The sequence below is a fragment of the Hypomesus nipponensis genome, chromosome 2, assembly GCF_054491055.1.
Source record: "Hypomesus nipponensis isolate SF chromosome 2, ASM5449105v1, whole genome shotgun sequence".
In the NCBI taxonomy this organism is placed as follows: domain Eukaryota; kingdom Metazoa; phylum Chordata; class Actinopteri; order Osmeriformes; family Osmeridae; genus Hypomesus; species Hypomesus nipponensis.
In genome coordinates, this window is record NC_140362.1 from 4007281 (window position 1) to 4076766 (window position 69486).

At 41.8% G+C, this 69486-nt stretch overlaps 7 protein-coding genes and 1 long non-coding RNA gene across 13 annotated transcripts in view; 6 read left to right on the forward strand and 2 right to left on the reverse strand.

Annotated features, from left to right (window-relative positions):
* The first annotated feature begins 2642 nt into the window (after window positions 1-2642).
* Window positions 2643-5123, forward strand: LOC146300439 (uncharacterized). 2 transcript variants are annotated; one of them, XM_084702467.1, is made up of 6 exons: window positions 2644-2722; window positions 2976-3092; window positions 3240-3386; window positions 3714-3824; window positions 4000-4145; window positions 4459-5123. In XM_084702467.1, exons 1-6 carry the CDS (start codon window positions 2680-2682, stop codon window positions 4615-4617), a joined length of 723 nt encoding a protein of 240 aa, XP_084558593.1. In that variant the 5' UTR covers window positions 2644-2679; the 3' UTR covers window positions 4618-5123. The 2 variants fall into 2 exon arrangements, with proteins under 2 accessions (XP_084558598.1, XP_084558593.1); XM_084702472.1 differs by having other exon boundaries at window positions 2643-2722; window positions 4000-4581.
* A 5555-nt stretch (window positions 5124-10678) lies between these two features.
* Window positions 10679-28009, forward strand: kcnn4 (potassium intermediate/small conductance calcium-activated channel, subfamily N, member 4). 3 transcript variants are annotated; one of them, XR_014766230.1, is made up of 9 exons: window positions 10679-11252; window positions 14361-14456; window positions 16745-17214; window positions 18154-18289; window positions 21042-21152; window positions 23093-23214; window positions 24490-24559; window positions 25236-26915; window positions 27140-28009. XR_014766230.1 is itself a non-coding variant. In XM_084702382.1 (9 exons), the coding sequence occupies exons 1-9, from the start codon at window positions 10851-10853 to the stop codon at window positions 26471-26473; spliced, it is 1572 nt and encodes a 523-aa protein (XP_084558508.1). In that variant the 5' UTR covers window positions 10680-10850; the 3' UTR covers window positions 26474-28009. The 3 variants fall into 3 exon arrangements, 2 of the variants coding, with proteins under 2 accessions (XP_084558507.1, XP_084558508.1); XM_084702382.1 differs by having other exon boundaries at window positions 10680-11252; window positions 25236-25396; window positions 26470-28009; XM_084702381.1 differs by having other exon boundaries at window positions 25236-28009.
* A 97-nt stretch (window positions 28010-28106) lies between these two features.
* Window positions 28107-32094, reverse strand: LOC146300441 (uncharacterized). 2 transcript variants are annotated; one of them, XM_084702364.1, is made up of 3 exons: window positions 31810-32094; window positions 31574-31697; window positions 28107-31277 (listed from the first exon to the last, which is right to left on the reverse strand). In XM_084702364.1, exons 2-3 carry the CDS (start codon window positions 31670-31672, stop codon window positions 28302-28304), a joined length of 3075 nt encoding a protein of 1024 aa, XP_084558490.1. In that variant the 5' UTR covers window positions 31673-31697; window positions 31810-32094; the 3' UTR covers window positions 28107-28301. The 2 variants fall into 2 exon arrangements, with proteins under 2 accessions (XP_084558490.1, XP_084558491.1); XM_084702365.1 differs by having other exon boundaries at window positions 31966-32092.
* Window positions 32095-32626: 532 nt separating this feature from the next.
* On the forward strand, window positions 32627-43652 carry smg9 (SMG9 nonsense mediated mRNA decay factor). 2 transcript variants are annotated; one of them, XM_084702383.1, is made up of 14 exons: window positions 32627-32836; window positions 33013-33165; window positions 33253-33327; window positions 33434-33698; window positions 33958-34055; window positions 35032-35144; window positions 35343-35454; window positions 35544-35639; window positions 35825-35910; window positions 38843-38949; window positions 39029-39136; window positions 41917-42042; window positions 42777-42921; window positions 43161-43652. In XM_084702383.1, the coding sequence occupies exons 2-14, from the start codon at window positions 33025-33027 to the stop codon at window positions 43237-43239; spliced, it is 1551 nt and encodes a 516-aa protein (XP_084558509.1). In that variant the 5' UTR covers window positions 32627-32836; window positions 33013-33024; the 3' UTR covers window positions 43240-43652. The 2 variants fall into 2 exon arrangements, with proteins under 2 accessions (XP_084558509.1, XP_084558510.1); XM_084702384.1 differs by having other exon boundaries at window positions 32639-32836; window positions 33458-33698.
* Window positions 43653-44540: 888 nt separating this feature from the next.
* On the forward strand, window positions 44541-50486 carry LOC146300443 (urokinase plasminogen activator surface receptor-like). The gene is made up of 6 exons (XM_084702487.1): window positions 44541-44621; window positions 44870-44986; window positions 45140-45283; window positions 45596-45712; window positions 45888-48570; window positions 48951-50486. The coding sequence occupies exons 1-5, from the start codon at window positions 44576-44578 to the stop codon at window positions 46112-46114; spliced, it is 651 nt and encodes a 216-aa protein (XP_084558613.1). The 5' UTR covers window positions 44541-44575; the 3' UTR covers window positions 46115-48570; window positions 48951-50486.
* Window positions 50487-57337: 6851 nt separating this feature from the next.
* LOC146300444 (uncharacterized) lies at window positions 57338-59034 on the reverse strand. The gene is made up of 3 exons (XR_014766260.1): window positions 58804-59034; window positions 58144-58254; window positions 57338-58000 (listed from the first exon to the last, which is right to left on the reverse strand). It is a non-coding gene; the product is annotated as an uncharacterized LOC146300444 (long non-coding RNA).
* A 4525-nt stretch (window positions 59035-63559) lies between these two features.
* LOC146300445 (phospholipase A2 inhibitor and Ly6/PLAUR domain-containing protein-like) lies at window positions 63560-65566 on the forward strand. The gene is made up of 5 exons (XM_084702591.1): window positions 63560-63605; window positions 63881-63997; window positions 64154-64300; window positions 64607-64717; window positions 64887-65566. Exons 1-5 carry the CDS (start codon window positions 63560-63562, stop codon window positions 65084-65086), a joined length of 621 nt encoding a protein of 206 aa, XP_084558717.1. The 3' UTR covers window positions 65087-65566.
* A 2293-nt stretch (window positions 65567-67859) lies between these two features.
* LOC146300446 (phospholipase A2 inhibitor and Ly6/PLAUR domain-containing protein-like) overlaps window positions 67860-69486 on the forward strand; it is a 2162-nt gene continuing 535 nt past the window's right edge. Inside the window, exons 1-5 of the mRNA XM_084702512.1 lie at window positions 67860-67924; window positions 68142-68258; window positions 68410-68556; window positions 69049-69159; window positions 69329-69486. The exon at window positions 69329-69486 is cut by the window's right edge and continues 535 nt beyond it. Coding sequence (XP_084558638.1) covers window positions 67879-67924; window positions 68142-68258; window positions 68410-68556; window positions 69049-69159; window positions 69329-69486 — 579 coding nt within the window. The 5' untranslated portion in view covers window positions 67860-67878. The remainder of the gene's footprint in view (window positions 67925-68141; window positions 68259-68409; window positions 68557-69048; window positions 69160-69328) is intronic.

Consider the following 69486-nt stretch of genomic DNA (forward strand, 5'->3'; position numbering starts at 1 on the left):
CACCTTCAATCAGTAGGTTTAGAACAGCAAATCAAAACGCAAGGGGATGAGTCAGCTGGTCAGCTGTTTCTGTGCCAGAAAGAATGTAACCAGTTGAGACGACAAATGCGCATCGTGTTAACTGGGTCTTTATTCAACTACTCAGTGAACACTTTAAGGGTGACATGTGACATGACCAAAACTCTATTAAAGTTTAAAATACTAATGAATTCATTGAAAAAAATGTGAGGTGAAAATGAGAATACTAAAGGCTGTGGAACATGTATGCATAGTCAGTGAACACTCTGAAATAGATTTGAGGGTAATAGGTCACATGACCATAAAGCTATTGAAGTTTGAAATACTAAACAATTCACTGAAAATAGTTGGAGTTGAAAATGAAAAAACTGAAGGCTGTGCAACATGTATACATAGTCCATGAACACTCTGAAAAGTGATTTGATGATGATAGGTCACATGAACAAAAAGCTATTGAAGTTTGAAGATTTATTTTGAATTAAAGAATATTTAGTTACAATCTGATATGAAAATAAACCAAATAAAGACTGTGCAATGTGTATGCATGCATTTTGAACATTTAAACATAATTTTTATGTTCCTACTTCATGTTGTTGAAAAGTTATTGACTGCTGAAATTTGAAATGTGTCATTTGTCGATGGTCCCTAAACAGACGTGGGCATCTGAATATCTGTTGAATATCGAACTTCCAACCAACTTTAACACGGTGAGGTAGGCTACCGTTTGAGGGTTACAGTTGTGTTGTAAGAAATGCGTAGGAAGTGCACATTTATAGTCGCAGGAGGACATCACTAGTTTCTCACATCACTCTGGTGTGATCCTGGTCCTCTCTTCTTCCAGTGTCTTCCGCAGTTTAATTTAAATTACAATTAGTAATTTAGCAGAACAACGGGGACAATGTAAGAGATAAGACATAGACGGTGAAACTTCACGTTTCTTTCTTTAATTCAGTCTGCAAACAGCAAAGAACATTCCTCTCCCTTTTCAAATCAACCCCCAACCTCCGGTCTCTCTTTTCTTCTTAAAGGGGCAGGAGAACAAATAACTACAAATGAAAATACACAACAAACAAAATAACAGTGTATTCAATTCGATGTTGCACTTACAAGACTGACATTTGCAAATGGTTGTTTGTTGGTGCATACAATGTCGCAAACTTTTAGCACAGGGTGAGTTCAGATAATGTGGGACATCAGGTAAAGTGGGACAGTTATGCATTTTGATGATTTAATGTGCAAAACTGACATCCAATCACCTGAGCAGATCTTGACTCTAAATACAACACTTGGTCACTATGCAGTGGTTTTTATTTGTCTGACATCATCAGAGTAGGCGTGATCTGGCTTGACAAGAGGTCTATACACAAAAAACGTATTGAAAATTCAGCGGCATATGACACTATATTTCTCAATGATAAGGCTGGCAAAGGAATTTAAATGAAGTTACAATGAGTACTATTGCAGCATATTGAAGGGATTTAACCACTGATTGAAACACACAAAAAAATGTGTATGGTGGCACGGGCCACCCCTGAAATCTGAATGACCACCCCAATATCTTAAAATATGATTGGCTGTATGCCCAGTCAGAGGCGGGCCACCCCTGGTGCCACCCCTATCAAAAATGTCTGGACACGCCTCTGCGTGGGACATCTACTCTACTAATGCTGTGTTTATGATATAAAAAATAATTTAATTCAACAGTTCTCAAAAGCTTAAGTTCCCAACTAAATAACAACTTACACTGTCATCGAACCAGCGCTTTCAGACTTGTAAGTGTGACAGCTAATGCAGTGGGACTAGCTAGCTAGCACATAAACTGCAGATCACTAAGGTTTACATCAGTTAAACTTAATGCCTATTGTATAAGTCAACCCCCACAACTAAATGAATCTTGCCACACCCTTGCACCTAGCATTGTTTTTAAACTAATTATTATTATATTAGCAGACTAAGCTGAAAGACAATGACTCCCACTTGACCAGACAAGCTGTCCCACATTACCTGAAAATGCTGCCTGAGTGAGAGAGGGGGTCATGTTGTTTGAAAGTTTGTAGCTTCTAAAATATTGTGTTTTCCCATTTCATTCCAACATGAAAATGTTCGTAAGCCCTAAAAACGATTTACAGAAACAGCACAGTGGCGAGTTAACAATTATTTTGTAAGTCTACTGAAGCCTCTACCAAAAAAGTGTCCCACATTACCTGACCACATCACCCTACAGTTTTCGCAGGTGATCATAATCCAAATTTAAAATACGCCGATGTTGATAGGCCTACACGACCTGAAGAAATTAAACCAAATCATGCAGCACATACATTCGAAACTAGGTCAGTAGCCTATACTCTACTGCACTTTACAATACTGACAATACAATAGGCTACTTACACTAAGTTGGTTATAGACTACGATAGACTACGATTTCTTAAAACCAAATTGCGTGCAGGGACCACCAGAATTTAACGTATTAGCCTACCGTAAAAACAATCTATATGTACTGATGTTTCACTTCAGTTGATTGTGGCCTGTGTTATGTCCTACCCATCGATTTTTTCAGAAATTAAGTTTCTTTATAACCACTCCCAATAAACCACTCCCAGAAAACACATTTAAAAGCTTCAACTCGCCCAGTATCAGTCGGACTTTCATACATTAAACACGATGCATTTCGTACTTTTCGTTGGATGTGCGCTGTTTTCCACGGGTAAGCTAAATCTCAAATTCACGAAAGCCTATCGTAGACTGGTTGCATAGTTTCAGATAAAATATATCAGGCTACCTATGCTGCAGATTAATAGTCTAAAGTTTTGGTTATGTGACTTCCAAATAAAAAGCAGCCTAATCCAACTAGAATCATTGCCTTCTGTATTGTATTGTCATTATAACAGGTCTATTGTCAATTCATTTGCAGTTTTATAATAACCGAAATAACCTGTTCTGATACACCCATATTTTAGCCTTCACACTCACCTGTTACGAGTGCTTACCCGGGGCAGATGGATCATGCGTGGACACCCAGAAGGAATGTCCCAGTTCCACTCAATGTGGAGCAATGAGGGTCACAACTCACGCGGGTCAGATATTTGAAACCCATTACATTTTATTATGATGTAGCCTATATTGGCTTTATCACGATACGGGTTATTGGCCGAATTGTTATAATTACAGATATCATTAAATCCTGTTTTGAATCACTGTAATTGTTCTCCATGACTATAAAGGAGGGTCAACAATCTCAGATATGACCCTGAAGAGCTGTGCTGTGCCTGCTCAGTGCCTGGCAGGGTCAATTAACTTCGGAATCTCAAGGACATCGCTGAGTAGCAAGTGCTGCACCACGGACCTCTGCAACTCTCAGACTGTCCCAGGTTAGTCTTTACCTGTAAACCAATATTATTGTTAGTAAGTTAAATCTAAATGATGAATTTAAAAGAAACATATTTATTACAAATACTCATTATATTTGTATTATATATGTTGTGATTATTATTGTGTAAAACCAATATTATTATGATTGTTATATTGTACCACCTGATAAACCGTCTTAAATCTAAATTGGAATCTGACATTCTAATAACAAATTCAATTCAAGGAGAAAAAGATTGTCATGTAAAAATGCAATACAAGAACTTTCCACTGGTTATACCTTGTCTATAGCCTATGGTAACTTCAGTGCTTCTTTTTCTGCTCAACAGAATCCAGCAGTAGTACCCCAAATGGGAAACAGTGCTTCACATGCAACGGCCAGGATTGCCTCACCACTCTAAACTGCCTGGGGGACGAGAATAGCTGTATCTCCACTATAGGTAATGTTTCACATGACTGGTTCTCTATTATTCCCAAAAATGTCTAATCCCACTCATGACAGTGCTTGTTGTTCTATATCTCAAATGACTTTCAGAAAAATGCACCTTTGTCTGTGCACAGCACAGGTGTGACGGTAAACCGAGGGAATAACAGTGCTTCTTCTTGTGCTTGTAGCTGATGTCTCAGGCCAGAAGGTTTCCTTGAAGGGATGTGCCAGCAAGAGTATGTGTGCAGGGTCAATGTCAGCTCAACTGCCAGGCATGAGCGTCAATCTGGACTGCTGTGATGGCAACCTGTGCAACGACGCACGGACTCCCACTGTGAGTCCAGCCACGAGTCCCGCCGCGAGTACTGCCGCGAGTCCTGCTGCGAGTCCCGCCGCGAGCCTCACCGTGAGCTTGCTGCTCCTGGTGGCCCCCCTGCTCTCTGTCTCCCTCTTCCACTGAGAAGCACAGTCCAAGGATGATGCACCTCATCCAACCATCTTTCTCTGCAGCTTTCCTCTGTGCTCACAATCTGCTCATCCTCTGCCCTGTAACACCCCTCCCCATCATGATCGCATCCCTTTGCCATCTTTGTTTTGTGCCTATTACATAATGTGGTGTAAAGGATATTTCTTTGTGTGTTTTACAGAACTCTATCTGTTCATCATGTCTCGATATCCACACCTATCTTTGGAATGCACAACACACCCCAACTTCCTCTCTCCCCCCCCTCTTCCCCAATAACATGACTATCCCCAAAAAGTGTTCTATACTGAAGCAATCTAAACACGCTATGCACTGTACCTAGACCTCCAAATTGTGACTATTTTGAGTTGTTTTATAATGACAATATGTTGTTCTATCATACACATACATTTTTGCCGGGGCTACAGCCCGAACATTTTGAGTGTTGCCCTGAATATAATTTTTATATCTTTACAAAAAAAACTGTGTGTGATGATGCGTGAGTTTTCTTCACATGATGTAACAAAATAAATGTTGTGTCTAGCATGTCAGTGAACATCTCTAGCTCAGACTAACTGTCTGAGGAGTCTGGGTATGATGGTCCATGCTGAGTGACCTGTAAGGGTAGCCTGCATCCCTGGAGGACTGACAGTTAAACGGGCCTGACAGTTTTAGTGCCAAAGCCCCTACCTAGGACCTTGGCTGAACATTTTGCCCCGAACATTTTGAGTGTAGGCCTGAATATAATGTTTATATCTCAACAAAAAAAAACAAGGTGTGTGATGATGTGTGAGTTTTTGTAACATGATGTAACAGTCTGTCAAAATAAATGTTGTGTCTAGCATGTCAGTGAACATCTCTAGCTCTGACTAACTGTCTGAGGGGGTGTGGGTCTGATGGTCTGCGCTGAGTGACCTGAATGGGGAGCCTGCACCCCTGGAACACCGACGGTTAAGGCCCTGACAGTTTTAGGGCCCTGCAGTTCTTGATGCATCCTCTAGGGAGAGGTGGTAGATCTAGTTAGCAGATCTATATGAAAGTTTATGAGGGACACAAAGAATGAATGCTAAATATGTATAATCTGCTGAAGTATTTGTTCTTTGTTGGGTTATTTGGAGAACCGATTAACTGATAAAGTACAACACAACTCAATGCATATTATATATAAAGTTAATAACATTTATATAGATAATGGGGGGAAACAAAAAACCTAATGTTATTTTGGGGAAGTCTAGGAATTTTTCATTCAGATAGGACAAGACTGTTTGCCTATTACCTTGTTTACCCTTAAATCGACGCTGGAAACACCTTTGCCCAAATATCTGCTATACTCACTATTGATTGTCATAGAGCTACAGAACAGTATCCTACATAGTATTTTATGACAACAAACACAATCCGCCTTTCTAATATTCCAAGAGACTTTTATTTAGCCATCTGATAAGAAAAAGACAAAGTTTCCTCACTGAAAAGAACAGCTAAAATCAGCCTAGGCTGGTTGGCTCTGTGCTGGTTTAAGATGGAGTTGACTGGTTTAAGATGGTCTCCCAGCCTAGCCAAGTTGATGTTCATTTTTTCCTATATACTAATTAATCATATCGCTCCGACTGACAATGGTAATTACAAGGGTAGCCAGGCAGGCTGGGTAGCATAGCTTAAATGCTTATTCCAGTTGTTAATAATCTAAAATATATCTGAAAATTCTAAAACTTAATTCTTAAACTGGTTGCACAAATCAATGATAATAGAAAATCTGTAACATGCCCGGAATCTACCAGATCAAAATATGGTCTGAACAAATACATTCACCATAAATTGTCTGACCAAATATAGTCAGCTTTGGGTAATTCATTATTATCTTTTTAGTTATTGCCGTTGTTTTCATTGGTTGTTGTGACACAGCCAGGTCATAGTTCCTGCTCAAATCACAATTGATATGTTAGTCATGTAATGTGTCACATTTAAATACTTTTGCTTTTATAGACCAATTATCACCCTACGTCACACAACTGTCAAGCAGGCTCAACCGCGCATGTCGGTTGCAAAAGACAAACTTCTCCCCGGTCTATTACTCTTGGAGTGTCGATCAGGTCATCATATATCTCTGGCCACTGGATTGCAGGGCTTGATATTAACTTTTTGAGGCTCTTGGCCTTTGGACAAATACATTTACGTTTCACTTGTCTATGCACAAAAGTCACTTGACCCCGATACCCTTAAAAAGCCTGACCAAGTGATCGGGCAAAACTAGCCTGACTAACGGAGGTCGCTTTCTCAGGCAAATGATGAATGAAACAGGCTTGGTTAAAGAAATCCGAGATGCTGGCTATCTTCATCAGGCTTGTATATACATTAGGCAGTCCTCCCTAACGTTTCTGTTGTAGAATGGAGTGAAATACAACATTGAGCACACTGCCAGTGAGCGAGTCTGACTTAGGCTAACGTCAAACAGTATAACGGGGACGCAGCCTCACTCAGATTGCCAGTTTAAACAAATCACAAAAATTATCGGACCAGCTGGCTAAAAGCAGAATTCCCATATTTCTTGAAAGCTGCCCTGCTCAACTTTTTAAATGTAGAATTGGCTGTAAAACTGTAAAATTATTAACTTTGTGACATGACGTGAAGACATGGTTACCGCTCGATGCGGTCTGTACCGGGCAACATTCTCACTCAAATTTCAAGACTTTCGTGACCCAAATTAAAATTCGGATGCGACAGATCAATGGGTAATCACTTTCTCTTTTAAAGCCTGTCCTCCTCGACCTTTTTGATCTTTTGAAGTCTAACTATTTGTATAATCCGTGCGGTCCTTTTGCCAGTTAAAATGCTATCTTTTCCCGGTTTTCTGCAACCACATTGCGCGTGCATCCCGAATGTTTACAAACAAATAATTGGTCTATTTACTTGTGAATTCTGCCGATGTTGAACTAGCTATGAGTAGTATCAATGGTAGTGTGACATATGGTCTCAGGTCAGGGGGAGGCAAAGCCCAGACCTACTTCTACTCTTCCATCAGAATGTGGATAGGATTAATTATACACACCTGAAGCAAGTTTGGGTAATTAGCTGAGACCCATAGAATGCCAGAGGATTCTGGTTGGGAGGGAGAGAGATGACTGAAAGAGGTGTGACAGGACATATATTTTGCATATATTTGAGTGGAGGAAGTTGTATTTTCTTATTTGTCCATCCACCCCAAATTTGGTTTTATGACTTGTGTTTTCTTTTATGACTTGTGTACTTGTTTTATTTTGCCACGGGTCCTGGGAGAAGGACTGTTTGTCTTCCTCGGGAAACAAACATAGCCCAACCCTAACATTCTGCCAGGACAGTGGATTTGTTCCTGTGATCTGTTACAGTAGCTATTTTGTACCTTTCCTGCCGCATCATGGCAGTACTATGATACTGTTTTTAAGATAGTGAAGTGTATGTACAGCTATTCTATGTGGTATTAATTGCTGCATTTTTCTATCATTTCAGTTTTACAAAATAAATTCTTCCATGAGAATTAAAAATATAAAATCATTCAAATGGAAATCTGTTAATTATCTGTAAATTTGTGTAGGCTCACACACATTAAGGACAAAATAAGAAGTTTAAAACACGATCACCGATCACATGTTATGTTGCAAAACACACCAAGGCTTGATGCAACAGAAACGTGTTAATGATCTGAACAGCAACACATTTGGTTCCATGGACCAACTTGAACAGCCTGCCGTTTGCACTTTCAAAAAGAAAGAGAGTGCCCACAGTGGGCCCCACAGTAACTGACGTTGCATGGTGAGTGACAAGATGCACGTTGAAAGTCATGGCTGTCTTCCATAAATAACTGACATTTTATGACAAAATCAAGAAGCTTGACATCTGCCTTGTTGACTTCTTAATAGGTAATAGACTCCAGGAAAAAAACAGCTGAGACCAATTGACTGAGATGTTTAAAATACAGTTGTATTTGCACACCTTCAATACATGGTCAATATATATATATTTTTTTAAGCATCCAAGCTCTCCAGTCTGATGCCTTCCATTATCTTAACTCTTCAAGTGGCTTAGATAAGCGGGTAATGAGATGAGGAGGCTGGATTTTTCTAAGGCAATCTTTTACTATCCGTAGTGTGTTTGGTCTAAGAATAAAATTCATTCCTGGTGGAAACTTGTATTTGCTACTTTTGTTGTACACACGCAGGGGCGGTTTTAGGCACGGGCAGACCGAGCAGGCATTTTTTCATGTAAATCATTTCCGTTTGTGGGGAATTGGTATATTGGCGCTCCCTTCAGGCATCTGCAGGAAGGGTGCTTCCCCCCAATGCTTTTTTGTACATAGTTGTCAGAGCAAACAGGGACAAATGCTTTTTGTTATTTTGGTAGGGCTGCAAGAACAAATAAATAAGAAATGGTTTGAATGGTTGCTTGTGTTCCTGCAGATTATCTAAACAAAGTGTACTTACAATTATTTATATAATTATTTCACAATACCTGGTGACAGGAAAAATAGAAAACATCATGTTATCAGTCACGTTTTTTTATGTCGAAATGCTGCACTGTCCTCCACTGGATTATAAAAATGACGCCTGCAAAATATGAACCGCCCAATGCCCAGTTTTTGAGATAATCGTGGGAAACTCGCTGTCCTAAAAATTGATTCTAAAAAGAGGATACCTAAATAGGCTACATACATACATACACACACAGAAATTCCTGGCATTATTAGAGAGATGAGTCTAAAAGATTTTTATTACATAGCTCCAAAAATCTGCATTTTGTGCTCAGATTAATGACAATTTTAGATATTTGCACTGGGACAGGATGCTTTGGCGGACAGATTTGTGTGGGATTACATTTTACATTTAGTCATTAAGCAGACAAAATTAATCCAGAGCGATTTACAGTAAGTACAGGGACATACCCCGAGGCAAGTAGGGTGAAGTGCCTTGCCCAAGGACACAACTTTATATCGCACAGCCGGGAATCGTACCGGCAACCTTCTGATTACTAGCCCGATTTCCTAACCACTCAGCCACCTGACTCATGTTAGTGTAGGACATTGTTTCTAAACTGCATCCAGAAAGTATTCAGCGCTTAAATCTCTTAAACAAAAGATTTTTAAAACAGTAACAATCTGTACTCATTTAAATATGTTAATATAAACTTTTATTTCTCCTAGCGTAAATTTTTGTTAATATAATTTATATTGATACATGTATACACTTAAGTTTAAGTTTGTTTATTCTATTTACTGTGTTACTTGTAAATTCAATAGTATTTGATAGTGTTGAAATTACTAATATATATTTTTTTGTATTCACAGCGCTCCACTTTTACCACACGTTGTTATGTAACAGCCGAAAGGTGAATGCTGCAATGTACAGAGACATCCTTCATGAAAACCTTCTCCAGAGCGCTCTGGACCTCAGACTGGGGCGAAGGTTCATCTTCCAACAGGACAAAGACCCTATGCACACAGCCAAGATAACAAAGGAGTGGCTTCGGCCGGACTGGAAACCGATTTAGCATCTCTGGAGAGATATGAAAATGTCTGTTCCCCGACGTTCCCATCCAACCTGATGGAGCTTGAGAGATGGGAGAAACTGCCCAAGAATTGGTGTGCCAGGCTTGTAGCATCATGCTCAAAAATACTTGATCCATGAATCCATTTTGGAATATGGCTGTAACATAACATAATGTGGAAAAAGTGAAGCTCCAACAGACTGGGGTGAGAGGCTGTGTGCGTGTGTGTGTGTGTGTGTGTTTGTGTGTGTGGATATGTTTCATTTTTTGCATACACCACACTGTTCTGTTGAATTAAAGGCTATGGTTTGTGGGGAGTGATTATGTAATAACTGTAATTGGGACGTGTATTCCCATGATTGTGTTTTGTCTTTTGATTTGTTCACTATTAACATAATTGTGCCACTAGAGGGCTCCCTCAATCCATTTTGATAAGTATGCTCACTTAATTTTTGGAACACTGATCATTTATTGGTCTGCTATATGGTTTGGCTTTTGGGTATCGTGACAGGTACTTCATAAACAACCTTATCAAGTACTGTAAGGCCATTTAGCCTCATTTAATGTATATTATGTCCCCATGATGAGTTTATTATTCAGTATTTCGGTGGGGGTGTCAAAGGATCTAACAAATGGGAATGCACGGTCTAGCTACTTCATGTCAGTAGTCTCTAACCCCAAATATTGCTAAACATTATTGGATGGCACTTGGTAAAGAAGGTAAAGAACGTTAAAATATTCACTGAAGCCTACGAGAATTGCCAAACAAATGCCTTCAAATCATGCCTGACCAATCTTTACAGCACGGCTGGTAGAACTTCCTACATTATGCAAATTGTTAATATAGACGCAACAGACAAACACCAGGCACACTAGTGTCAGACTGGTGTGCTCTGATAATAACGCATGCAAATGAGCGCATAGTCCAACTCAACAGCCAGTGGCGCGCGTAACCATGCGGGTGGTGGCGATTTCCAGGTGAGCGCGTATCACACCTCCTAAATCCTCAACTTTACATGTGGGTCGGAGGGGAGGAGGACCCGGTTCACGGTTTGCCCATCTATGTCTTTTCGCACTCGGGGGCAGAGCACGGACAAAGGGGAAGCTGGACAAGGAGAGGACGAGGCAGCAGTGGACGGCAACAGGGAGAACGGCAACAGCCGTGGCAAGTGCGCTATGGAGATGACCTCCCACAACATCAACAACGATTCTAAAGTGGACGGTATGAACTGCGATGGATTGATCAATCGAAACGGCGGGGACACGACGGAAATATCTGTCCCACTATCCCACACAGGGAAGCGGGTGACCCCTATTGAGGGGGACAATCTTTACAGACTACGAGACAGAAAGTTTTTGCTGGAGGACAAAAAGCGCCTGTGCGCGTGGGCTTTGGGCACAGCTCTGCTTGGAATACTGCTCATGATTTTGCACGCGGAGCTGTGTCCATTTGCTTATGAGCCGGTAGGTCTATTTACATTTACAGTCTAATTCCAAAATAAACTGATAATAAATACTATCGCATAATAACTTTTGGCTATAGCAAACATTGAAAATAAATGGTGGTCTCATTTCTTTGTCAAAAGTCAAGATAACTGACGTAAAACAAGCAAAACGTGTTTCAAAACAAATCTGTCATCCGTCTTTAAATCAGGGGAACTGAAACAGAGGGCAGGCAGTAGGAGACGTGGTTCACTGTTCATGACCTCGCCTTACCTAATAGAGATGACATGGAATGTTTATCAAACACAAGAAGGCTAAAGCTTTTTCTTGGTGGAGGACTAAAGTGCTGACAGCTCCTTTCTGGATCAATACAAAGACCCAGGCCATGTCAAAGACACCTGTTGACCTGAGCAGTCACCTGCCAGAGTCAGAGAGAGGGGGGGGGGGGGGGGGGGGCTAGTGCTGACCTAGTCCCTAAAATCCTGTTAAAACTGTGATCTGCTCTGCTTAGGCTACTATGCGCTACTGCTCTGGATCTGCTAAATTATTATATGTCTCGATCAAGACATTAGCGAGTGATAAAATGCTCAACAAGTGCAAGCCCAGCATATCATGACATTGCAACCTGCTGGCTGTTAACACCACTTAGCTATTCAACAAGTCCATGTCATGTCAAAACATTTCCTGGGTTAAAATAGGTTCAAAATAGAGCCCAATACCAAATAAAACATTTTTTATTCACATGATGTGTTTGTGAAACCTTAACATTTTATGTTATGACCATACAAATGTGTGTATGGTATGCAACTTTAGGCTGTTTGGTGTTTTTGGAACCTCATATATAAGGCTATGTAGGTAATTCTGCCTTAATTTAATGTAGAGGTTTTTCGAACTGGTTAACCGAACTCAGTCTCGTGGTTCAACATGCCTATGAGAATCTTCCGTTGAATTGGTGGGTGAAACTGAGAGTAACATTTTTATCTAATCCCCTGGCAAATCAACGGAGCATAGACTCACAGATCAATTAAGCCACAATTCAACTGCACGTAGCCTATCTTGATCATCTTAACATTTTTCTTGATTTAATGACCGCTTCGACACTCATAACGTGCACGCAAGCGAAACAGTTCGACCGACACCCGAGATTAAACCCTGACCCTATGATTACCGGCGCACCCGCATTATATTAGCATGCAGATCACAACGGATAAAGCTGCTTATAGTTAGGCTAAGTAAATAACTTCCATAGAGAATGCACTGGCCAGTTCATGTCAATATCAACAAATTCTGTAATAAATACCAACAGAACATGAACTTGGTTATTTAAACCGTAGTAACTGTAAGCTTTGATAAAGAATTATGGGTTTCAGTATTTGACCAATGCAAAACCGTTACGAATAATGAAACTAGGCTACATGTTTAAATTTACTGTAACGCCTGGTCGCCTGTCTCTGACAATTAAGTCTTTTCTTGGACGCCAAATTATGCAGGAAATTGGGCTATTGTAGCAGTTTTTCCACATTTCAGTACTTCCCTTAGTGAAATTGCTCACGGTATGGCTCTTTCCACATAATTTGGTGTATAATTAGAGACTATTTGAATAATTCAAGAGGTTCACCTCGAGGCGCACAGCTGATTTCAAGGTCTGGGGAAATGCTAGTAGCCTACGGCTGAGAGGCCGTCCTGGGATCCTGAAGTGCGTACACGTCCTATTCTTTGCAACTCTCTCTTCCGCAGTTAAGTCCTGTCTCATCGAACAGTTTGCCAAGAGGATGCGTTTCTATAGTAAAGCCGATACAACATCCGCATGTTGTGACTGAAACAAAACAGACGACGTTGATTATAGCCTTTGGCCTACTGATGTCACTGCTGCTAGCTTGTGTAAACACTGCATTAAGCGTGAGACTTCTTGATTATAATTTGCATATTAAAAGATTCTCCTCATGGACAACTTGTATTACAAGGTAACCCTTACATTAAACTGTGTTATTACAAGGTAACCCTTACATTAAACTTCGTTATTACAAGGTAACCCTTACATTAAACTTTGTTATTACAAGGTAACCCTTACATTAAACTTTGTTATTACAAGGTAACCCTTACATTAAACTTTGTTGAACGTGGACACAGTGAGGATGAGCCGTGGTCTTGGGTGGCTCGTGCGTTATCCGGCCAAGTCATTAGGCAACAATGTTAACCACGTTAGGTCGTTTCAAAAGAGCTTAAAACTACTGAGTTTCCAAAGGAAAAAAATTAAAACAAAATGTAAACACCTAGAGCAAGCAACGTGTTTTGGACTTGATAGAATGCACTCAAATGAACGCTACGCATATGAAGCTTCCCAATTAGCCAGGGTAAAATTAGACATGATGCAGATGCTACAGGAGAAATTGTGGAAAACAATCGAATTTGCCAACAAACGTCATCACACCATCCAGCTCCCTACCTCTCCACGTGGAAGTTTCCTCAACTTTGTCTGAAAATTTGCAATTATCTTTTAAACTGTAAACCGCCCGTCATTAAATTAACTCCCCGTTAAAACTTCCATCGAGGTTACATCAGTCGACGTCATGGCTCTAAACAGCAAGCTTTTTTATTACATTAGGGCATGTCGACCTGTGCATAGTCAGATGTTTGACAGAGGGTCAGTTTGGGGCCTGTTGACCTTTATGAGGGGTGCATAAAAGGCATTGTGCCCTTGATTGTTTTCTTCCATCTTCATTCCGCTGTTGCAAATTCTATGTAGTCTACGTAAATGTTAATTGTATTAATTCAAAACATTAATACTCAGTGAGAGTGACTTACATATATTTGGTTCACATAATGCTTTTTATGCAGTTAATGAATGGGATTATATTAGTCAAATAGGCCCACATTAACTTGATTTATTTTCTACTGCAGTGTGAGTGCATACGCATGTGCATGTGTGACAATAAAGTTGTCACCAAATCGGTATGGAAGCGAAGACCGAAGCCAAGGTCAGGGTATTCCGCTAACACGCAGCTACTGGAAAACAATCAAGTGGAAAAGAACCTGAAACTGAGTCTGACTATAATAACTATAAACCTCCCTTTTATTGTTTTTATCTTCTCTCTTTCCTCCCTCCTCCTCTTCCTCCTTCCTTTCCAGGGCTCCAGCTACGCCTTTATCATCAACTGCTCCATCAGTATATCCACAGGGTGCCTTCTGGTTCTCATTTTAGCCTTCCACTATAAGGACATCAGGGTAAGTGTGCCTTCACCTCATTCCCAACCGGCGAGAGGGTCAAGGGTCAAGGTTGGCTTGAGGAGGATGTGTAGAATGGGATACATGTGTAAATGTGTTGCCTATGTGTAACATGCCTTGACTGCCAAAGAAAAACACCCGGCAGTTTCTATTATTTTATATTATCTTTTTGAGGAGGGCATTGATTGATTCATCATCAGACATCTGTCATCATTTGTAGGATCTTTTGTCCAGCTGAAACGTTGACCTCTGCAGTTGTCACAGGTCATTTGGTGGCCTCCTCTAATCAGCAACTCTCTCTCAGTCTGCAAAGAATATTACAGTGCTATTAAAAAGAGCCACGTGTAAACATATACATAAGATATCAGCAGGAGTCAGAACTGTGTGTTTACCCAGGCTGTAAATCCTCCATACTAGCAATAGTTGACAGGCTAATAACGCCAACTCGGCCCAGATGACATCTCAGAACTTGTACAACATGGAAGCTTCGTCTTATTTTTGTCCTGACTCATTAAACATCTCGCCAGGGCTTTGGTAGAAGATCTGGAAAACTGGATCTGTAAAAGACCCAGTCCCTCCTTGTCTGGTCACTCCTTCCTTGGAATAGCCAGCAAACCGTGACGTGAAGGGCAGGTGGCAGGTGCCAAGCTTGTTGTAAGAGAACTTCTACACAGTTTCCTGTTTCTCCGAATGTTATTCAGTACCAGAGAAGAGACAGGTGAATGTGTGTAACCACGAATGCTGCTACAGTACTTGCTGCTTGCAGCCCTTCAGCTGTGTGGTTGAACGAAGTGTGGGGGTGTGGGGGGAGGAGGGGGGGGGGGGGTTTGGGGGACGGGGGAGTTGGTGCAAGTGCTTAAGGGAGATAAGGAAGGTGAGGGTGGAGCTAGAGGCTATCGTTTCTTTATCGAAGCCGTAGCCCAATGTTGTGAGACACTTTCAGCATGTTTTACTATCGTAAACTCAGTGCACCTTCAGGAAACAGTTTATGACTGGTTCATTCAGACCTCCGGAAGTAATTATTAGTGCTCCATTCTCAAGGCTACGACTTTCAATTGTAGGTCAAATAACATGATGGGATTGAAAAGGTTATTTAAACATTGAAAGTCCAAAAAGAAAAAAAACTCCCAATACAGTGTGTTCCCTCGTGGGTCATCTCCTGGTCCTCATGTGAAGTGATTTTAGTGGGAGAGTGTTGGCCAGGGTCCTACAGGGTCTTGAGAAGCTTAACCCAGGCACCCAGAAGTGAGTACTGCCAACACCATCACTTGTCTAAATGTGATCCACAACCCCATCTACCCCCCCCACACACACACACACACACACACACTCCTCCTCCACACACATTTTGGCACTTGTATTCTGGTTTTGACTAGATTCCCATGGTTTGTATGTCACAATCCATGTATCCAGGGTTCACTGGTCAGTAGATGCCTGCTTTGCTTGAACACTCGCATACATGAAGGCCTCCTTTCAGGCACGTACAGTACAGCTACTCATTTGCATCCACTAGTAAGAAGATCTTTGCATTCTGTTCCGGCAGTTAAATAAGTAAATACTCAGTGTGGAACAGGACAGATTCACATGAGGGCAGGTTGAACCTAGCTTCAGTTTAGAAAAACATCAGTTTCCGAGCCTTGAACAAAGCGACCCCAAAGCCTTGTAGCTTTGTGTATGAGAGCGTGTGATGCTGGCTGTTGATATACTGTGTTGTCCTCCCAAATTCACAGTCAAACCAGTGTTTGCTCTGCATTTTGTATACTGACATAGCAACAAAACAAAGAACAGTCTGTTCTGACATTGTGAGAACAGCTTTAGCAGGAGTGTAAGGAATACAAAGAGTATTGTCTGTGTGCATTTTATTCAACAGTGATCCACTGCTGTTTTCTATAGGATAAATGTATGTTTTTGTCAATCTCAGTGTAGCACCAGAAAATGGACGAGATTTATAGAGGTGCTCGACCACTAAAACCCTTACATTCTGGACTTGACTAGTCTTCGTATCTGCTTGGGCGGAACTGTGTTTGGTTTGGCCCTCATCTCAAAATTAAATTAATCATGTTTGAGTTCTCCCCAGTCCCACCTTTACTTAGTCCTGAATTAAAAGAAAAATCTTATTTATTGCCCCCTCTCTCTCTCTCTCTCTCTCTCTCTCTCTCTCTCTCTCTCTCTCTCTCTCTCTCTCTCTCTCTCTCTCTCTCTCTCTCTCTTCTTGCTCTCTTTCCCCTCTTTCTCTCTTTCTGTCTGTTTCTTTCTATCCCCTCCCCTCAACCCCCCCTTTTCTATAGCTTTTCATCATCGATCACAACCAAGTGGACTGGCGGATAGCCATGACGACCCACAGAGTGTTTGGCATCTCCTTGGAGCTCCTTGTCTGTGCCATCCATCCGGTGGGCACCTACTGGGAGCTGGCCGTTCCCTTGACCCAGGACGGAGGCGAGCTTGAGGCCAACTCTTCCTCCGCCTCCTCCGCGTCTCTGTGTGTGTCCTCCCGCCACGGGGAGGCGCTGTTGAACACGGAGCTGTTGCTGTCTGCGCTGATGTTCCTGCGTCTCTACCTGGTGCACAGGGCCATCCTGCTGCACAGCAAAGTGCTCCTGAGCGCCTCCTACAGGAGCATCGGCTCCCTCAACAACATCAACTTCACCTTCCGCTTCGTGCTCAAGGTGCTGATGAACAAGTACCCCGGGCGCACGCTGCTGGTGTTTATCCTGCTCTTCTGGCTCATCGCTTCCTGGATGCTCACGCTGTGTGAGAGGTCGGTGGTGAGGCTGCCGTACAGACAGACCACAGGTTCACATGACAGCCACAGCCACAGTTTCAGTCGTACAGTACATCTGCAGGCCTACTTGAGTATTGCGACAGAGTTGCCTACTGTACATTGAAGGGTGAAGTGAAACCTGGCAGTGTGAGTCGAAAGGCTTACAGACTACAAGCACAGAGACACACACACCACACACACACACATGTACGGGAATGGTCCCTCCCCCCCCCCCCCCCCACACACACACACACGTTTGGGATAGGTCCCTCGCCCTCGCCCACTCCACCCCCCCCCCCCCACACACACACACACATGTACGGGATAGGTCCCCCCCCCACACACACACACACACATTTATTGAAAACAGACTGTCTTTGAAATGTACACTCTGCTTTCGATCTTGATGGTCAATTTGAGTTTCCTATTTGGAGAGGACGCCTAATAATAACTGATTCGATGATAGTCGTTTTCTGTTCAATTACTCTAACAAATTGCTCTTCATTGTGAGCCAACCCACCATCAGCACTCTGCACTCTGTGTGGTCAGTGTGAGCTCATTTATTTACACTGAACCAACAATAGATGGAAAGCCTTCCCAATTGCATGTACATTAGTCCCCTGCACGTTGATTAGTGGAGCTGAGCCGCAAGCTTGATGGGGAGATTGCAAGACTGATGACTGACAGCTGATAAACATCAACGTTCTAATGTTGCAACAATAATTCTGCCGTTCTAAATTAGATTCCAGAGCAGGAGGTGTGTTGGTTGGACTTGTTACGGTTCATCTCGAGTCTTTGTTTGACTCACTGGTCCGAGACCCTGACCTTGATATAATGCGATATTATGCCATAACATACCTGACTGTTGTTTACAGGATGCTGTGTGAGATCTCGTAACCCATTGGCTAATGCTCAGCTCTCTGTGGCCCCCTGTAGGCAGACGCAGGCGGGGACGGGCCGCATCGACACGGCCCTGTGGCTCATCGCAATCACCTTCCTCACCGTCGGCTACGGCGACGTGGCACCCAACACCAGCTGTGGCAAAGTGGTGTGTCTGTTCACCGGAGTCATGGTAACTAGAATGGGGGAGATACCTGTTTGTTATGATGCATGAGATTTAAATGTAGAGTTGTTTTTGTGTTCATGCAGAGGGTTAGTTTATGATGCCTGCCTGCGTGTTGAGTATTCAGGTGACAGTCCCAGGATCTCAAGAAATCCTCAATAAATGTAGATAATAGAAATGAAATGCTTGATAGATTATCGTGGCCAACCAAGATAAACAAATTCAGTCTACGTATACAACAGCATGTTACAGTACGTTAGCTGACTAACAGTACTGTACATGTTTTGTTGAATGTGTCTATAAGTGCAGAAGAATAGAAGGAAGCTCGATTCAGAGCCCCTCAGATGCTTGTTGCGGAAGGGTTTGTCACGTTTGAAGTGCCTGCTCTTATCAGAAAACATATATCCAGGATGACGGCACAGAGTGTAACACCCTACCCAAATAACAAATCTGATTCTGGAACAGTCCGGCTCTGATGACTAAGTGCACTGAGGGAGCACGGTAGCGAGTCTGCCAGCCTCATTGTTTGCCTGTCACAACTCTAATCTATATCTCTTGACCTAGTGTCTGTATGTCTTTCCATGTTATCAGTGTTTGTCAATGCCCGGTTTAGGAGTGCAGTTGTCTTGAAGAATGCAGTGGAGAGTCTAGGATTCTATTCTATTCCATTCTGACTTCCACTCAATTTAGCTCTACCGTGCCTAGCTAGGGTGTGCAGTTTTTAGGAGACCAGTTCTCTCAGTTGTGTTGGTGTGATAGATAACAGTTGAGGAGTTAAGAGTCTCTGTAAGGGGCCCCCTCCTCCACCAGGCACTACTTCTCCCAGAAGAGCTTGACATCAGCCTTACTACTATCTGCCTGCCTACTCCTTGCCAGGAGTATTTCATATTTTATTTAAGTTGTTTATTTACATTAGGGTTGCTGGAGCCTACTGTGAATCTTTCATACAAAGGCACACTGTGAACACAAGTTGTAGGTGGAGCAGAGGGCTGGGGTTTCCTCTTCATAATCCATGGCTTCCTTCCACTTAACCCAGGTGGAGATGTGGAGGGTTGCTGTGTGGCCACTGGTTGTAATGTTACTGGCCCAGGAAGGAGAGTTCCTGGGGATATGAAAAGTGCTGATTGGTACGCTTGCTTGCCCTAGACCAAGTGCAGTCTGTAGGTGCGTAGCCCCTTGTTGTGTTACAAGACTAACAGCAACTTTGTACGCCCATTGCGAAGAGAGAAGCCAACCCCCCCCCCCCCCCCCAAAAAAAAAAGATTTTATGTTTTTCCCCCCCAAGTGCTCTAGCTTATATGAAAATCAATACTGTTGACGTGAAAAGTCAAAGTGGAATAAATCTCCGACTAGCGTCTGGAGGAAGGGTGATAGCGAGGTGTGTGTTTGGAGGAAGGTCAAGAGTCAGATGGAGTGAGACATGGAGAAGGCTGAGTGGGAAAAGTGATATACAGTAAACGCAGAGAGGAGGAGCGAGGGGAAGAAGAGTCCGGGCGAGAGGAAGAAGGAGTCAGAGTGCGGTGGTCGAGCGTTGCCAGGGGCAACGTGCCGGACTGGGAGGACTTGGCTCCCCGCCTCACCTCCAGTCGGTCGGTTTCCGATCCGAGCAGATAAGAGCGGCTGCGAGTCACCAGAGCAGCGAAGCCATGCCGAGACACCTCCCTGACACAGTGGAAAATAATCCTTCACTCCTCTCGCTCCCTCGCGCCCCTTATTTTTATAAGCTCTCCCCTTTTTTTAAGGGAAAACTTTCCACCATTTCCATTTTTAGGTGGTTTATAGCCCTTGGCACCACTGGAACAGGAGGGAGTGCCAACCTGTGCCCGTGACATGGAAAAAAAAATGAGTTTCCTACTCCCAACAGGGCAGCTCGCTGAGCGAATGAGGGAAGCGGTGCTCACACCTGTAGCGTGGGCAGGAGCCCCTCCGTGACGCGCTCCAACCTGCTCACAGTTTCACTCCCCCTCCAGCTGGATTGGGGAGGTGAAGCTCACATCTGTGGGTGTGGATGGATACTGGGAAGGATGTTGTGCCTGTTTCCAGATTGAATGGGGGCAGATCCACACGGAATCCTGTTCCAGGAATTCATCGACATCATGCGTGTGTTCTGATGAGTTGCTTGTATTTTTTTTATGTAAACATGAAGCCGTGTCCCTAAAGAACGTGTTCTTGTTAACTAGACCGTGATAAGACTCACACTCACTTTCTTTTTCCATTTGACTGATGCAATCCCAAAAAGGAAATAAAAGGTAAAGTAGAGGCATCTGCTTTGAAAACCATCCATCGTGAATAACTGTCATCTCAAGTCTCTCACATCTATTTGATCTGTTCCCATGTCTGAAAGCTGCCCGTGAGTGTGTGAGTTTCTCTGATTCACTCTGTGGCTCGCCTGAATCAGAATTCAGTCAGCATGCTGTAGTTCCCTGTCCAGTAATAGCTCAAAGTTATTCTCAGAGGAAACCCACTTTATTCAAGCAGTTCCACTGTGGTTTGCATTTAACCATTTCACTCTCAAAACATAACCTTGGGGCATAGCACAGTACATAAGAAGGTCTCACATCATTCTCATTGCCCGACCACAATTCACCCACACCGTGACCTGTTAAAATGAAGTTCTTGAGCAAGTAGGATATCCATCCTTGTATGTTTACATAGTACTGTTGTGACCCCGTTCCCCGTTCCCCCCCCCCCCCCCCCCCCGGGGAAGACCCAAGGACAATGTGGTAACCTTGGCTACGGCTGTGTGTGTGTTTGTTTTCAGGGAGTGGCCTGCACCGCCATGCTTGTGGCTGTCATGACCAAGAAGCTGGCTCTAAACAAAGGAGAGAAGCACGTGCACTTCTTCATGATGGACATTCAGATCTCCAAACGGGTGAGGACTTCAGTTCACCCGTTTCAAACCGCCAGGCTTGTGAAAAAGGATTTGAATCAACAATCTGAAGTTGACAAAATAAATATCGGCATTGTCGTAGCATTCTTTATCCACAGGTTAGATTCCTGCTGCCTTTGGAATAGGTAAAGGGAAAAAATAAGATATATTTTTCGTATGTATATATGTTTTTTTATACTATTTCCGTAAAAAACAAAAACATATGTGATCCCAAAAGTAGATCCTATATCATTCTCTTTGCCAGTATTGTTCAGTATCAACTATCGTAAAAAACAACCATCGACTCCAACCATCAAAGGTTTTCGCGGTTTCACAAGAAGAATTCATATTTTTACACAACGGATATGGCCTTCTGGGTGGAAGTAGTGATATTTTCCATGTTGCACGCGAATTATGGTTTTTGAGTCTTTATATAATATTATCTTTTCCCTAAATAGGGCACAGAGGAGGGCAGAATAGTGTGGGAAAAAGTCAGAGAGACAGGGCTTGCCTTTCTCTTAATAGCCTCCACAAGGCGTCAAAAGGAGGAAACAATCGTGTCCCTGTCAGGAAAAAGACTTGTGTCAGTCCAGGACGGCGTTTGGACCGACAGGAAACTGGAAGTGCTAACGTGTGTGTCCTGTGGGTGTTTATGTCCTGTGTCCGTGTGTCCGTGTGTGGGTGTGTGCTTGTGTGCTTGTGTGGGTGGGTGGGTGTGTGGGTATGGTTACATACTTGAACAACAAATCTCTGTTATGATTAAGAAGAAGAAAAAAAAAAGTTGGATGTGACTATGCTGTAATACTGCATTTCAAAATGCAGTCACTTACAACCACAGTACCGGTATGTTTGGTGTACAAGCTACAACACTGCTTGTGTTGCGCCATCACTGCCCCTCCACTGTTGTCACGGTGAGGCTGGAGGTCGGACTGGCAAAGGATACAACCACTTCCTTTCTGCTTGCGGCCGCATCCTGTGGATGCATCCTTACTTCTGCTTGTGGTTGTTTTGTTTTGTGTGTGCGTGTGCTCGTTGTCTGTCGCTGTTCAGATTTACACTGACGGAAAGAGGGGAAGACATCTGGATGCAACCCCTGACAGACCCTAATAATAACCCCCTCAAAACAGGCCGTGGTGACATCATCACAGCCAGGGAGCCAGCCAGCAACGGTGTGCTGGACAGGAAAGCCAACAGACATTAATAGAATCAAAGAGAAAAGAGAAATGGGTGATGAAAAAAAATAAAAAAAATGGAATGTCCGTAAGTCACATACGGGCAACTGATGACTATTCTCATCCTCAAATGTTATTCCCAGTGTGATGATTACGCAGCCATCCGCTTCTGTTTTTAAACTCCATGCAGTAAACTCTACTAGGCAAACCTACTCTCTGACCCTGCTCTGTATAATCTAAAATTGTTGAATTTATTCGTTAAGGTTCGGAACAGGAATCTCATCAATATCACTCTTATTTAACCAGCTGAAGTAAAAGTAATGTGGTTTTTCACCATCTTCATGTTTTTCAACATAATGGTTTTGACTGTAAATACGGAAACCCTATAGGACTATGGTAGGCATGTATGGGCCTCTCCAGTAAGAGAGAGTGGTCAGCCCAGGTCACCTTGTTTACATATGCCTCGTGTTCCCCAAAGTTCAGATTTGGGGGTAGGCCTCTATCTACACACAAGGAATGCTTAACACAGAATCATTCTTATACAGGATAAATGTGTTACATCTTCAATTTTCCCAACAATGTATTATTCACCTTATGCACCCTTTATACACCTCTGCCTTTAGTGGAATAGTACACGCTGAGGAAGAAGAGGAGGAGAGGGTGGAGAGGGTGGATGAGATCCTGTAGAGCGTCTCTGTTGGTGACCAGGCCTGGAAGCTGGCGTCAGGGAGTTTGATAGATTGTGTTTTAACGCTGGCATTACCGTCCCAGATACGCCACGCTGCGGCCAACGTGCTGAGGGAGTGCTGGCTGCTGCATCGCACGGACCTGGCCAAGGGCAGCACCGGAGAGCACCGGAGACACCGGAGGTGTCTGCTGGAGGCCATCAGAGCGTGAGTCATCACCGCCACCCTGTAGACGCTGGGTGTGTGAGTGGGTGTGTGCGTGTGTTTGTGAGTGGGTGTGTGTGGGTGGGTGGGTGGGTATGACGTTAACATTCGGTACTGGTTCTATGAGTCAGTCAGTCTTTATCAACATGGTGAACGCAGGCTATAACAGTTTGTTAACGTTTTAGGCTCAGGAGGAGCCCTCATTTGCTGTGCTCCCACTGGGCGCGCCTCTCCCATCTCTACTCAATTTGTCAAAGATGTTAGTTGAAGATAAGAGTCATCGGTCGGAAGTGTCTGGAAGTTGAAGAAAATCTTTAGCTACTAGAATGAGCGCCCGGATACTATTTACCGTCGCATCACCCATGGTTTGTGTCTTAGAAAAAAAAAATATATATACCCATATATATATTGGTGAAAACAAATTAATCCAAAAACACAGTGCCAGCTTATAAATCACCTTACAAGTAACCATGGGTAACCATCAGTGGACACCTGGAGGGTGCAGTCTGGGGCTTTAGAACCCCTCTTAAATCCCTTTTTGTTTCGTTTTTTAAGAAACATAACACTTGTAAGGGTGGATGGAATTAGCTTCCTGTGTTACAGTTAGCAGACTTACTATAAATACATTGTGGAAAGTCAGCATTACAAAGCACTTCCAGAATCCTCTGAATAGTGAAACAGCTCGGAGACCATTTTTACTTTTACTTCATATTTTATGCATCAGTTTGGAGTTTTCTGGCACCCATGTTATGCCCTAAAGACTGTATACCTCAGTGCCCATGGCTTCTTAATGGAAGTTCCTGGCAATATTGGTTTTACTTTTTTCTTTCTCAAGGCAGTTATGGTTTCATCCCAAATTATAATCTAATTTTAGGGTTTTTTCCAACCATAAATGTCAAGAACTTTACAGCAGTGGATATTTCTTGAAACTACTCATTCAAAATACACAGTATGGCTCTTGTATGTTGAGTTCTTGACAAGCCAAGAGTTAAACTCAAGCTACTGTATGTAGTCCATCATGTCAGCAATGACCATCATTTTTCTGCTGGTGGAAAACTTCTGTGTTCCGAGGCCATTATGAAAAAGGGGAGCTTGCGGTGTTATTGTAAGGGCTTTTTATTCGACACAATCATTTCATGCTTGTTTGCCTCCATGGTGTCAATTAAGCTACCTGGTACCCTGCCATTCTCAGAGGATTATACACAGTACTCTGATACACCGTAGAAATCATGTTATTGACATAACCTGCCTAAAATCCTTTTTTGGCCTGTAATATAGATTTCGGCATTTGCGTCTCAAGCAGAGAAAATTGAGAGACTACGCCAGTGAGATGGTTGACCTCCCCAAGGTAACTACAGCCACATCTCAGGTCCACCTTTATTGCTTTATTTCAGTGGCTGTAACAAAGCAGGTTTACACCATATGAACTCAATAAACCCACTCGCAACTTCCACAGACCTTATAGTGCATCACTGAACCCACTCACGACTTACACAGACCTTATAGTGCATCATTGAACCCACTCACGACTTACACAGACCTTATAGTGCATCATTGAACCCACTCACGACTTACACAGACCTTACAGTGCATCAGTGAACCCACTCACGACTTACACAGACCTTATAGTGCATCATGACAAGGTGCCACTGACACATGACAAGGATGATGACATCACTTAGAACGTCTGTAATAGACACATAATAAAAGACTGAACGTGAGGTGTAGGACAGTGGTTAGGTTGGATCTCATTTCATAGTACCTGACCTCGGTGGCTTATGAAGAGGGCTCTAATGTGATGGTGTACATCTGTACAGTGCATACATTTTGTATTTGTTCCGACAAAACAAATCTGTGTATACTTGCTTAGTAGTCTTAGCAAAAGAGCACACACATTTTTTTTTAATAAAAGTTAGCAATGATCCTCAATGCCATGCCAGGGTTGGTGTGGATTCTGCATAGTAGGTTGATAAATATCAACTTTATATGAACATTATTAACATAATGTGATTGATTGTCAACAGATGCAGATGATCATGTGCGACCTCAGTGCTAACTGGAACAACTCGTACCGCGAGCTGGAGCAGCGAATCATCTCCATGGAACAGAAGCTGGACGAGCTCACACGCTGCTTCCAACGGACCTCCGAGCTTCTGGCACAAGTCTTGCACCACCCACAGAACAGGTAACACAAGTCTTGCACCACCCAGAGAACAGGTAACACAAGCCTTGCACCACCCACAGAACAGGTAACACAAGTCTTGCACCACCCAGAGAACAGGTAACACAAGCCTTGCACCACCCACAGAACAGGTAACACAAGCCTTGCACCACCCAGAGAACAGGTAACACAAGCCTTGCACCACCCAGAGAACAGGTAACACAAGCCTTGCACCACCCACAGAACAGGTAACACAAGCCTTGCACCACCCAGTTAACAGGTAACACCAGCCTTGCACCACCCACAGAACAGGTAACACAAGCCTTGCACCACCCAGAGAACAGGTAACACCAGCCTTGCACCACCCACAGAACAAGTAACACAAGCCTTGCACCACCCAGAGAACAGCTGACACAATCAATCACCCTGAAGTAACAATAGGGGATAGGGATAGCTTAACAGTAGAGCATAAAATCAAGGGGTCATAAATTGAAAGCTCCCCCCTCCCCCAGAGAACAGGTAACTCAAACATATCACCCAACACTCTAAATCTCTGGAGCCAAGTCATTATCTTATCTGCTAAATTAATGCAATAGTGTAGTTGAAATAAGTCTATTGATGCACCATTACTTGTAAACTAGTTTTTAAAGTACTACTGTTAGACCTTTGCTCTCCTAGTACTGGATTAACTGCCACTTACTATGCGTGTATAGGGAGTCAGATGGCGGAGCGGTTAGGGAATAGGGCTAGTAATCAAAAGGTTGCTGGTTCGATTCCTGGCTGTGCCAAAAAAATGAAGTTGTGTCCTTGCGCAAGGCACTTCACCCTACTTGCCTTGGGGGGAATGTCCCTTTACTTACTTTAAGTCGCTCTGGATAACAGCGTCTGCTAAATGACTAAATGTATATATCCACTTTATGCATGTAGCTAAAAGCATCTGTTCAATGCATCAACGTAAATGCCAGAAACAGTTGCCTGGATGTGCCGCTACAACGAAGAACTGCATGTCATGTAAGGTCATCGTACACTATTCTCTCAGCCACCAGCGTTTCTGTAACGTTGGGTTCCTATCCCCTTGTCTTTTCCTTCTTCTTCAGGTGACATGTGGCTGTCTGGTTTTCTTAAGACTGGAGGTGGATATATTATTATATTACAGTCGTGGTCTGTCATGTCCATGGGACTTGGAGGGGGGGCCTCATCTCCCTAAGCTGCACTTAACATTTGGCTGCTGCTGAATCATTTGGACGACTGCCACAACCACGAGACAGTCTGACCCAGTGTTGAATGGACTGAACACTGACTTGTATCAAGACTACAAAAGACTCACTTTCATTACAGTGGAGGTGTTTGTATCAGTTACAGTGATTAATATGCACAAAACACTGCCTTAATAACAGTCTATAACAATCTCAGTAGAGGACCACAATTCCCCCTGTGGTCTGTGGAAGAGACTTGGAGATGCTGCTTCTCTTCGTCCACATTCTCTTCTGGCTCTGAGACCACCCCCCATGCCTTATTCCTGTGGAACCAGAGGCATTACAAAGTGAGGTTTGATTCCCTCGTAGTATTGTCAGGCAAAGTGCCTTTCACTCTCAACGGTTATTAACCGCTAATTGCTAAGTATCAAAAGGAAGTGTAACACCGAGACTCGTATAGGCCTACCGTGGGTTTAGGACTGAAGAACTGCTTATTTCAATCCATGTTGAATTCACACACATCCTTTATATGAGCACTTTTACTCATTTTAATTCCTCTGTGGGTTATTAGGTTGTCCTCGATAAGTGGTCTTCAGATGATGGCCGTCAGTCTACTGCTATATATGAAGGTCTCTTGGACATGTTTTTTTTATTGTTTTTATCAGTGTCTGGCTTTTGCATCAAATCCAATATTTTGTTATCTAAGATTCTAGACAATAATTGTTGTCTGCATTGTGACTCTAATTCGCTAGGAATGGAGTAAGTTGCCTTAGACTCTGTTATAGAGAAAACAGCACCCCCTCCTGGACATTAAATGGAATCACTTATAAAGTCTGGTCACGTCATTCAGGTGTTACGAGTTCCATTGCAATGTATAGAAATAGATTAAAGTTCCCTTGCAATCCAATGTAGGTGTCTGTTTAAACTTTGCGGTATACTGCTTTTGATTGTGAGTTGGCCTCTACATGTTCAGATTTTGGATTTTCATTTTTGTATTGTAAAAAGGTCATTTTATCTGAGTCATTTCCATACTCCTAAATGAAAAGCAATTTTTACTTGTGTTATAGAAATTGCGCTACATACACTTCTCATTGGTCCCACACGATTCCCTTTTAAGCAGACACAATGGTTGTGCTGAACTATGTTAACAGTATTCCTTAACTGAGCATCTTGTGAAAGGAAAATGTCCAAAGTTGCATTAAAACTGGATTTCTGTTCCTTCCTTGTATAATTAAACTGTTAGTTTTAGAAAATATCTGCATTTGGTCAATTAAGTGATACAGGTCACATTGTGAAATCAGATTCTAAATTGAATTTCAGATTGACGTTTACAGCACATTTGCACAAAATAAATCCCAAGAATTGTATTGTTTAATAAACTTCTGAGCTTACTTATTTTAAGTTATTGGTAAGTGAAGATTTGTGAGAAAAAAAAATTGCTACTTCAATTTACATGTCTCAAACAACACAACTTATGCCGTCACTAATCATTTCAATGACAATGGCAAAGCAAGTAATGGAAGGTGCAAAGAGATGGATCCATTTAACACAAAATATATCATTTTAATTGTCATTTTGGTCTGAGGTACAGGGTAACCCTTTCCTTTTGAAGACAGCACATGGCACCCTCAATCTTTCCAACATCGTTTCAATCATACACACACACACACACACACACACACACACACACACACACACACACACACACAAACACTCTCTCAATATCAAACCACTTAGGCAAGTTTTGCCATGGGTCGATTTCGGAGTTGGTGCCAGAGATAAGAAGACGGCCTTTTAAACGTCTTTCCACAGTGACAAGAGAAAGGCACGTGACACTTCTTCTTTGGCCTCCAGCGTCTGCGCCCGCCCATAACCCTAGCTTTCCTCAAGGTACCCGCCCTGTGGCGAGCGAAAACCCGCGCTCCAACGAACGTCTCTCCGCACGTGACACAGATGTAACTAGTGGCCTCGGCATGCTGGATGCAGTGACGGAGGAGGTAGAGCTGGCAGTGGAAGGCTCGGCCGCAGTGGCATCGGTGAGGCCGCGGGCCCCGGTGAAGGTAGCGGTGACGCACGATCAGCGAGGGCTGCCGCGAGACCACGCCGCACTGCCGGCAACGGTGTACGCTCTTTGAGCGCCAGCTCATCTTCAGACGTTTCAACAGAGCCAGCTCCCTGCTCTCATTCTTGAACACGGTTAAGATCTTCAGAGGGGCACGGCTGAGAGTGGACGACTTGGCCGTGGCTGGAGCTATGGCTGGTCCTGAGAAGCTGTATTGTTTCCTTGTCTTGGCCGCTGGGTCTGAGGAGGGAGGGAGCGGTGTAGCAGAAGCTGGGGCGTGGACTGGGGCCTGGGTGTTGGTTTGGACAAAAGGACGTACCTGGAGGATGCCTTGGATGATATTACCCACAGTGTGCAGCACGGGCGCGCTTGTCGTGTCGGTTTGGGCGGGAGGTGTCACCTGGGTGGAGGAGAGTTTGGTTGGTGTGGCCACCTGAGTGGTGGTTGGCTGCACCTTTGCTTGACCACCTTGGAGAACCTTCTTGCCCATGGTCATCTGCCCTCCACTGGGGTGGCTGTGGACCACAGAGACCATCGCTGAAACAGGTTCTGGCTTGGTGGAGGGTGGGGAAGTAGAAATGGAGGTCTGAACAGGCGCAGTACTCTTACAGACCAACGTGGAGGCCTGGTTGCCAGGGTTCTGCAGGGTGTCAGAGGAGCCACCAACAGAAACCACCTTGGCATTGTGAGTTTTGACTAAGTGTTCCACAATGGAAGTGTTTGTAGAAAAGAGAGCTTTGCACAAGAAACACTGGAAGGATATCCGTTTTTCACAGTTTTGCATGTGATGTTCCATACTGAAAAACGGGCCGTTACCACAGTAAGGACATTTATTGGACTGTAAAGGAGTTCCTACGTTATTGACCTTCTGGGCTGGGACTGAGGGCAGGGCTGTGACTAGGGGCAGGGCTGTGACTAGGGGCAGGGCTGGGGGCAGGGCTGTGACTTGGGGCAGGGCTGGCTTCTGGACTTGGGTCAGGGCTGGGACTAGGGGCAGGGCTGGCTTCTGGACTTGGGTCAGGGCTGGGACTAGGGACACGGCTGGGGGCCGGGTTGGGGCAGGGAGCAGGGCTGGCTTCTGGACAAGGGTCAAGGCTGGGGCAGGGGTGAGGGCTGGGGTCAGGGCTGGGACTAGGGGCAGGGCTGGGGCAGGGGTGAGGGCTGGCTTCTGGACAAGGGTCAAGAAAAGAGGCTGGGGAGGGGTCTTTGCTGGAGCAGGGGCCAATGCTGGGGGCATACCTTGGGCTGGAACGGTTGGGACCAGGGTTTGTCTAAATTGATTTTGGAGGCAGCAGTGTTCACTCATGGTGCCATTTGTAGGCAAAACTTTGCCACAGTCCTCACTGAGTGGAATACGTTTTTGGTGTGACTGAACAGAATGCTGCATCAAGGCTTCCTGGGAAGGGAAATAGGCTATACAAAAAGTGCATTGAAAATGCATCAGTTTTGTACATCTCTCCAAATGACATTCCATATCCCTGAATGGGCCTCCGTTACAGTGTATACATCGGTTTAACCTAGCATCAGTAATGCCAGAAGGTTTGTCCGGGGTGGACTGGTTCTTCTTGCTTTGTGTGCATATAGAGGAGAGGGAAGACCTGCCAAAAGTACTACCACTGCTGGACTCAGATTCAGAATTTGAAATGTCATCTGGTTTGAAGTCTGAATCGGATGAATCTTCATTTTCTTCTTCTTGGCTGTCCTCATCCTGATCCTCCTCCTCGCCCTCCCCAACGATGTCTGAAACTCGGCGAGAACTTCTGCGTCTACCCCTCTCTCTCTCCCTTTGGCTCTTCATTAGACAGCTCTCAGTCTCAGATGCGGTTCCCGTGGTCACAGTGGTTTCTGTCTTACCAGTACTTGAAGTAATTGAAGTGCTGCAATTCAAAATACAGTCTTCTGTGCCAGAAGTCAAGCTGCTGTCACTTGTGCTTGAGGTCAGACTGGGCTTCCCTGTGACCTTAGTCCTGCTACTGTCTGTCTCTCCTGTGCTTTCAGTCTTTACTTCGGACGCAGAATAACCTGGTTCTTTATCCCAGTCTGTAACATCTGACTCTTCTCGCACCCATTTGAGCCTGCCATTCACAGCAGGGTTCAAAGTAGCGCTGTCAGGTTTGCCGTTGCTTGGATACTTACGGTTGTACGAGTGGTCCATCTTGTCCTCACTAATAATCAAACGACTGTATGCATGATCTTTTTTAATGTCAACAATGTCAGGCTTATTCAGCAAGGCCTCTTCAAGTCTATCAAAACAATTTTTCAAGTTGTTGTCTGGGTTTTGTGGGGATATCCTTGTGGTCCTATGTATTCCTATGTGTTTGTTCAACTGCCACAAGTTGCTAAAAGTCAATTTGCAGGTCTTGCAACTGAGAAGAGAGGGATGGTGTGCATTCTGCAGATGGATGGACAGTGAAATTGCTCGACTGAAAATCACCTGGCAGATGTTACAGGTGGCCTCGCCGTCATGCAACTTGGAATGTTCGATTAGCCTTTTGCTGGAGATGAATCTCTTGTTGCACTCCAAGCACTGGAGAGGGGATGGTGACACACAGTGATCTGAGGCCTTGACTCCTGGAACGCCCCAGTCCTCATCACTGGAATCATTGGTCAAGTAGGTAAGGTCGGACAAAGAATCGATGGAATGGACCTGCAAATCACATGACAATTATATTAAATAACGTATCAATAGTATCATAGAATGGTACCTTGAAAGTTGACAATGTTAACGTGGACGCATTATACACAATTATACTTTTACTAAACAATGGCATGCAAACTCGGTGGCAGAACTGTTGTTATTTTAGTGGAGTACGAATTTGCACACCGTAAATAAATAGATAGACCAACGGAGGCGTTAGAATATTATGATCACGCAATAGGCTAGGCGGTGTCACTACCTCATAGTATTGGGACCACGTTTAACCGTAAACTTAGCTAACTCACCGCAGCGCACTTCTCATGCAGGCTCAAACTGACAATATTTTCTTGCTCCATGTCTGCCACGACTGTCTTCGGCATTCCGTCTTCAGTGGACATCTCCATGAGAAAGTTAAGTAGGCTAGTGTAGCTTAACGCAAAAATGTTACATGTTTGTTAACTTGAAGGTTCGTTTGAATTCTACATGCATCTCCAATGGTCAAAAGCCCAAAAATGTAATATAATTAAAAGTGAACGCTCACTTGCTGAATAACAGGGTAACATCGTTTGTAATGACTATACTATAGCGTAACTTGAATCGCCACTCAAACACGCTCACAACAATTTTGTGTTGATCTTGATGTAATGAGGATGATGGTACAGGTAACACACGAAACGTAAATTCTAAAGTCAAATACCTGTGCGCACGTAAATTGGTTTACTCTAAACGGAACTGCTAGAGCTAATATTCGTAGCTATCTAACTTCTTTGTATTTAAAATGTGTTCAAAACCGTTTACTTGCAATTGCTTCCATTATTTTCCTCAATATCCTGTTATGACAGGAACATGCGTCACTGGTGGGAAGGCTTGAGCCTAAAGGTCCCAGAATGCAACAGAGGCCATTTTTGTTAAGTCTGTGTCATAGGTTTCTGCTACTACAATCATACTACAATTCCCAAAGTTCTTTCTTTTTTCTGCCATATAATGCTTGTTTAATAGATTTTCTGAATTAAGTAACTGTGGAAATATGACTTACAATTGGGCTTCAGGACATTTATTAAGGGCATCATTATACACAATCTGTGATCATGTAAGTAAATGTGGTTATTCCATTGTTAAATCAATGTATTGAATTAAAAGCCTTTCTTCCTATATGATCATTCAGTTGATTGCATTCTTCAGACTCACATTTCACATTTCAAATATCGGTGAAAGTTTTGGGATGTAATTAAATCTCAGTCAATCTAATTATTTTAAAGTGGTGGACATACACTGATACAATGATATCTGAAATTCGAATACAACACCTAAAAAAGAAGGGAGAACTCACTGGTTCAAACTATCTGCTGTCATATTTTAGGTCAACTACTGGATAGCTTACTACAATATCTGCTGTCATATTTTAGCCCGGAACGTATGTCACTCGCTTTGTTCCCACACGAGTTTATTTCAGCGACACCAAAGTTTGTTTGTACATTGCGCTACCTAGCTACAGAAACGCATATTTTTCAGAGACTCAACTCAATCTAAACTCGTTTGTGTGTTAATCTAACTTGTCATAAATTAAAGTAAGTATGCTACACAGTCAGCTAGCTAAATGGCGTTCTCTGGATTTCAAACGTTTGCAAGCTTTGTATACGGTGAACACGTTTGTTTGGAGACACTATATGTGTGTTGTAAAACGAAATTCCAAACAGTCACTAACAACCAACGTCAACGACATGTGATATTTTCTTTTGTTGAGGTCTGGCTCAAGATGTCAGAATCTGGTCACAGTCAACCTGGTATGTATGGACAAGGAAGGAGAAGAAGGCGACGTCGGGACAGGGATGGACCCCCAGGACAAAACCTATCCGGACCAAGTCGCGACAGAGAATATGTCCCAAGAGAACGCAGGGTAGGGCTGACGTATCTTTTTAAATAATGCATTGCGGTACACTCATTGTTTACTAAAGGCAACAGTATTATCTGTTAATTACTGAAGGATGGCAGTGAGGAGGCTCCAGGACCACACCTGCAGAAGACCCCCATCATTCTGGCAAAACCTCCTGGAGAAAGGGTACGCCAGTCATTCAGGACAGCCCAGTCACTGTGCTAATACTTCTGGAGTTGTCCATAGTCAGACTGATATACATTGGTAATAATTAGGCCTGCCTTATGACCAGGTTATCCTCCTCCCCCACCCCCAGTCTAAACCAACTCAGAGTGTCCCTATCAGTGGCGTGCCAGCCATAGAGAAACCGATCGTGCTCTTCAAGGCCAGAGACGATGGAGGGAAGCTGGGTACTCCTCCTGAGGTGACCCCGCTAGCCTCCAGCTCAGGGCCCTCCAAGCTTGAGAGGGAGGGACAGCGTCCAACCCAGCCTGTGTACCAGATTCAAAACAGAGGCATGGCAGCTGCAGCTGCTGCATCAAGTAGCACTGTGGACCGTGAGTCAACTAACTCCAGTTTCCCAAAGGTCTAGGGCTTCAGGTGCATTCACTATCTATTCGAAACCAAGCTGTGTTAAACCCTTCCATTGTTTTTTTAAGAACCTCCAGATTTGTAATGATTAATCTTTATGGATGAACATATGCACAGCTGGGCCCTTCGGCATAAAAAAATTATAATCATGCAACATAGAACATTGATCCATTTGAGCACTGATTGTTGATCACAAACAGTTATATGCAGCCCATGACTTTACAGCGGTGATTGGCCAGACCAAACTCCTTCCTCCGGAAAAGATGAAACATAGCATTAAGCTGGTAGACGACCAGATGAACTGGTGTGACAGTGCTATGGAGGTGAGTGAGTTATCAGATTTAAGTTTCAAAAAGCTTTATTGTCTAATATGTTGGCATGTTAGAAATGTTTCTTTTGATAGAAGGCAGTGTGTGTGTGATGAGTCTGTAGCATGAGTTTTGTAAATGTATTGCATTGGGATGGAAGGATTTGTTGTATAATGACTTTTTAGCTAAAGGCACTCTGAACCTTCTTCCTGATGGTAATGGCTCAAAGATTTGATGGAGGGGGTGGGAGGCATCCTGGATGATGAAGTAGGATTTTCTTTATAAACTTGGGCTGGTCAGATGCCCTGGAGACGGCATTGTTGTAGTATTCTGAAATGTGCTCCGATGCAAGTTCGTTGTCAGGGCTTCCTCGTCTTCTGTTCCTAATTCCTCCTCTCGACCCTCGTTTCCTCCGTATCCTTTCCTCAACAGGATTTTCGGTGTAAGATCAAGTTGGCATGTTGTTGTTGACTGGCGAGCTTGTAGCTTCAGAAGGTCCGCTCTGGCATAGATGCGTCTCGGTGATTTTTCGATTGAGATTGTCCCATCAAAACTCTCATAACTTGATGCAGATTGGGTTTTAGCATCTGCAAACGCAGATTTGCAATTGTCCATATGTCCAACACCCATTGCCATTGTTGGTAGTGTCGGTAAATGATGTATAATATAATTAAATATATTATCTATAGCCTTCAATCACGAGTCGCTCAAACAGAGGAGCGCCCAGCGTCTCGTTGCCATGGAGATCATGGAGAAGTGGCATATCTGCACTGATAGGCCGAGGGGTGCTCATGTGCCACTGGATCGGAATTAATCTTGGATTATTGGGAGAACAAGTAGATGTATTCTCTACATTTATTACATGTTTAGGTGTATTTAATGTCAAATATACTTTGTGTATGTATACATTTAATAAATATGTTTAGTCTAAGTGACAGATGTTTCACATATTCCACTATGTTCAGAGATAATGTTCACTGTTGTGTTACAGTATCTTAGGGACCAGACAGATATGCTGGTAGTGGGCGTCATTGGCTTGCAGGGAACAGGAAAATCCACCATCATGTCTCTCCTGTCAGCCAACACACCCGAGGAAGACCAAAGGTCTGTTGAACATGGACAGTCTCTCTTGCTGTTCTCTATAAGAATATGTGAATCAGATGATAAATCAAAACATAACATGAATTATATAAGACAGGATAAATAGATATAAAGGCTCTCTGTTGCAGAGCTGGACTGTTGTGTGTTAGTCAAGTGAGTTTGTGCCACCTGGAGCTCATTGTGTGTGTGTGCTGTGTGTAGAGGATATGTGTTCAGAGCCCAATCTCAGGAAATCAAAGAGAGAGGAGGGAACCAGAGCACTGGGATTGACTTCTTCATAACCCAGGAGAGAGTCATCTTCCTGGACACACAGGTTCGGTATTACTGAAGAATGGACAGGATCTATCCTTTTACATGTAGCCATGGTTTTAAATGAGCTTCACTTGCTTTTGTAACCTTCAGCCCATCCTCAGCCCTTCTATCCTGGATCATCTGATCAACAATGATCGCAAGTTGCCTCCAGAGTACAACCTCCCTCACACATACGTTGAGATGCAGGTAAGGAGTTGGTCAGCAGGGGGCAGTAATCATTAAGAAATCTTCTTGACTTTGACTGTGGCCAGGAACGTGTAACAAAATGTAACATTCCATTTCTGAGATGATGAATCCTTGATCCTGACAAAAAGTGTTTTTGTACACGTGTGGTACGTCAAACTCATTTTCCAACCTCTTTTCTCTGACAGTCTCTTCAGATCACTGCCTTCCTGTTCACCATCTGCCATGTGGTCGTTGTTGTTCAAGACTGGTTTACTGACATCAACCTTTACAGGTAACTGCAGATGAGCAATATCCAAAGGGAAATTATTACACCTGACTATATGCCTACAAACTCCCTGACTTTGTGCAAAGGTACCTAGAAAAATTGATGCTGTTTGAAGGCAAAGAGTGGCCACACTAAATATTGATTTGATGTAGATTTGTATTTTGTTCATTCACTTTTTATTCAGTTATTTGATAAATACAATCTATTAACATGTCTGTTTTTAAAAGCATTCTTACTTTACATCATGTTCTCACACCTGCCTAAAACCTTTGCATATATACAGTCATGTTAAAAAGATAGTACACCCTCCTTTAATTGTATGGTTTAATGTATCAAAACATAATACAAAATCATCTTAAAATGAGGTAAATAAAATCTCAGCTTAACAATAAGACATGACATATTAGTCATGGCATATTAGACATGATTGATTTCACAAAAATGAAGCCATATGTGGACAAACAAAGCACACCCTTACTGCTTCCGTAGGAATTAAAGAGGATGAGTAGTTGCCAGTGCTTCTAATCAATGCTCTTGATTAATTGATCATCAGCAAGTGTGACTACTTCTTTTAAAGACAGTTTTATAGCATTTAGGTGTGCGCTAACACAATGCCAAGGAGGAAAGACTGGAGGGTATATTTTCTTTTTCAAATGAGTATTCACGCACACACAATTTCCTTTATACTCAAGACCAACCCATTAGACCAAATATTTACACAATGGGGTGTGAGAGCCATCAAGTAAAGAGTCCAGAAACTCCTGACTTTAGCTTATGAGAGGTGGCAGGGGGACACCCAGCCTTACAGGTGTGTGCTAAGACAATACCAAGGAGGAAAGACTGGAGGGGGTACTTTCTTTTTCAAATGACTATTCACGCACACACAATTTCCTTTATACTCAAGACCAACCCATTAGACCAAATATTTACACAATGGGGTGTGAGAGCCATCAAGTAAAGAGTCCAGAAACTCCTGACTTTAGCTTATGAGAGGTGGCAGGGGGACACCCAGCCTTACAGGTGTGTGCTAAGACAATACCAAGGAGGAAAGACTGGAGGGGGTACTTTCTTTTTCAAATGACTATTCACGCACACACAATTTCCTTTATACTCAAGACCAACCCATTAGACCAAATATTTACACAATGGGGTGTGAGAGCCATCAAGTAAAGAGTCCAGAAACTCCTGACTTTAGCTTATGAGAGGTGGCAGGGGGACACCCAGCCTTACAGGTGTGTGCTAAGACAATACCAAGGAGGAAAGACTGGAGGGGGTACTTTCTTTTTCAAATGACTATTCACGCGCACACACACTTAAGATTAAAATTAGAGTACAATTTATACACCAGATTTCTTCTGAAATATTGTCAACCTTCATCACTCAAAATTTGAAGGAATATTAGCTGTGGGTGTACCACTGTTTTACTAGCATGTTTTACAGAATAAACAAGGCATTTCAACAAAAAACTTTATTTTGTGGAAAAACACAGTGATCAAAATTAGACAAGTACAACCATTGTGGCACGAAAGCTAGAGGTTTCAGGGTTACAGCTATCTTGTAGGAAATGTGTAGGAAGTGCACATGTGCAGCCACAGCACATCACTAGTTTCTCACACTGCTCTGGTGTAATCTTGATCCTCTCTCCTTACAGTCTCTTCCACACTTCAGTAACTGTAGTGGGTTTCTTAACAATAACTTTGATGACATTTTCCAGAGAATATTTTTCCTATTGAAAATAGGGTTTAAATCAGGACTCTGAGCTGGCCATTTCATTATTTCAATGTTCTTAGCTTGAACTGCTTTACCCCTTTTGCAATGTCACAAGGGACATTGTTTTGAATGAAAATTGTGTGCTGATTGAAATGTTCACTGGGAAGGAAACGCATGTTGACAAATGAGGTTCAACTTTGGACCAGTTCTGTTCACACAACATGCTCCTCTGCAAGTTAGTATAGCGGCTAGACTTTAGCCCTTTAATTCTTGCTGCTGATGATGGGCGTAGTCACTGCAGAGTGGGCTTTCAGTCTGAATTCTCTTAAACGGGGAGACACTGTATGCTGAGATAGATCCTTACCCTCTTCAGCAGTCAACTGGCAAGCAATTGTAGCTGATTTGGAATGACCAACTCTGCAATGACTAAGGGTCATCCCTCTGGCCTTCATCAGGACAACCTGCGGTTGCACCGATTCAGTCACTTTAGGAGCGGCTGATATAATATATATATGTAAACCAATATAATATTCATATACACTTATATAATATATATACACTAATATAATAATAAATATACACACTAATAACATTCTGTGATCCACTGCTGAATTTGTACATTTGCCCACTGACAAAGAAATGATCTGTCTATAATTTTAATGGTAGGTTTATTTGAACAGTGAGAGACAGAATAACAACAAAACAATTCATGTCAAAATAGTTTGAAAGTTATTTACATTTTAATGAGTGAAATATGTATTTGACCCCGGCAAACATGACTTAGTACTGGGTGGAAAACCCTTGTTGGCAAACACAATGGTCAGGCGTTTCTAGTAGTAGGACACCAGGTTTGCACACATATCAGGAGGGATTTTGTTCCATTCCTCTTTGCAGATCTTCTAGGGTAAGGGTTAATACTTATTTCACTCATTAAAATTCAATTTATAACAAACTTTGACATGCGTTTTTCTAGATTTTGTAGTTGTTATTCTGTCTCTCACTGTTCAGATGAACCTACCATTAACATTATAGACTGATAATTTCTTTGTCAGTGGGCAAATGTACAAAATCAGCAGGGGATCAAAAATGTATTTCCCTCACTGTATATGCACCAATATCATATATATACATATTAATGTCAGGTTACTCAATGTGCTGTACCAGATGTTGTGAGTGTGTCTGCGCTGGTGTGTTGTAATCATGTTGTTTTGTGTGCTGCTCTGAGCAGGTTCCTTCAGACTGCAGAGATGTTAAAACCTTCCACACCATCAGCCAACCACGACAGCACAAGTGCTTCCGGAAATGACGAAGGATCTGAATACTACCCCCACATAGGTGGTACACACACATACACACACACACAATGCAGGAAAGACCGCACAGAATACTTGTGTTTTACCCATTAGTTTTGTAGTTTTTCTGCAGAATAAATCTCGACGAGACGAGTTCTGTCCCCTGAACCTGAAGAAGATGCACATGACGGTGGACAAGCTGATGGCCCACTCCCACCTCAAATACAAAGGTCAGACACCTAACCACACCCACTTTCACCTCAAATACAAAGGTTAGACACTTAACCACAGACACTTTCACCTCAAATACAAAGGTTAGACACTTAACCACACCCACTTTCACCTCAAATACAAAGGTTAGACACTTAACCACACCCACTTTCACCTCAAATACAAAGGTCAGACACCTAACCACACCCACTTTCACCTCAAATACAAAGGTTAGACACTTAACCACACCCACTTTCACCTCAAATACAAAGGTTAGACACTTAACCACACCCACTTTCACCTCAAATACAAAGGTTAGACACTTAACCACACCCACTTTCACCTCAAATACAAAGGTCAGGAACTTAACCACACCCACTTTCACCTCAAATACAAAGGTTAGACACCTAACCACACCCACTTTCACCTCAAATACAAAGGTTAGACACCTAACCACACCCACTTTCACCTCAAATACAAAGGTTAGACACCTAACCACACTCAGATCCAGAACCAATCAAATGGAGGGGCATTTGGTTTCCAAAGGGGGGCATTTTATTTGTAAATGACTCTTAAATAATGGGGGGGAGGGGAACAGCATTCCATCTCAGAATCATAATAAGCTTTATTCACCATGTGAGTTTTACACAAACAAGAAATTCACTGTGGCAGGAAGGTTCATACAATAAACATGTAAGAAAAAGTAGAAAATGTACAACAGTCTAAATAATTCTAAATGCAGTCTACAACTAGCCTGGTCCTAACCAGACTCTTGTACATTTCATTTGTACAGAGAGTCTGGGCTTTCACCATTGACAAGCGTTAACTTCCTTGAAGGCAGGTACTCTGTTGAAGTTTACAACTATTGGGTCTGCCCAGAGCCACTCTGGATCTGCCATAATCAATTAGCTAGCGTCCGCTTTTGCCAACTCCTTCAACCACTAACGGAGCTAGCTGGAAAATCAAACTTTTCGCAAACCCCGTGGGGAGGAGGACTAAGTACTATACTGGAAGCCCAGACGGAGTACAGAAGCAAAATGAAAATTGAGTGGAAGTACATAGGAGGGCAGAGCCAGGCTAGTGTACAACCCCAAATCCAGAAAAGTTGGGACGTTGTGTAAAATAAAAAACAGAATACAATATTTACAAATCTCATACACCCATTATGTTATTTACAATAGAACATATAAAACATGTCAAATGTTTAAACTGATCAAATGTAGAATTTTAAGGAAAAAATATGTTAATTTTGAATTTGATGGCAGAAGCACATCTCAAAAAAGTTAGGACAAGGCCATGTTCACCACTGTGTAGCATCCCTCTTCTTTTAACATCAGTCTGTCTCTGTCCGGGAACTGAGGAGACCAGTTGCTGGAATTTTGGGAGAGGAAATTTGTCCCTTTTGTGTCTAATATAGGATTCTTGCTGCTCGACGGTCCTGGGTCTTCTTTGTCATATTTTTCATTTCATGATCCACCAAATGTTTTAAACTGGTGAAAGGTCTGGACTGCAGGCAGGCCAGTTCAGCACCCGGACTCTTTATTATGAAGCCATGCTGTTATAACAGATGCAGGATGTGGTTTAACATTGTCTTCCTAAAATATGCAAGGCCTTCCCTGAAAAAGATGTTGCCTGGATGCAAGCAAATGTTGCTCTAAAACCTGTATATACCTTTCAGCATTGATGTTGCCTTTCCAGATGTGCAAGCGGACCATTCTATAGGCAGCAATGCACCCCCATACCATAAAAAATTCAGGTTTTTGAACTGAGCGCTGATAACAAGCGGTTTGGTCCCTCTCCTTTTTAGTCCTGAGGACGCAGTGTCCGAGGTTTCGAAAAATAATTTCAGATTTCAATTTGTTTGACCACAGAACAGTTTTCCCACTTTGCCTCAGTCCATTTCAAATGAGCTTTAGCTCAGAGAAGGTAGCAGTGTTTCTGGATCTTGATCACGTGTGGGTTTTTTCTTTGCATGATAGAGCTTTAACCTGCGTTTGTGGATGGCACGGCAAACTATGTTCACAGACAATGAGTCCTGGAGGTGTTTCTGAGCCCATGCAATGATTTCCATTACAGAATCATATTTTCAAATTCATTTTCCCCCTTGTCCTTTACAGATAGAGATTTCTCTAGATTCTCAGAATAATTGTATTATATTATGTACTGTAGATGATGTTATGTTCAAAGTCTTTGCAATTTACCTAGTTAGTTGCAAAATGTTCGTCCAGCTGTTTTATTTTTAGTAACACTTACTTTTTCCAGCCTTTTATTGCCCCCGTCCCAACTTTAAAGCGTGTTGCTGCCATCAAATAAAAAAATTACCATATGTTTTTCTTAAAATGTTATATTTCATCAGTTTAAACATTTGACATGTTGTATGTGTTCTATTCTGAATAACATAATGGGCTTGTGTAAATAGAGATATGTAAATCATTGTTTTCTGTTGTTAGTTAATTTTACACAATGTCCCAACTTTTCTGGAATTGGGGTTGCAAATTATTCTATATATAATATATAATATAATACAAAATAAAATATTAAATAGAAAAACATAAAATTAAGAAAGAAAATTGTGCAATAGTGCATTTGGGAGCTGAACACCATGCAAAATACCATGGTTGCCAGAGTTGTCCTATTAATTATAAAAGTTATGGCCGCCATTATAGGCAGCAGCCGCTCTATACTATATAATTAACTCTATACTCTCAGTATGAAACACACACACAGCAATAAATATTTCACAGTTTTCCATTGGAGGGCTTTGTGTTCAGTGGGTCAATCTAGGTTTGTTTGGTTGCAGGCACATTGTCCATGCTGGACTGTAACATCTTTCCTGGCCTGGGGAGGGATTACCTGGAGACAGAGGTCAACCTGTTCTTGCTCCCCCTGCAAGAGAACGAGGGGGATGATTCCCTGACGAAAACAGGTTAGAGCAGGGGTGCATCATTTGAATTCAAAGAGGTCCATTGACTAACATCTCCCCCCAAAATGTCCAAACCCTTGAAATGTCTATCATTCTTGATGATTTGGGGTGTAATTATTGTATATGTAGGCCCTACAGCTATTAAACAAAGTACTGACACATGCTGCGGGAAGGATAAAGACATATTTGTCTGTCCACTCCTCTTTGAAAGCTGGATTTTCTGTATCGACGTTCCTGACTTTTGCTCACGCAATTCAAGTACTTTCCCTCTCGCTTCTGCTGTTGCTTCTTTTGCTGCCTCTCCTAACATGCATTATAAGCTTTCGCTTTGATTGTCTGAGTTTCTTGAAGTGATTTAAATAACGCACGTGATTGGACAACATGTCGTCGTATGAAGCGCTGTCTGGGACTTTCCCAGCTGCACTAAGCCAGCCCAGTATTTGTACATTGAAACTAACGGTTGCTTCATCGGTATTTAATGTAACAATTATTTATGAGAATCGTATCTCGGTCCAGATAGAACCTTCACTCCGCCAACTGTGCACCCTGGGTTAGAGGAACCGACAGCCCCCATAGTCATGGCTGAAGGGCCGTCCACATTATACTTGGGATAACTATAACTATTGGATAATTGTGATAAGTATAATTATAAAGTTAAAAGTTTACAGTTCGGGCTAGCATCCACCCTAAAATGTTGTCATGTTCCTTGCCTGCCTGCTGATCGGTGTTTGTTTTAGGATCCGGGGCTCCCCCCCTCTTCTCCCTACTCCCGGGTTATCGAGGACACCCTGCCTTCTCCTCACTGGTCTCCAAGCTCCGCAGCCAAATACTTGCCATGTCTCGCTCTCAACTCTCACACACCATTCTCACTGAGAAGAATTGGTGAGGACAGGCAGGGGTGGTACAATGTGTTTCCACTTCATTTACTAAAATAATTACAATGTATGTGCAAGTACAATAAGTGCAAGATTTGATTCCCTCAAGATTGGCACTTTTTTCTCCAAAAAGAGAAGTTGTAATGTGACTAATAGTCTGTACATTTACAAAAGATATTAGGATGATCTATCCAATGAAATTACGTGTCACTAGAACGTGTGAAAGTAATGCTGTTGTGGTTGCAGGTTTCACTATGCTGCTCGTATCTGGGATGGGGTGAAGAAGTCATCTGCTCTCTCAGAGTACAGCCGTCTGCTCTCCTAGCACCACTGCACATTTGCACTAGGCTGGAAGCAACGAGGGGCCACAAGAGGAGAAGTAGCATTCTCACAAAGTCCATGTGTCTAAAAACGTTTTTGACGTTTGTATCCTTGGGACTAATGATGTTTGTGCTGTCCTTCAGTCCTTGTGTTGTGAGTGCCCAGCCATCTGGAAATGGAAACAAAATGCAGATGTCTACCTGGTTACAAAAATCCAGTCCAAGATTGGATGATATGTGTCAACGTAAGGAGAAAGTCTGGCTTCACAGCTGTGCCGGAGGCAGATTTATTTGTAATAATAACTGGACTTGGAGATTGAATAATATGTGATTTATACATTTATTGACTCTGCATGGTGGAAATGCAGTTCCTAGTTTTTTTTTCCCCTCTCAAAATAAAACTGAATTGCTTTCACAATGCTGTGAGTTGTTAAGGCCTCATTAAGAAAACTGAGTGGCTCTTTTCTAATCATTTTCAAGAATGGTCCTTTCAAGAACTAACAGCTTCAGAGGGAGCTCCAAATAGCAATAGTGTTGCACAGTGCAGAAGTTAACTACAGGTTATTCAATTAATTCTAATGGTGGATTTGGAATAGTATTTTTGGTGGAGGAAAAAGATGAATCATTATTAAGGTTCCTAGTGCACAGTGCCCATGATGGAGTCATTGATTAAGATGCCAGTGAAACACACAAATACAGATTACTTGTACTATAGATGATGCACAGTGCCTGTGATAAGACTAGTGGCACACAGATTCCTGGAATTATAGACAGGGCACAGTGCCTGTGGTAACACACTGTGTCAAGCTGACCCTTGTAGCGGTCATGAACAGCAGTGAGCAGGCAGAGACATTAGTTAAAGCAAACCCTTAGTGTGGCTATTTATTGATAACGTCCATAGACATTAGTTAAGCCCAGCAGTAACGTCCTACTACTATCAGTGTCCTTTAGCTGACCCAAGAGCAGGCCTTTTATAGTCGGCTCTTCTGGGTACTACTAACTGCAGGGTGCTCTTGGCTGCCCTACATTAGATGATCTTCACTATTGCTAAACATAAATCCACATAACCACAGCATCATCATCTCCCTCCAATTAACCCAGTAAACGTCACTATCTTCACCCAAAACATAACAGCAACGAGCCAACATACATCCTACATCCAGGCCTGGTCATTTGGCATACCAGGCAAATGCCCGGTGGGCAATGAGTTAAGTTTGTTTTCACCCGTTGAAGTTTTTTTTCACCCCGCAATAAAGCACTCCCAGAAAACACTTTTAAATGCTTCAACTCAACCCGCCCAGACTCAGTCGGACTTTCATAGATTAATTAATTTGCATCACAATGCATTTTCTCGTACTTATCGTTGGATGTGTGCTGTTTTCCACAGGTAAGTCTCTAATACACTATAGCCTATATCGTAGACTGGTTGCATAGTTTCAGCTAAAAAATATTAGGCTACTTGTCTGCAGATTAATTGTCCAAGGTTTTGGTTATGTGATTTCCAAATAAAAGTAGCTTAATCCAACTAGAATTATTGACTTCTGTTTTGTATTTTTCGTTATAACAGGTCTATTGTCAATTTCTTTGCAGTTTCTAATAACCGAAATAACCTGTTCTGATACACCCATATTTTAGCCTTCACACTCACCTGTTACGAGTGCTTACCCGGGGCAGATCTTTCATGCACGGACACCCAGAAGACATGTCCCAGTTCCACTCAATGTGCAGCACAGAGGGTCACAATTTACGGGGGTCAGATACTTTAATGTGAAACTCATTTTATTTTATTATGATGTAGCCTATATTGGCTTTATCGAGATACAGGTTATTGGCAGAATTGTTTTTATTACAGACATAATGAAATCCTGTTTTGAATGACTGTAATTGTTCTCCATAACTATCAAGGTGGGTTAAAAATCTTTGACGTGACCGTGAAGCACTGTGGAGCTGCTGAGAGCCTGACAGGGTCAGTTAACTTCGGAATCTTTAGGACATTTCTAAATGGCAACTTCTGCACCACGGACCTCTGCAACTCTCAGACTGTCCCAGGTTAGTCTTTACGCGTAAACCAGTATTATTATTATTACGGTAAATCTATATTGTGTATTTTTTATAATAATAGGATTTACTATAAATACTGATTATTATCATGTATACCAGTATTACTATGATTGTTATAATGCACGGCCTATATGATAAACAGTCTTCATCTAAATTGGAATCTGACATTCCATTGACAAATTCAAGTCAAGGGGGAAATATTGTAATGTAAATGTGCAATGGGAGAACTTTCCACTGGTTATAGCTACAATGTCTATAGCCTATGGTAACTTCAGTGCTTCTTTTTTTTCTGCTCCTCAGAATCCAACAATAGTAACGCTACCCCAAATGGGAAACAGTGCTTCACATGCAAAGGCCAGGATTGCCTCAATCCTGTAAACTGCCTGGGGGACGAGAATAGTTGCGTCTCCATGATAGGTAATGTTTCACATGATTGATTCTCTATTATTCCCAAATATTTCCAATTCCACTCATGACAGTGTTTGTTGTTCTATAGATCAAATGATGTTCAGAAAAATGTTTCTTTTTCTGTGCACAGCACAAGTGTGACGGTAAACTGAGAGAATAACAGTGCTTCTTCTTGTGCTTGTAGCTGACATCTCAGGCCGGAAGAGTTTCTTAAAGGGATGTGCCAGCAAGAGTATGTGTGCAGGGTCCATTCCAGCTCTGCTCATTCAGCTTCCATTCATGAGCTTCACGCTGGACTGCTGTGAAGGCAACCTGTGCAACAACGCACGGAGCCTCAACACTCAGGCCAGCAGCGAATTTCTATTGTCCTCGAAAGAAAACAAGCCAATGACAAAAAAACAGGAGTTATAGTGTGACAAAACTGACAGTTTTGTTAGAACAAAAAGTCCTTGCAAAATTGTGCAAAAGGCAGAGATCTCGACAAAGCTATTGGATTCAGTAACATAGTAAAACTACAAATAATATTCCGAAGAGGCATAAAAACCCTCATTTTTAGTACTGCTAACGCTGTAAGCTTAACTACTTACTAACCAAGAGTGAGGCCATGGCTTCGCTATCGCTCGCTATCGCTCGGTCGATATGGAAGTTTATTAGACTCTTTATTCAAATGGAAATGCATTTGTCAAATGGCAATTCAATGCGCAAAGTGACAATGCAATCCGCAATTCAAATGGGAAAGCAGTTGTCAAATGGCATTTCAATGTGCAAATGACAATGCAATCCGCAATTCAGTTTGTATTATTTTGAATACAAATTTGAATGAACGCTTAGGCTAATGCATTGCATTTCATATTGACACGGTCTTTTCGACTCTTTATTCAAATGGAGATTCAATGTGGTAGCTAAACAGCGCCCCCAGTCTATTGCATTAGCATTTACTTGTCATCACGCTCTTTTTGTTGCAAAATTCAAATGAAAATGCAATCTGTCAGTTCCCCCATCAAGGCAGGTCCCCACCCCTATTGTGGGTAAGACCCAACTCCTACTTTGCTTCTGAGTGGCTACTATGGCGTGAAATTAGTGCCAGGAGAGCGAGCTCTGTAAAAACGATTTGTAACTTGCAAAAAGATTGCGGATTGCATTGTCATTTGCACATTGAATTGCCATGACAACTTCTTTTCCATTTGAATTGCGGATTGCATTGTCACTTTGCGCATTGAATTGCCATTTGACAAATGCATTTTCATTTGAATAAAGAGTCTAATAAACTTCCATAGGTCGATACGTTCCAGCCTCAGTTTGATATTTCCCGGCATGACCGAACGGTCAAGGTTAGTAAGTAGTTTATTATATGGCACTTTTAGCTTCTTTTCATTTTGTAAACGAAAATAAATGGTACCTCTAGGCTAATTGTAGCTAGCTCTCAAGTCTTCTCACGCTGTGTTTCACGTGTTGCTTAGCAACTTATTAGTTGACATGTGGGATTCCCCAAGGCTCCATTCTGGCACCTATGTTGTTTTCTTTATATATGCTGCCCCTTGGCACTATTTTTAGAAAATATGAATTAAATTATCATTGTTATGCAGACGACACTTAAATATATTTTCTTCTTAAACAAAAAAAATTGCTTAGAACAGATGACTGCCTGCCTCGAGGACGTGAAAGCATGGATGTCTTTGAATCTTTTAAGTTTAAATGAGAGTAGCCTAGGACCGAAGTTATGGTGTTTACACCTTCCAGTGTACATAAAACAACAAATATAGATCTGGGTGTTTTTGTACCGTATGTTAAACCATATAGGCCTATGAAAAACTTGGGTGTGGTATTGGATAGTGCCCTAAAGCTTGATAGATAGGTAAAACAAGTTGTGAAGGCAAGCTTTTACCAACTCCGAAGCTTGGTTAAAATTAAGTCTTTCCTCTCTTTCGCAAATTTGAAAGAGTCATAGGCTACATTGTTTTATAACAACAAGCCTGGATTACTGTAACTCGCTGTATCTGGGGATCAGTCAATCTTCCATCAACCGCCTCCAGGTAGTCCAAAATGCTGTTGCCAGAGTTCTGACAGGAACTCGAAAATATATACATATAACTCCTGTCTTTCAGAAACTTCATTGGCTGCCGGTGTGCCAGAGAATTAATTTTAAAATCTCGCTTTTAATTTTTAAATCAATAAATGGGTCAGCTCCGTCCTACCTCTCTGACTTGCTGACAGCCCATCAACCTACAAGAGCTTTGAGATCTGCAAACGTAGGCCTTTTAACAGTTCCAAGATCGAGACTAAAGACGAGAGGAGATAGAGCATTCTCTATTGCTGCTCCAAGACTTTGGAATAGTCTTAATTAGACATTAGAACAGCGCCTTCCTTGTCCATTTTTAAAGTGAGGTTAAAGACCTTTTTATTTGATGTGTCCAATAGGGATTAGGCTAGTGTTGATGCAGTTGTTTTGTCTGTATGTATCTGTTGCCATATCATGTATGTAGGCTATGTATCTGTTGTCATGTTGATTTTAGCACTCTGTGTAGCACATTGGTCAACGAAAGTTGTGTTTAGTTGTGCTTTATAAATAAAGATTAATTGATTGATTACTTTTGATAGAAAGCAAACAACATGGTTCTGCTAAAATCACTTTAATTTCAACACAAAATAACGACACAAGTGATTCAAAGAGTCAAGTCTTCATCCTCACTTTCGATGACAAATCTTTTCAGCATCATCTGGATAGTAAAACTCAGCAGCCGACTCGTCGATATCGCTCATTTTGAAGCTGACGTCAGACCCGGCGAGAAGAGCAATACGCGGCTGGCATGACTACCCATTAGCCAATTAGAACGCTCGTACCGTCGTTGCCATATTTAAGCAATAAGGTAAGAGAGGCAGTACTTTATGGAGGACCAAACCTGCCATATTTAAAAATGAATGAATGAATAAATAAATGTCCACATCCATGCATTTAGACATAAATAAATGAATACATGTACTAATTAATGCACAATTGTCAATCAATATTACCTTATAATTTACATGTATTTATGTATTTATTTGAGTATTCATTTATTTATTCATTTATTTATTCATTCATGTATTCATTCATTTATTCATTCATGTGTTCATTCATTTATTCATTCATTCATTCCTGTATTTCTTCTTCTCAATATGTTAATGAGATGTGTCAATCAAAATAGGTAGGCGGTATTTGACACACCATTGGCTAATCGTTTTCCACGCTTTGTATTCGATTATGTAGCCTTACATCCATCCTTGCTGTCATGGACAACATAGCCTACATGGACAGGCTGGCCGACCTTGTTGAAAACAAAGATTTAATTCACCATATATGATATTTGGATAAACAAACATGTTATAAAGATTTTACTACGTTAGTTGTGGGCTATCACTTAACACCCAACTTCACTACGCTGACCGGCCAACCATGTGTTTACCCCGATAAAAACTTAAACATTTTAAAATAAAAAATCCTGATTGTTGATTGTCAAACCAACATATTTGTCCTGTGTGTAAGAGTGAGATAGACAATCTGGCATATAGCCCCAAATCAAGCAGAAGAGACATTTGTGAAGATTGACGACACAAAGTTAATCATCGAAGATGAAAAGTAGCTTAGTCCTAAATGGAGTTGTATGCCCCAAAGCACATATTTTACAAAGACTACGGCAACAAAAGCCAAACGTTGCCACGTTATGTTGGGAATGGGATGCCGTTGCGACGGTTATTGTTGGAGCAATAAGTTGCCTAAATAGCCTGTAGCCTATGCCATGTTTATGTAGGCTACATGTCAGCTTTACATGTAGAAAAGAAAATCTCAGAGAAGGTGAAAGGCTTGGTGACCGGCGTGGAGAAATGCGCGTCTAGTGTGAACAGCATCGCGCCATTCGTAGTATATTGTGGCGCTCCAGGGCGCTTCGCAGCAAGTGTGTCCCAGGCGTTAGCTAGATTGAATCTATGGCTCTGGATTGATTGCAATGTCTGAACATCAGTTTCCACGCCTACTGGCCTCCTCTCATTATCATATTGGGAACAATGAATGAATGAATGAATGAATAAATAAATGAATAAATAAATGAATAAATAAATGAATAAATAAATAAATGAATATATAAATGAATGAATGAATACATCAATCAATAAATCAATACATAAATGAATACAAAATAAATAAATACATAAATGTAAAATATATGTAACTATGGATTGACAATTTTGCATTAATTAATATATATATTCGTTTATTTCTGTCTAAATGCATGGATGTGGACATTTATTCATTCATTCATTCATTTGTAAATATGGCAGGTTTGGTCCTCCATATGTGGCTGCACATGTGCACTTCCTACACATTTCCTACAAGCAAGGGCTAGGTTTGGTCTCAGCTTTGGTAGGGACACTGCCAAAAAAAGTGCGGTGGCAGATAAATTTTGTTTTTTTTGGGTTCGTTTTTTTACGAATTTGGCCTCTTATGATGTTTGTGCGGTATACTGTGTGTAATACAAGGCTGCAGGGAGGCTACTGCATCCATTCATTTGTTCAGTTGATGTGTATGGATTTGTCCTGCATTTATTTTAGTGTGCAGACATGCAGGGTGTGTTATATACAGACCTTTGAATGTGTATGTATCATTTTGTATAATATGCTTGGATTCTGTGCTTTCCATCTTGTAGAGTCACTGTGACTTCAGTTTCGAAAGGAGCTGATGGTTTACCTGCTTTGTTTTGTCCTTATTCAATAAAGGAACATAATGTTACACATTGTGTTTTTATATTCATATGGAATGTGTATTTGTTTATATGACAGAGTACTAGGGCCACACTGAAGAAAAAGGATAAAGTCATAAATTTATGAGGCTGGTTCTTTCTGCAGAAAAGCTACATATTGTTTTTACAGTTTTGATACTTATGACAATGTGATACTTAATATTCTGGCACATCAGCATGTCTTTGTTTATGAAACCATACTGAAGTACAATTTCACGAAATGCCCCACATCTGTCATTTTAACAACTGTCCTCCTTTAAAACAACTGGTTACAATATTATGACTTGTGTTTTTTTCCCCTCTGTGGCCCTAATATTCTATCATTTTATATATAGCCTTATAGTCTATGGGAAACTGTAAATTATCTAATGATAGCAACATCATCTAAAAATCATTTTTTATCCAAAATCATTGAAATTAATGATCACAAACGTTTAAATAATGACAGTGGGTCTAGTTATATGTGATAACAATGTATAGTGAGCAGTGAAATAACTATTGGTTTCCATTTGTGGTGACTGCTGACTGACATTAGGGATGAGATTAAATAGATCCTGGAATTTAGCCTGGTCTGGAGCAGGCTAGCTCCACAGAATAAATCTCCATGGTAATTTATACCATAACATATCCTCCTGCCCCCTATCCATCTTTAGTGCAACCGGATTACGGATCAATTGAGCCAGGATCACCAAGATATCCTGGCTTAATCCCTTATCCTAGTTTTGTGCAACAGGCCCCTGATAGGGAAATGCTTGTTATCAAAGGCTGTTCTGATAAACATTTGCATTCACCCTGCCATGTGTATGAGAGCCAACTCCTGCTGCAGAAAAAAATCCCCAAACCATGACACTTCCTCCACCTTTCACTGACTTTTTGCGCACTGTGGGCTTAGTTTTACCCCAGTTTGATACCGAACATAATGTTTCCCACTTTACCCAAATAAAGAAACTTGCTCTTTTCGCTAAAGTAACTTTGGACCAGTTCTCGTCTGTTCACACAACATGCTCCTCTGCAAGTTAGCCTAGTGGCTAGTTCAGTCAAGACACTCACGTGATTGATTTCACCATTTATTCATACACATGACAAATGGTTTAACATTGGCGGAATGGATGTACATGGGGAAGCTCTCCCTGCCTTCACTGCAGCATGCATGACATGAGGCAGGGAGCAACAAGTCAAATCCCCAAAACACCGACACTCCGCCAGTCTATACCATGTGTAGAGCGGAGCGTCGCTCCTCCTGAGCGACGCTGGGAATTGGTTTACTGTTTGAGTTCTTCCAGTCTCAAATACCATCTAAACGCAAGGCATCCTTTAGCTAATGCGGAAGATGCCGGGCCAAGCACTGATGTAGCGCAAGGGAAGAGTCGTCGTCAAACTACTATGTTTGAGTGCAACCAAGGCAAGCCAATGCTATGGGACACCAGAAGCCGTAGAAAATGCATTGCTTAAAAAGATAGAAGATTTCCCAAAGCTAGATAACAAAGACAACGCCAAACTCGGAGAGCTCGGTGATATCCTCCTGGAACTGGAGTGCACCAAGGAAAAAGGATACCTACCAGGCCTTGCCTTTCTGGTGTGACGTCACAAGTGGCTACACAGCCCTCAACGGGACAGCTTAAGTAGTGCGAGGACACTAAGCTCAAACATAAACAAGGGTTTTATTAAAGTTCTTCGGAATTAACAAAAAAAGTGTTCCAAACTCAAAAAGGGTAACTAAGGCTCAGGTGGGTCTTCAACAGAAAAATAATCCGAACATAATGTTTCCCACTTTACCCAAATAAAGAAACTTGCTCTTTTCGCTAAAGTAACTTTGGACCAGTTCTCGTCTGTTCACACAACATGCTCCTCTGCAAGTTAGCCTAGTGGCTAGTTCAGTCAAGACACTCACGTGATTGATTTCACCATTTATTCATACACATGACAAATGGTTTAACATTGGCGGAATGGATGTACATGGGGAAGCTCTCCCTGCCTTCACTGCAGCATGCATGACATGAGGCAGGGAGCAACAAGTCAAATCCCCAAAACACCGACACTCCGCCAGTCTATACCATGTGTAGAGCGGAGCGTCGCTCCTCCTGAGCGACGCTGGGAATTGGTTTACTGTTTGAGTTCTTCCAGTCTCAAATACCATCTAAACGCAAGGCATCCTTTAGCTAATGCGGAAGATGCCGGGCCAAGCACTGATGTAGCGCAAGGGAAGAGTCGTCGTCAAACTACTATGTTTGAGTGCAACCAAGGCAAGCCAATGCTATGGGACACCAGAAGCCGTAGAAAATGCATTGCTTAAAAAGATAGAAGATTTCCCAAAGCTAGATAACAAAGACAACGCCAAACTCGGAGAGCTCGGTGATATCCTCCTGGAACTGGAGTGCACCAAGGAAAAAGGATACCTACCAGGCCTTGCCTTTCTGGTGTGACGTCACAAGTGGCTACACAGCCCTCAACGGGACAGCTTAAGTAGTGCGAGGACACTAAGCTCAAACATAAACAAGGGTTTTATTAAAGTTCTTCGGAATTAACAAAAAAAGTGTTCCAAACTCAAAAAGGGTAACTAAGGCTCAGGTGGGTCTTCAACAGAAAAAACTTCAACGATGCCTCTTCTTGGCTGCATTTTCTTGGTTAAATAGCTACTTATATAATCGTCAACAATATGTTGAATTGCAAAACCATAATTCAAAGTTAAACAAAATGACCTGTGGGGTCCCCCAGGGGTCAGTGTTAATTCTATTTGCTGATACTAATTTAATTTGTTCTGGGGAAAATCTGGAACAACTCTTGGATACAGAGCTGGTTTGATGCAAATAAACTAACATTGAATTTAAGAAGGCCTAAAACTAAATGTATAATTTTTGGTAATTTTGCCACAACTTTAAATAGAATACTTATGATAAATGATATTGAAAAAGGAAGAGTAAAATAACTTACATTTCTGGGAGTCATAATCGATCAAATTATTTTGGAAGATTATGCTGAGAAGTACATGACCTTATTAAGCTGTCATTTAAATTTAAATGTTATATATGTATGCATGTCTGTATATATGTATATATTGTCTGTTCTGTTTATCCCAGCATCAAATTATTCTTACTGTACACTGAGGGCACTAGTATGAGTAACCACAGTAAGTTTCAGGCATGTCACACTGTCCTAGTCAGGGTTAACAGGGGGTGCATTGCACTTACATCCCATGAAAAACCTGCCATGAAATGCTCTCCCCCCGCATACGTTTCTATCCTTCTACGCCAGCATTATGTACATTTAATAGCATAAATTGAATACCAATACATGTGTATATATAGGGTGGACAGGTCTGAAAACAGAATAGTCCATGGTAGGTGAGGGATTATTATGTTTTATTTTTTCATTTACTTCATTGACTTAAAGAATAAGAATAATATTTCCTATCTTAAAAAAGGATTTGATGGTTCTTTTGATGTTGATACATGGTTGATACGTTGTTTTTAGTACTTGTCTTTTGTAGGCTAGGCATGTGAACCTTTGGTCCCTTTTCAGGACAGCTGATTCTGGATCAGAAGGCTGTTGTTTTCGACCTGTCTGAGTAACCCACCCTATACGCACTGGGTAACTGCATTAAAATCGCATGCCTTTGAACCTATACATTAGTATGAAGAGCCATGCCATGTGAAATACTTTGAAGCAATAATCATGATCATACTGGGGGAGTATATTTCCTCAGAATGCGATGTCGTGGAGCAAGAATGTTGGTTCGCGTATACCGTTTGAATGACGAATTTTAAGGATTTTGTGTTGAAAATAACATTTAATATTTACACAGATAACAGACATCCTTCTCTTGAATTCAACAACAAAGACGGTATAATGTGAGACTTCTGTCTCCCCTTCTTTTGGCTGCGATATCAGGACGAAATCCTTCACTCTTTGAATCGCGCGCGCTCCTGCGAAGGGGTGCCAATCCAGAGAGTCATGCATCGGGTGATACAACACCTGTTCTCCACTTCAAGCACTGTTTAACACGAAATACTTTTGCCTAAGTAGCTTACTATTTGCTACATTCTTCAATAGCTAAACAAATGTTCTGGTGCACGTAACTCTGCTTGTTTATTCAGGTATTGTGTGTGCACGCTCAAACAAGAAAACACCCACATGCAACCACATGCCACGCGGTCCACTCGCATGCAGACATTTTGTACAGTGTAAAACACAGGTGTGAAGAAATTACAGCAACATAGCAACTGTGTGTGATCAAGTAAATGGTGTTCACATTTCACAATAGTTACTTCACAGCCAAAAAGCACTCACCCCTAATTTCCATAAACAAATATGTCGATGTGAAGGAAGAGGTCACACCCAATAACTATGCAATTCAACGGCTACTTTCTGCTGTACTTTTGTGCAATCTATTAACCAACCATCCCATCTTCACGATTGAACCTTACAGACAGTATAATACTTCCACTAGCCATCATGACTCAGCCCTCTACTCCTCTCACCTGTCCCATCTCCAGGTGTGTGCGTAGGCAGGGCCTGACGACCAGCACCTTTTCCAGGTCTGCCTTAGCCGCCGTCAGATTGTGCCTGTCAGGTATCCCAGCCTGGTCCTGCTTGGCTCTCTCCAGATCCCTCACGTAGGCCGTGACGTTGATCTGGGGACGACCAGCAGATCCGTCATTCTCCAATACCACCTACTCTTTATTTGAATACCACTCTACTACGGGGGACTGTAAAATATTTGGGTAGGGTTGGGTCCACCTTTGCACGTGTGCAGTAGGCCTGCCAGTTGAGTTCGGCGTCAGGCAACACGTTAAGCGCCATGTTGCAGATCCTTATGGCCATTTCGTGTTTACCGAGTAGGATGAACACCTTGGCAAAGCGGTTCAAGATGAATGCATCATCCTTGGCTAGTTTTATAGGCTGGGAGAAAAATCTACAGTTATAGATGAACACCCGACATGGCGCCAAGTTTATAGCCCTTGAGTGCATCCAAGAAACAGACATCATGACTCAGACAATATCAGGCACCAGAATGGCCTTCTTTATGTAAATCATAGATTGTATTACTTAGATCTGTTTCCCATGTCTTGACGTACCGTTCCATAGCAGGACAGGGGATCTGAGCCAGAGAAGCCACAGTCATGCACAGACATGGGGACAGTGGTGAACAAGTCCTTCCTCTCCAGTAGGATGCCAACGTAACACCAGGCAAGAGCTGTGGGGGAGGGAGGGGGACATGAGAGGTGGACAGCAGGGGTGGGGATGAAGGAAGCGCTCTTAGGGGTGAGCATAAACCTGTGCACAACCTCTGCAAGGGTTGTAGCCTACCATGTGAGGGAGTTCTCCCCTCCCAAATAGAGTTGGTTGGGTCCATAACCCCTCTTTTCCAAAACCTTTTCTCAGATAGGCTACTGATTGCAGAGCCGGGTGGCACAACCGTAATGATACGCGTCAGGGAGGATGGATGGGAGCAGGGCCGGAGTGATGGCATCACTAGACAAGGTTTTGCCAAATGAAAAACCGCTATGTTTATTTTACATAAAGCTCAAAAAACGATTCTGCGCTCAAATAATGGCCAAAAATGTTCGCATTAAGTGTGGAAATCGAATTGAAATTGAATGTTTACAACGTCTGACTGGCTCCGTGCCTGATGAACACTCTGATCATCAAGCAGTCTCAAAACGTTAATTTTTTTCTTATCGCAAGTTTTTATTTATTGGCTAAGTGGTCCTTGGTCAGAAAACGTTTGAGAAACTCTGGTCTAAAGCAAGGCCGTAATCATAATACATAATCATAAAAATGTCAGTCAGACTCCGGGGTCTACTCACGTTTGTTGGAATCAATCCTTTGTGTTAGATTTGAATAAACACTTTGCATCATACTTTGCTGCTGTTTCCGTGCTGTTTTACATTTTGATATTGGTTAAGAACTTTGACTATTTTTTCGACTACAATAGAAATATAAATGTGTTACGCTACGACAGGCATCCACGCCTGCAGTCCGAAATTATCATTTAAAAAAATTATTCGTCCCCTCCAATGTTGACTCCATGGCTACGGCCTTGGTCTTCAGATGACAGATACAACTGCCAGAGCTCATCAAATATATTAACTAAGGACTGGTATTTGTGCTTATAGTGTTAGTCGTACTGAAAATGATAGTTTTTATGCTTCTTCTGAATATTATTTGTACTTTTCCTATATTACTGAATTGATTAGCCTATATCCAATAACTTTGTCAACGTCTCTGCCTTTTTCACAATTGCCCAGGAGATTGTGTCCTGACAAAACTGTCAGTTTCTACACTATAACTCCTGGTTTGTTGCCATTGTCATCATGTTGTTTCCTTTAGAGGACCACAAAAAAAACCTGCTGGCCTGAGTGACAATAGAATACCAGTGAATCCACAAGTTTACATTTGAACTACATTATCAAGTTAATTCAAATGCAAACCTTAATTTCCCTGCACTTGCAAATTCTATTCCTATCTTTGTTCTAACCAAGCGTTTATACTGTTAATCATATTACCACTTTACGTGCCTAGATCTCTCGCCTGTATTCTTTGACTTCTTGCGGATTATCCTTACATGCCTGTTTGCCTTGACCCATTGTCTGTAACCTCTACTCTGCCTTTTGGAAAACCTTAATGCCTTGTTTGCTAATTTACAAAGTAAAACTTAATTTTGTTTATAAAAAGGCATGCTTGTTGACAGAGGTCTCATGTTAAGGTAAAATAGATGCCAATTGTAGATTTTCAAAACATGCCATGTCAGAAGAAGACTATACAGTAGTATTGTTGAATCTGATTCCGAACATGGAACTGTTCTTTGTTGTAGTGGCTGATTAAAGAGGTCAGGGTTAGAAAAAATGTGTTTAGTTAAAAGTTTGAGAACAAATATTTTATTTCAAGCCCTGGAAATACATGGTTCTATGTTGAAATTTATGATTGAACAAAACATTCTCATTGTCATTAAACGACTCAAAATAGTTACAAATTGGATATCTAGGTACAGTGCATAGCGTCTTCAAATTGCTTCAGTATAGAACACTTTTTGGGGATAGTCAGATTATTGAGGAAGAGGGGAGAGAGAGGAGGTTGGGGTGTTTTGTGCATTCCAAATATGGGTGTGGATAAAAAGACATGATAAACAGAGCGAGATATGTAAAACACACAAAGAAATATCCTCTACACACCACATTATGTGAAAGGCACAAAACAAAGATGGCAAAGGGATGTGATCATGATGGGGAGGGGTGTTACAGGGCAGAGGATGAGCAGATTGTGAGCACAGAGGAAAGCTGCAGAGAAAGATGGTTGGATGAGGTGCATCATCCTTGGACTGCTTCTCAGTGGAAGAGGGCAACAGAGAGCAGGGGGGCCACCAAGAGCAGAAGGCTCACGGTGAGGCTCCGTGCGTCGTTGCACAGGTTGCCGTCACAGCAGTCCAGCTTGACGCTTATGCCTGACAGTACAGTTGACAAGGCCTCTGCACACATACTCTTGCTGGCACATCCCTTCAAGGAAACCTTCTGGCCTGCGACCTCAGCTACAAGCACAAGAAGAAGCACTGTTATTCCCTCGGTTTACTGTCACACAAAACATCATTTGATATATAGAAACAACAAGCACTGTCATGAGTGGAATTAAAATATCTGGGAATAATAGAGAACCAATCATGGGAAACATTACATGAAGCGGAGAAACAGATATTCTTGTCCCCCAGGCAGTTTACAGTGGTGAGGCAATCCTGGCCGTTGCATGTGTAGCACTGTTTCCCATTTGGGGTACCACTGCTGGATTCTGTGGAGCAGAAAAAAAAGAAGCACTGAAGTTACTATAGGCTATAGACATAGACGCCAATTTATGTTTTTCTCCATTGGTGCTCACGGGCGCACGCCCGTAGTGAAAATTTGCATTTCAGAACCTTAAGAAATGGACAGAGGCCGACACAAACACACACGCCTATTAACTCGATAACAAAAACCATAAAGTATATTGGCGCCTATGGCTATAGACATTGTATAACCGGTGGAAAGTTCTCGTATTGCACGTTTAAATGACAATCTTTTTCTCCTTGACTTGAATTCGTCGAATGTCAGATTCTGATTTAGATGAAGACAGTTTATCATTAGGAGATGCAATATAACAATCATAATAATACAGGTTTACACGATGATAATCTTTTAATATTTAATAAAAATGGGCCTATAAGGAGCATTTATAATAAATAATGTAATAATTATTTTAAAAAAATACATCATATAGATTTAACGTAATAACAATAATATTTGTTTACACGTAAAGACTGGATAGTGTAGACCTCGGTATAGTAGACTATTTGTGACTAACCTGCGGAAAACAGCGCACATCCAACGAAAAGTACGACGAAATGCATTGCGATGCAAATTGATGATCTATGAAAGTTCGAATGATGATGGGCGGGTTGAGTTGAAGCATTTATAGTTTTTTTTCTGGGAGTTGTTTGTTGCGGGGTAAAAACGGGAAAAGAAACTTAACTAATTTCTGTGAAATGGATACCTTGGCCTAGCCTATAGCCCAGGGACGTCATTAGGCTGAAGCCCCCCTAAAATGTTCTTCAGCCCCCCCAAATCATTTGGCATTATTGGCTTACATTTTTTTAAATAATAATAATTAAACTATTGTTTCTCACACGGACAAGTTATTTATAACTCTAACATGCTACATATGTGCGTGCGTTCTGGTTTGTATGTTTATGTCACAGGCCAGGACGAACCCTAGATAATTGTTTATTGGATACACCTGTGGCCAATTTAGATAGGGAGTGTTGGATTGGCTGTATGCTGATATAATACTGCAATGGTTGTTTGTGAGGGGGGTTCGCCAGGCATGCTGACTGATGTATGTCATTCTTTCCCTGGGGATCGGCACGAGAACCTGTCTTCTAAACGCGGCTGGAAAAGGGCCACAGGGAAGTTGGGCCTTCTACCACGCTCTCCGTAACACCTCCCGAGACTGCGAAAGACGGACACCACGCCCAACGTTCTCGACTGCCAGCTGTCATCGCCTGTGGACGTAGCTTTGGCCGGCGTTGCTGCTCGGGACTGCGTGCCCCTCCGTGGATCGGACGCTTTGGGGAAATCGTTGTTGCTGGTATCGTTGTTGATTAAGGAAAGACTCTATACCTTGTGTTGGGTGGTTGTCAATTGGAAAGTGATTTTTATTGTTTTAGACCTAACTTTGTAATAAAGTCATATGTGAGTTGGTCATCCGTGTTGGAGTTGTGTGCTAGAGATTTATAAACCCTGTAGTGGGTGGAGTGGTCAAGGTGTGTCCTATTAATGGGCAGGCACTTGACATTTACTCCCCCTTCAAATTATAATCCAATAGCCTGTCATCAAACTTTACGATACAAACCCCGGGCACTAGTACCGTCTCGACGTCAACGACAGCCAATATTATAGCCAAGGTCAGGAGTTGAAGTTCAAGTAGGCCTAAATGATGCACGGAGTGAAATTGTAAGTACAAGGAGTTACAGAATGTGGAATCTGGTTTACTTGATATGAGGCAAATGAAAGCGAATATTGTAGTGGGCTATGTTAAAACTAAGCTAGTTTACTACTTTGTTAGAAACTGTCCCCAGTTAGCAAGAGTGTGAACTACTAGCAAATTCGAAATACAAGAAATAACTACCGACATCTCTCTATTCTTTGCATTGATATATCTCTCTAGTATTTCAAAACAATATTCAGTCCCTATAGAATGTTGTTATTTATAATCAGTTAATGCTAGTGAAAACTAAATGTCATAGTGTCCCTCATAACGCTATTGTGCCGGTATATCATCCAATTCATTGACCAGATGGAAATAAGAACATTCTTTAGGAGAGGTGGCAGCTCCGCCCAGTCAGATGAGAGAGAGAAGCAGGATATGGACAGGGCTGAAGGAGCCGGTGTGACGGAGGTTAGTGGTCTACAGGTCCAGAAGGAAATTAGTGGAGTTTTTTTTATTTTCTTCTACTGTGGTAGAAATGTATAGGCATTTGTTGTCAGGCCTAGGCTACTCCAAGGCATAGTCTAAACTAGATTATTACATTATATTTTTATGCCAAGTCATAACATTGGCTTCTGGATTTCGATCAGTTATGTTTCAATGTTTGAACTTATAAGGGTCAGGCAGAAGGAGAGGCTGAGGCAGAAAAGGGAAGCTGTTCAAGTCAGAGAGAGGAAGAGACAGACCAAGCAGCTGCAGCAACAAATGATTTAGGTGAAAAAGACACAGGGCCCAGACAGGTTAAGCTGAAGAGTTACCCACAGGACAGCTTTGGTGCTCAGAACAGGTCATTTCACCACAGCTGGTTTGAGAAGCACAGTTGGTTGGAATATTCAGTCAACCATAATGCAGCTTCACAGTCTTGCAGCCATGTCAATTGAAAGTGACATTCTAGGGGGACTGAGTCACAACACACTGATAGACCAATTTGCCACCCTCAAAAACAGAAGGCATTCTTTGATGCTTCCACCCACTAAATAATCATTGACCTGTGATTCCATACCACCCCTGTCCCAATTGTCTGAAATCTCCTGTGCATTGGATTCTTTTTTTTAAATGTAATTTGAATGTATTTTTGTGTCTTTTTTTAAAATCTGCCTCTAATGCTGTCCTGGATCTAGTTCTATAGTGTTTTTCTCTGTTCATTGCAATCCTTTTAAATAAAAGCAGAGAAAATTATTTCTCTCTTTATTTGAGAAAAGTTCATATTTGTGTTGTCAAATTTCACTATGACCCTGACATTCTGTCTCTTGTGTTATCATATACTGAATGCAAGCAAAACTACAGAGCAAAATCACTCTCGTTCTGATTAAACCAGTCTATGAACTGTCTGAAACAATGGATATCCGCGGCCCCAAATGGGCCTTAAAAAAAAAAAAGAAGCCGCACGCAAACATGCCACTCCCCTTGGGCCTAAGCCCCCCCTTTCTTTGAATCCTAGAAACGCCCCTGCTATAGCCAGATAGGTCCGTGTATCTAGTGGGCATTGGTTTTTCTACAACACTTAGCTGTTCAGGGGCGCAGAGGGAATTTTTGAACTGGGGGGGACCAAGCTGTCAGCAAATGATTCCAACTCCATTTGTTATTTTGTGTAATATATATGTACATATATGCAATGTTTATTGCAGCTTCTGTATATATAGGCCTACTGAAGTGCAATACTGAGGTAACAAAAGTGAGAACGATACTACAATCCCCCGACCCTGTAGGGGATTTTTTTTTTCTTAAAATGTAAAGTTAAACGCATCAATCTAGTGCACTTTGAGAGCGAAATTAAGAGGCTAGATCAATGTAGAATCTGTTTTGACGTGTAAACCAATATTATCGTTAGTAAGTTAAATGTAGGCCTATATGTTGTATTTTGTATTATTATATGATTTATCATAAATACTCCTTATAGGCCAATTTGTATTAAATATGTTATGATTATTATCGTGTAAACCAGTACTATTATGATTGTTATATTGCATCACCTATAGAATAAACCGTCTTTGGTATTTGGAATCTGACATTCTATTCAAGTCAAGTAGAAAAAGATTTTCATGTAAACGTGCAATACGAGAACTTTCCACCGGTTAAACAATAACTACAGTCATAGGCGCCGATATACTTTACAGTTTTATTATCGAGTTAATAGCCGTGTGTGTTGCCGCTGTCCATTTCCTAAGGTTCTGAAATGCACATTTTCACTACGGGCGTGCGCCCGTGAGCACCAACGGAGAAAAACATAAATCGGCGCTTATGTCTATAGCCTATGGTAACTTCAGTGCTTCTTTTTTTTCTGCTCCACAGAATCCAGCAATAGTACCCCAAATGAGAAACAGTGCTACACATGCAACGGCCAGGATTGCCTCACCACTCTAAACTGCCTGGGGGATGAGAATATGAACCGTGAGCTATCCGGTTTTCTACGTTTCCACAAAACTCCCGTGCAAATTGTCCCCGCGCTGGCAACAAACCACACCCGACTTGCCTCGTTCAGCCGTGTTGGGCCGAACAGCTAACTAGCTAATTCACTGGGTTAGTGAATAAACACTCAGTGCTAGCTAGCTAGCTTACACACAGTAAGTTAGACTAGCTGGAGCACTATTCTTTGCTTCTTGTCTGTAAAATGAATGTCTGTCTTCACTATCTTGCCGATAATAAAACAATAATATTAGTCACGTTTTCTTCTCTTTCACTCACACGCGGACTACCACAACTCTTTCGCCATTTTCCTTCTCGCATCCCTTCCTCACTTCCTCTCCTACACTCTCCACCAATCCACCAACAGCAGACACAACATCATCACTACTAACTCTTCACAATAAAATATGTACCGTTCTAAATTATTAAATATACCATATTGTTTCTTACACAATAACCATTTAAACTGTTAAACTTATCTTTTTAAATATAACATTTTAAACATATTTAACATCATAAATCGTACAATTTCAAATAGAATAAACAAATGAAAATATAATGATTTTGGAAATACCCCAAAATCCCACAGCTACAACTCAAACTTTAGATTTTACTGGGGCACAGAAGATTTATACTGGGGCACGTGCCCCAGTAAGAAAGGTCTAAAGACGCCCCTGGGAGAGATGTGCAATGATTGGAGAGGTTTTTATTATTTCCTAACACCAGCAACAACTATCTTTTTTACCTGTGATATGTAGGCATACTATTAAGGGCAGCTGTGTCTGTTAGCAGATGCCTTTATCCACACCGACTTCCAAGACAGACCTTTACAAAAGTGCATAGGTCACTGATCATAGCAACGCCCAGGGCCGGTCCTGGGCATAGGCGACATAGGCGGCCGCTGAGGGCGGCATCAAGAGTGGGGTGGCAAATTCCGAAGTTCATCCATTAATCAACCGTCCCGCACCACCAACAGAGGGTATCCTTAAAAACGGGAAAAGAAACTTAACTCATTTCTGTGAAATGGGTATCCATTTCACAGAAATGAGTTAAGTTTCTTTTCCCGTTTTACCCCGCAATAAACCGCTCCCAGAAAACACCTATAAATGATTCAACTCGACCCGCCCATCATCATTCGAACTTTCATAGATCATCAATTTGAATCACAATGCATTTCGTCGTACTTTTCGTTGGATGTGCGCTGTTTTCCACAGGTAAGTCTCAAATACACTATCCTATAGCTGAAACTATGTAACCAGTCTAGGATATAGACTGGTTGCATAGTTTCAGCTAAAATATATTAGGCTATGGCTGAAGATTAATATCCTAAGGTTTTGGTTATGTGATTTCCAAATAAAAGTAGCCTAATCCAACTAGAATCATTGATGCAAGCCTTCTGTTTTGTATTCTAATCATAACAGGTCTATTGTCTATTTATTTGCAGTTTCTAATAACCGAAATAACCTGTTCTGATACACCCATATTTTAGCCTTCACACTCACCTGTTACGAGTGCGTACCCGGGGCAGATGGATCATGCGTGGACACCCAGAAGACATGTCCCAGTTCCACTCAATGTGCAGCAATGAGGGTCACATCTTACGCGGGTCAGATATTTGAATGCTAAACTCATTTAATTGTATTATGATGTAGCCTATATTGGCTTTATCACGATACGGGTTATTGGCCAAATTGTTTTCATTACAGACATAATGAAATCCTGTTTTGAATGACTGTAATTGTTTTCCATAACTATCAAGAAGGGTCAAAAAGGGTCGTAGATATGACCGCAAAGAGCTGTGCTGCGCCTGCTCAGTGCCTGACAGGGTCACTTAACTTTGGAATCTCAAGGACATTGCTGAGTAGCAAGTGCTGCGCCACTGACCTGTGCAACTCTCAAACTGTCCCAGGTTAGTCTTTACGTGTAAACCAATATTATTGTTAATACGTTAAATCTATATGATGTGTTTAAAACAAAATTACATTATTTATTATAAATGCTCCTTATAGGCCCATTTGTATTAAATATTTTATGAGTATCATCGTGTAAACCAGTATTATTATGATTGTTATATTGCATCACCTAATAAACTGTCTTCATCTAAATCAGAATCTGACATTCGACGAATTCAAGTCAAGGAGAAAAAGAACATAAATCGGCGCCTATGTCTATAGCCTATGGTAACTTCAGTGCTTCTTTTTTTTCTGCTCCACAGAATCCAGCAATAGTACCCAAAATGAGAAACAGTGCTACACATGCAACGGCCAGGATTGCCTCACCACTCTAAACTGCCTGGGGGACGAGAATAGCTGTATCTCCACTATAAGTAATGTTTCTCATGACTGGTTCTCTATTATTCCCAAAAATGTCTAATCCCACTCATGACAGTGCTTGTTGTTCTATATATCAAATGATGGAAATGCATCTTTGTCTGTGCACAGCACAGGTGTGACGGTAAACCGAGGGAATAACAGTGCTTCTTCTTGTGCTTGTAGCTGAGGTCTCAGGCCAGAAGGTTTCCATGAAGGGATGTGCCAGCAAGAGTATGTGTGCAGGGTCCATGTCCGCTGAACTGCCAGGCATGAGCTTCAAGCTGGACTGCTGTGAAGGCAACCTGTGCAACGACGCACGGAGCCTCACCGTGAGCCTGCTGCTCCTGGTGGCCCCCCTGCTCTCTGTCTCCCTCTTCCACTGAGAAGCACAGTCCAAGGATGATGCACCTCATCCAACCATCTTTCTCTGCAGCTTTCCTCTGTGCTCTGTGCTCACAATCTGCTCATCCTCTGCCCTGTAACACCCCTCCCCATCATGATGGCATCCCTTTGCCATCTTTGTTTTGTGCCTTTCACATAATGTGGTGTGTAGAGGATATTTCTTTGTGTGTTTTACATATCTCGCTCTGTTTATCATGTCTTTTTATCCACAACCATATTTGGAATGCACAAAACACCCCAACCTCCTCTCTCTCCCCCCTCTTTCCCAATAACCTGACTATCCCCAAAAAGTGTTCTATACTGAAGCAATTTGAACACGCTATGCACTGTACCTAGATATCCAATTTGGGACTATTTTGAGTCGTTTAATGGCAATGAGAATGTTTTGTTCGATCATACATTTAAACTTAGAACCACGTATTTCCAGGGCTTGAAATAAAATGTGTTCTCAAACTTTTAATTAAACACATTTCTTCTAACCTTGACCCCTTTAATCAGCCACCACAACAAAAAACAGTTCCATGTTCGGAATCAGATTCAACAATACTACTGTGTAGTCTTCTTATGAGATGGCATGTTTTGAGCCCTTTGTCAACAAACACGCCTTTTTATAAGCAAAAAGAGGTTATACTTTGTAAATGAGCAAACAGGGCTTTAGGGTTTTCCAAAAGGCAGAGTAGAGGTTACAGACAATGGGTCATAGACAGGCAAACAGGCATGTAAGGATAATCCACAAGAACAGTCAAAGAATACAGGCGAGAGATCTAGGCACGTAAAGTGGTAAAATGATTAACAGTGTAAATGCTTGGTTAGAACAAAGATAGGAACAGACTCTGCAAGTGCAGGGAAATAAAGGTTTGCATTTGAATTAACTGATATTGTAGCTCAAATGTAAACTTGTGGATTCACAGGTATTCTAGTGCGCTATGGCAGTAAAATACCTGATCGAAGTTGGCCCTCCACCCAACCATATTATACACCCAATGCAAAACATCTTTAAAATATTCTTAATAGTTTGTGTGGCAATTCATTTTGTTTGTGCTGCTTTGCAGAATGTAGAAGTGATAATCTGAAAATGTTAACAATTGTTGAGATTAATAGAAATAAAGTGATGGGGGATGATGTAGCACCGAATACATGAACAACCACAATCAGCCTTCTTAACACCCCTCACTACAGTAGTATGTGTGTTGAGACACAGGGCAGTTCTCTTTGAAAAGCAGGCTGGCTTGCTTACTGCAAAGCAGCATGAACCCAGGGATGCAGCAGGACATCCTGGTATTTAATGGCATACAGCATTTGACATTTTATGTATTGGGACTTACCATTTGGTATGCTAGAAAAATATTTTGTATGTGGTGGCATACTAAATAGTATCTAATATGGGTATTGAGAGGCAGGGTTTGTTTTAGTACCTTAACTCACTTTATTCAAGGTACATTTGCCTCTTTCACCAGAAGAGGGTAGCACAGAGCAAGTATTTAGACCAGTCTAACAAAACCAAAGAAGATGACAAGGAAAGTGAAGGAAATGAATTTAGGGGACAACGTGTGTCTAGGGGATGAGAGGGAGTTAGTGTGTAGGGGATGAGAGGGGGTTAGTGTGTAGGGGATGAGAGGGAGTTAGTGTGTAGGGGATGAGAGGGGAGTGAGTGTGTAGGGGATGAGAGGGGAGTTAGTGTGTAGGGGATGAGAGGGGGTTAGTGTGTAGGGGATGAGAGGGAGTTAGTGTGTAGGGGATGAGAGGGGAGTGAGTGTGTAGGGGATGAGAGGGGAGTTAGTGTGTAGGGGATGAGAGGGGGTTAGTGTGTCACAGATCAAGTCATATTGCCTGAAGTGCCAGCCAGAGGAGGTTCTAGACCGGTGGTTCTCAACTGGTTGGTCTCGACCCAAAAGTGGGTCCCGAGCTGGTGTGGAGAAGTTAGTGTGTAGAGGAGAAAAAATTGAAGAAACCTTGGGAGGAGCAATTCAGTTAGGGATCCCCTCCTCCAGAGACGGTTGGCAAAAATTAAGAGACAAAAATACATCACCTTCACTAGACAAGGTTTTACCATTTGAAAAACGGCTGTTTATTTTACATATTTTGTTTATGCTCCAAAAACTATTATGCACTCAAATAAAGGCCCCAAAATTTCGCCCCATTAACTCCGTAACTAGCATCATATCAAACACAGAATGTGGATGCATTGACAGGGCAGCTGTGGTGGTCGTGGTGGGGGGGGGGGGGGGGGGGACATTTGGACAATCCACAATCATCCAGATTGACACTTTTGGGCTTAATTTTCCTTCTACCTCTTAGGGAAAATACTAAACAGTCAACAACTATGCATCAGGCTTTTGTCATAGTGTAACTATAAAAATATAAGATATAACATATACAAATGTAAAGTATATAAGTATACAAGTATTAAGTATAAACGTAATCAAATGGCATTCTTCATCATATTATCCATACTCATTCTTCATCTTCATAATTACAACAGTGTGATATTAATCCACTTGGAATTCCACTTCCACCACATTACCCAATGTCCCAGATTACCCGAATTCACCCTATGTAGGCCTACTGATATCTCCTTTCAGTTGATTGTGGCCTGTGTTTTATGCCCCATCTTTAGGCTATATCCATTTCACAGAAATAAGTTAAGTTTAATTTCCCTTTGTATATAGTTTTTAACCCGCAGTAAACCACTCCCAGAAAACACCTTTAAATGCTTCAACTCGACCCGCCCAGCATCAGTCGGACTTTCCTAGAGTTACCAATTTGCATCACAATGCATTTTGTCGTACTTTTCGTTGGATATGCGCTGTTTTCCACAGGTATGTCTCAAATACACTATAGCCTATCCTAGACTGGTTGCATAGTTTAAGCTAAAATATATTGGGCTATACGTATGGCCGAAGATTTATATTCTAAGCTTTTGGTTACGTGATTTCCAAATCAAAGTAGCTAATCCAACTAGAATTATTGATGCAAGCCGTTTTGTATTCTCACTATAACACCAAAATAACCTGTTCTGATACACCCATATTTTAGCCTTCACACTCAACTGTTACGAGTGCGTACCCGGGGCATCAGGATCATGCGTGGACACCCAGAAGACATGTCCCAGTTCCACTCAATGTGCAGCAATGAGGGTCACATCTTACGCGGGTCAGATATTTGAATGCTAAACTCATTTAATTGTATTATGATGTAGCCTATATTGGCTTTATCACGATACGGGTTATTGGCCAAATTGTTTTCATTACAGACATAATGAAATCCTGTTTTGAATGACTAATTGTTTTCCATAACTATCAAGAAGGGTCAAAAATCGTAGATATGACCGCGAAGAGCTGTGCTGCGCCTGCTGAGTGTCTGACAGGGTCAATTAACTTCGGAATCTCAAGGACATTGCTAAATAGCAAGTGCTGCACCACGGACCTGTGCAACTCTCAAACTGTCCCAGGTTAGTCTTTACGTGTAAATCAATATTATTGTTATTACGTTAAATCTATATGATGTATTTAAAAAATGTTTTATTACATTATTTATTATAAATGCTCCTTATAGGCTATATAGGCTAAATATTGTATGATTATCATCGTGTAAACCAGTATTTTTATGATTGTTATATTGTATCACCTAAATGATAAACTGTCTTCATCTAAATTGGAATCTGACATTTGACGAATTCAAGTCAAGGAGAAAAAGACGTGCAATACAAGAACTTTCCACCGGTTATACAATGTCCATAGCCATAGGCGCCAATATACTTTATGGTTTTATTATCGAGTTAATAGACGTGTGTGTTCGTGTCGGCCGCTGTCCATTTCCTAAGGTTCTGAAATGCAAATTTTCACTACGGGCGTGCGCCCGTGAGCTTAAAAAAAAACATAAATCGGTGCTTATGTCTATAGCCTATGGTAACTTCAGTGCTTCTTTTTTTTCTGCTCCACAGAATCCAGCAGTAGTACCCCAAATGGGAAACAGTGCTTCACATGCAACGGCCAGGATTGCCTCAACACTCTAAACTGCCTGGGGGATGAGAATAGCTGTATCTCCACTATAAGTAATGTTTCACATGATTGGTTCTCTATTAGTCCCAAATATTTCTAATTCCACTCATGATAGTGCTTGTTGTTCTATATATCAAATGATGGAAATGCATCTTTGTCTGTGCACAGCACAGGTGTGACGGTAAACCGAGGGAATAACAGTGCTTCTTCTTGTGCTTGTAGCTGATGTCTCAGGCCAGAAGGTTTCCTTGAAGGGATGTGCCAGCAAGAGTATGTGTGCAGGGTCCATGTCCGCTGAACTGCCAGGCATGAGCTTCAAGCTGGACTGCTGTGACGGCAACCTGTGCAACGACGCACGGAGCCTCACCGTGAGCCTGCTG

Coding starts and splice junctions, on each gene's coding strand:
- LOC146300445 (XM_084702591.1), top strand. CDS start 63,560: ATGCATTTCGTCGTACTTTTCGTTGGATGTGCGCTGTTTTCCACAG. Junction 63,998..64,153: donor GAGGGTCACATCTTACGCGG/GTCAGATATTTG, acceptor ACTATCAAGAAG/GGTCAAAAAGGGTCGTAGAT. Junction 64,301..64,606: donor CAACTCTCAAACTGTCCCAG/GTTAGTCTTTAC, acceptor TCTGCTCCACAG/AATCCAGCAATAGTACCCAA.
- LOC146300439 (XM_084702467.1), top strand. CDS start 2,680: ATGCATTTCGTACTTTTCGTTGGATGTGCGCTGTTTTCCACGG. Junction 3,387..3,713: donor CAACTCTCAGACTGTCCCAG/GTTAGTCTTTAC, acceptor TCTGCTCAACAG/AATCCAGCAGTAGTACCCCA. Junction 3,825..3,999: donor TAGCTGTATCTCCACTATAG/GTAATGTTTCAC, acceptor TTGTGCTTGTAG/CTGATGTCTCAGGCCAGAAG.
- smg9 (XM_084702383.1), top strand. CDS start 33,025: ATGTCAGAATCTGGTCACAGTCAACCTGGTATGTATGGACAAGGAAGG. Junction 34,056..35,031: donor GGTGTGACAGTGCTATGGAG/GTGAGTGAGTTA, acceptor GTTGTGTTACAG/TATCTTAGGGACCAGACAGA. Junction 35,911..38,842: donor ACTGACATCAACCTTTACAG/GTAACTGCAGAT, acceptor TGCTCTGAGCAG/GTTCCTTCAGACTGCAGAGA.
- LOC146300443 (XM_084702487.1), top strand. CDS start 44,576: ATGCATTTTCTCGTACTTATCGTTGGATGTGTGCTGTTTTCCACAG. Junction 44,987..45,139: donor GAGGGTCACAATTTACGGGG/GTCAGATACTTT, acceptor ATAACTATCAAG/GTGGGTTAAAAATCTTTGAC. Junction 45,713..45,887: donor TAGTTGCGTCTCCATGATAG/GTAATGTTTCAC, acceptor TTGTGCTTGTAG/CTGACATCTCAGGCCGGAAG.
- kcnn4 (XM_084702381.1), top strand. CDS start 10,851: ATGTCTTTTCGCACTCGGGGGCAGAGCACGGACAAAGGGGAAGCTGGA. Junction 21,153..23,092: donor ACATTCAGATCTCCAAACGG/GTGAGGACTTCA, acceptor TTACCGTCCCAG/ATACGCCACGCTGCGGCCAA. Junction 23,215..24,489: donor CTGCTGGAGGCCATCAGAGC/GTGAGTCATCAC, acceptor CCTGTAATATAG/ATTTCGGCATTTGCGTCTCA.
- LOC146300441 (XM_084702364.1), bottom strand. CDS start 31,672: ATGGAGATGTCCACTGAAGACGGAATGCCGAAGACAGTCGTGGCAGAC. Junction 31,278..31,573: donor TGCATGAGAAGTGCGCTGCG/GTGAGTTAGCTA, acceptor TGTGATTTGCAG/GTCCATTCCATCGATTCTTT.